Source organism: Sarcophilus harrisii, chromosome 3, assembly GCF_902635505.1.
Source record: "Sarcophilus harrisii chromosome 3, mSarHar1.11, whole genome shotgun sequence".
NCBI classification, from domain to species: domain Eukaryota; kingdom Metazoa; phylum Chordata; class Mammalia; order Dasyuromorphia; family Dasyuridae; genus Sarcophilus; species Sarcophilus harrisii.
In genome coordinates this window covers 309,971,766-310,043,854 of record NC_045428.1, presented here as the reverse complement: position 1 = coordinate 310,043,854, position 72,089 = coordinate 309,971,766, and the positions used below count along the sequence as shown (strand labels likewise).

At 33.5% G+C, this 72,089-nt stretch overlaps 1 non-coding gene across 1 annotated transcript; it reads right to left on the bottom strand.

Moving 5' to 3' along the window:
- Nucleotides 1-47,750: 47,750 nt before the first annotated feature.
- On the bottom strand, nucleotides 47,751-47,853 carry LOC111719709. Its single transcript, XR_002769713.1, has one exon. It is a non-coding gene; the product is annotated as a U6 spliceosomal RNA (small nuclear RNA).
- Nucleotides 47,854-72,089: the final 24,236 nt, after the last annotated feature.

The following is a 72,089-nucleotide window of genomic DNA, read 5'->3' as shown; positions in this document are numbered from 1 at the left end:
TAAATATATGCCCTAGTGAGCCATAAATCAGTGATTTATCTAAGAAGAAATCATATCTTTAATAAGGGACCACTACTTTTTAATTGGACAGTGCATTATATTAAACAGATAGCCTTTCTCCAAAAATACAAAATGTGTCAGCTAACCATCTTTAATGAATATTAATTTCAAGCCATCTTTTCTTTGGCAGAAAGGCCATTTTCCCCCAACATACTGAACTCAGGGATTTGCTAGGGTTTTTAGCTATTATACACATTTTATTTGTCTTTTATCCATTGAGGTTCCTACAAATCCTGCATTATGGGGGTGATAGTGCTCACAAGAGTAGAGAAAGGAGAAACAAAGGTAGAAGCCTAGAAGAGATAACCTTGCCAGTGACATAGACATACAGAACCCTAAAAGGGATTGTAAGTATTATTATTTCAATACATACAGATTCACTAGTACTTTAATACAAAAAACAATGCAGTGATAAGATAGTATGTTGGATATTGGGATTTTACTCTTGGTTACTGTCACAGATTTCCTCAAATACAAATGTGATCTAAGCTTCCTTCAACCCTCAACCTCTGTTCAGGGTAGGAAAAGACAGAAGATAGAGAAATATGCTTCATTGTCACTGGTTTCCCCCTATATAATGTTCTCTTTTTATAGCAATACAACCTGGGAATAAGCCTGTTTTTCTCTATTTTAAAACTTCATGTTCAATCAAAATGTTTTTGTCATGTATGGCTTTAGAAAGCTAACTTTTTACTATTTTTTATGGTTTAAAATAGAGTTTTAAAAATACATCTGATTCTCACAAGAAATAAACAGAGCATTTTATGGTTAAAGAAATTGAACTCCAATGTTTAAAATTCCTCAAAGATAACACCATGTAGACTACAATTCAGATCTCATTGCAATGCATGTTTTCTCATCACAATGCATCTAAAATGGTAGTCCTTAGAGAGAAGTCCATTTAAATACACACACATATGTATATTCACACATAATCCAATGAGTTAACTATGGCATTAACTGTATACAAGTACAACTTATTAATCAATATATGCCCAAATACTAGATTTTTAATGAAACTGAGGAGGTTCTCTACTTTAAAAATGGAAAACAACTACTTTCTGATTCAAAAATCAGTCACCTCTAAGCTTCCTGGATATCTCATACTAGATTTCCCATAAATATCTTAAATATTTCAAAAATTGAACTCATTATAATTTTCCTCAAAGGTGTCCCCTCTTCATAACTTTCCTCTTACCATCCAGGATATCAATATCTTCCCAGTCATCCAGACTCACAACCTGTATGTCATACTTATCTATTCGTTTTTTCTCATCTTCAATATTCAAACTATGTTTAAGACTTGACATTTTTACCTTTGTAACATCTCTCATATAGAACTCCTCATATTTTTTAACAATTTTATTTAAAGTTTTGGATTGCCAATTCTCTGTTTTTGTCCCTTTCCTTCCCCCTCCTTGAGAGAGCAAACACTCAGATATGTTATATATGTGCAATTATGTAAAACATTTTCATATTAGTCATTTTGTATAAGAAGACGAATAAAAAAATGAAAGAAAGTGAAAAAATAGCATGCTTCAGTCTATATTGAAACAATATCATTTCTTTCTCTGGAGACAAATGGTATGCTTCATCATTAGTACTTTGAGATTCTCTTGGATGATTGTATTGCTGTGAATAGCTAAGTCATAGACAGTTCTTCAAATATTATTATTACTGTGTACAACATAATCCTAGTTCTGTTCTCTTCATTATGTATCAGTTCATGTATATATGACTCTTCTAATCTGATACTGTCCCCACTCTGGTACAGGTCATCATCACCTCCTGTTTGGATTGTTGCAATAACCTTCTGGTTGGTCTTTTTGCTTCAAGTATCTCCCATTTCAGTCCATCCTCCATTTTGTCAAACTGAAAAAAAGTCAAACCTCCCCACCCCATTTAATCAATGTCAGCAGTTTCCTATTATCTCCAGGATAAAATATAAAATCTTGTGTTTTATTTAGGTTCAGTAAATGAATGGAAAAGGTGAGTTAGAAAGAAGTAATCTTAAAAAACCTTAAAATAATCAGGATTATGCAAATTAGTGGCTGATAACAATAAAAGACTGGTAACAAAAAAAAGTTCCCAATTGTACTGGGTTTAAGTTCCCTTTTGGGGGTAGCTAGTGACTCAATAGATAAATTAAATCTGCCTCAGCCACTTCCTATCCATGTGACTGAGGAAATCACCTAAACCCTGTCTCAATTTCCTTATTTGTAAAATGAGTTGAAGAAAGAAAATGGCCAAACACTCTAGTACCTTTGCCAAGGAAACCTCAAATGTGGTCATAACAAGCCAGATATGACTGAAATGAATGAACAATAATTTGCACCAACTTAAACTTTTTTCCTAAAATCTTTTATTTAATTTTAAACACCATACAACAAATATTAAAAACAAATTATAAACAAGACACTTCTGATAGCATTCTTAAATATTTATACTTATGTGGCTAATGTTTTTGGGACACTGGTACCTAATATAATATGGAGGTTCCTCACAATAATAATCTCTCTGACTCATGCCCTCTCTCCTAGTTTCCTCTGGGAGCAATAGAATTTGATTCGTGACTCTAAAATCTTAGTTTCCTGGTAAAAAGTCAAGTTATTAAGATATCATATATAGAAAATCAGTGCCTGGTGTATAAAAGTCATTTTATAGTTGCTAGATATTATTATAAAGAACAAATTTGTTTATCCTAACCAAAAAATGCAGGATTTGTGCTGAGCCAAATCTCTTTATAGTCAGAAAAATTCCAAATGCTCTTTTTTGGAGGGTATCAAGTAAATCTCTCTCTAGTGTTCTCACTTTTCTTCCAAATCTTATGATATATATATATATATATATATATATATATATATATATATCTTTCATTGCCAATGTAAGGATAGATTTGAGTTGGTCCTCGATATATTTGACTCTGTGCTAATGCTACTTCCTGCACATAGATTGTGCAGCCTATGGAACTCCTTCAAAGTTTGAGTTAGGTTAATGCATTCACCTCCTTTCTACTTTTTGTCTTTGTCTAGTTAAAGCTCCATTTTTCTTTCTGTGTCTCTTTTTGGTATTGGTTCCCAGGCAGATGAGTCCCTAAGATTACATAGATGTACAAATTTGTCTCTATACCTGTATGCAGACTGTCATCTCAGAATGTTTATCTAACTACTGTATGAATGAATGAACCATTAATTAAGCTCTGACTATGTTTGATGCACTATGCTAAATGCTGAGGATATTAATAGAAAAGTGATATAGTCTCTTTTCTCAAGGAGTGCACATTCTAATGTCAACATAGACTTCAGCTGTAAATTCACTGGAAAGGCCCCATGGTCATTAAGGTGCTGCAACAAAGCTAAAGATATTGCCTCTTCTGCAATGTCACTTCTACTGGCAAAAATCATAATTAATTTCTTATTTTAAACTTTTTGATAGTGACAAGGACAAGAACTTTCTTCAATCTGCAATAGTTATGAGTGTGGTACCAACAGAAACTGTCACCAGACTAGATCTTCAGGGGTTTTCATTCTCAGGATGATGGCTAAAGGTATGTATTAAAAATATTTCCATTCTCATCTGTATGTGCAAGAATGTTTGTGGCAGCCCTCTTTGTAGTGGCCAGAAACTGGAAACTGAGTGGATGCCCATCAACTGGAGAATGACTGAATAAATTGTGGTATATGAATATTATGGAATATTATTGTTTGGTAAGAAATGACCAACAGGATGATTTCAGAAAGGCCTGGAGAGACTTACATGAACTGATGCTGAGTGAAATGAGCAGGATCAGGAGATCATTATATACTTCAACAACAATACTATATGATGATCAGTTCTGATGAACATGGTCCTCTTCAGCAATGAGATGAACCAAATCAGTTCCAATGGAGCAGTAATGAACTGAACCAGCTACACCCAGCGAAAGAACTCTGGGAGATGATTAAGAACCAATACATTGAATTCCCAATCCCTATATTTTTGCCTGACTGCATAGTTTTAAATTTCCTTCACGGGCTAATTGTACAATATTTCAGAGTCTGATTCTTTTTGTACAGCAAAATAACAGTTTGGACATGTATACTTATTTTGTATTTAATTTATACTTTAGTATATTTAGCATGTATTAGTCATCCTGCCATCTAGAGGAGGGGGTGGGGGGAAGGAGGGGAAAAATTGGAACAAAAGGTTTGGCAATTGTCAAGGCTGTAAAATTACCCATGCATATAACTTGTAAATAAAAAGCTATTTTAAAAATTACCATTATAAAGGCTCTTCTGTCCAGAGTTGTGAGCTATTTCAATTATGGTCAAAGGGGAGATTGTGGTCATGATGATGATGCTGGTTTAACATACTGCCTCCTATATCTCCTTCAATATGCTTTGCTGCTTCAACTAAGCTGACCAACCTGCTCTCTGAATAGCATTTGGTGTGGATGAGGGCCCCTTATTTGCAGTGGAAACAATTCCTACTGATAATGGTAATGTGGGCTAGACTGGAAATAGAACAAGTGATATGGGGAATATTGCCCCTACCAAGACTTCTGTGCTCATCACACCTATGTGTGTGTCTTTATGCCTTTGTGTACATTTATGTCTGTATTGCCTGAATTCAACATTTCATTTTCTGCCTCTGTATGTCCATACAAGATATATGCCATGCCTGAAAAATATTCCTTCATCTCAGGCCCTTGGAATTCTTGTCTCCAATTTTGGTCTCAATTTCTACCTCCTCCATGAAGTCTTCCTTGATTTCTCTAGTTGCAAGTGTTCTGTGGCTCTTCAATTTCCTTTTTACCATACATATTTGTATACTTATTTTATTCTCCCCAACCCAATAAAATATAAGCTCTATGAGGACAAGGATTCTTTCCTTTCTATATTTTTTTTCCCCAGTGCATGGTACTGATCCTTCTATATAGTAGCTACTCATTTTATTGAATTGAATTGAATTTCACTTCCTGAATCTGTCTCCTACTTAAATATGTATGATTATCTAAAGTTTTTAAATTCTATTATCAATGTTAGGTCAAGTTAATAATCCTTATTGCTGCTACTTGAAGAAAGGTCATTCAGTAGTAGCAATGAGAAACCAGGAGACATCATACCTTGTTCAAGGAATTTATAATTTGTGCAGGAGATAGGAAAGGACTCCTCTGGGCCCTTACCATAATCACTAAATTTAATTGCATTCATAGAATTCTATTTTTATATAATATGCCTAATTGGATGGATAAGACTGCTATAGTCTCATTGATTTATTAACCCAACATGTGGAAAGTTGAATTATTCCAGCCACCATGGTTTGAAGGTCATATCTAGCATTAAGACCATGATTTGTCTGGTTACTCATCAACTTATAAACTCTAGAATCTTGTCTTTGCAAACCCAAATCCTGATAGTGATGTTGTATATCCAACATGAATGCTGACATACCAAAATTTCAGTCAAACCTTATAAATTTGTTTTGAGTATCATGATAATATGGCAAAAAGCATTATATCCATGGGGTATATACTGTTCTTTGCAACAAAATTATCTTTTTTTTTATAAGAAACAAATTTGCCTAGAGAGGGTATTATAGTTATCCCTTCTACTTTAAGGGGTTTAGTGGTGTGGTGCCCCTGTGCACTGGAAAATATATGTAAAAATTTTTTTGGCTCTCTCTTCATACTAAAGAAGAAGTACCTTATTGTAAAATGTGGGTTAAGTTATAACCTATATATAGGACAATGTTAAGTAAAAATGCTATATGAAAAAGATGTTTTCTATGTTATCTGCTGGACTTAGCATGTTGTCTAAGAAAATTCCCTCCAAATTTCCATAAAATTTCTTATTTTGACCCATGATATATGGAAATTGCAATAGGGGAAGTCACAATGGGGAAAAGATAATTGTAAATATTTGTTTAATGAGTAACTGACAGAATAAATGTAATTTCTATTGTCCTGATTTGTAAGAATTTCAATTTAAATTTTATTCTCCTAACTGTCACAAGAATTTTAGGGAGAAAAATGTGGGAGGGTTCTATGTTGTCTTGTGCAGGTAGGGGGGGTGGGGAAAGACAATAGAACTCCAAAAAATTTGCTTCTCCATTCATGAAACATATTAAATCGTTCACCTTCCTATTTCTGGTTAGCTATTTCAGTAATATCCAACTATTATTGAGCCCACTTCAGGCTTTTTTTTTTGTAAAGATACCAGAGTGGTTTGCCATTTCCATCCCCAATTCATTTTTCAGATGAGGGAACTGAGGCAAACAGTATTTAAGTGACTTGCCCAGTCACACAGCTAATAGGTATCTGAGCCCAGAATTGAGCTCAGGTTTTCCTGACTGCAGAGCTGACACTATATCCATTGTGCCACCTCACTGCCCTACAAATAATGTGCTATGTGCATCATGTACTTCCTTGCTCCATTCTCATTTAACAACAAAATCTTCTTGAAGAAACAGAATATATTATGTTAACTCCTTGTGGGACATAGGTCATGTAACTTAACTTCTCTGGCTCTGTTTCCTCATCTAAAAATATATGGGATCAGGAGACATTGAATTCTGGCATTTCTATGTCCCAAACATTTCTTTCCATGCTTATGGGAGAAAATCTGAAATTTATAAACTAGAACTACAGACTTAATGCTCAAAAGGACCTGAGAGTTCCTTCAGTACAATCTCTTCATTTTACTAATGAAATAATAGACACAGAGAGGGTAAGTGGCCTGCCCAAGATCACACAGGTAGTCAGTAGTAAAGTGACATCTTGCAATTAAGTTGTCTGACTAAAAATAATGATCTTTCTACAAAGAGATATTTTAAAGATTGGCATTTAGCACAGGACCCTATATTTAAAAAGTGTTTAATAAATGTTGATGACTGAAGGATCTATTTTCTAGGTGAGCTAATAATTTTGTAGTAATTAAAATGACTTTTCTCTTTATTGTAGTTTGTATATCATGTGATTTGGTGCAGAGTGAATTTAAATGTCAATCTTGATCTCTCTGTCTCTTTCTGTATGTCTATGTCTTTCTGTCTGTCTCCCTCTTTCTGCTTCTCTGTGTGTGTCTCTGCCTCTGCTCTCTGTCTCTCCTCTGTCTCCGTCTCTTGGTCTCTCCTCTCTCTCTCTCTTTCTTTCTTCTCTGTCTCTTTGTCTCTCTTCCTCTCTGTCTCTGGCTTTTTTGCTTAGATGCTAAAAGTCAGATTCTTATGTCCTTGGCTTCATCTTTAGTATCTTTACAAATGTCAGCATTGAACTTGAATGATCTGAATTCAATTTCTAATTCTACCACTGATGATCCATGACATCAAGGAAAGAAAACCGGCTCTTCAGTCAAAGAACTGAATTTGAATCTCACTTGTAAGACATATCTTGGACAAACCACTTAACCTCCAGTCTCAGTTTACTCATCTGTAAAATTCTGTGCTGACCTGGATGTCCTCTGTGCTCCTTTCTAGATCTCTATGATATTAACCTTATTGTCTTCAATAAGTCTTATCATCTTTCTAAACTTCAATATCCTTTTCTGTAAAAGGGGGTTCATACTACTTTTTCTTGATTGTCTCAAAGGGTTGTTTAGAAGCTCATATAAGGAGAGTGACAAAAGAACAGGACCTAGACTCAAGAGGTCTACCATAGAACTCCATGATTATGAGCAACCTCTTCTTCCTAACCCTCAGTTTCTCCATCTGCAAAGTGAGAATGATGATAATTCTTATGATACATAATTCACATGACTGTTATGAAGAAAACATTTTAAATTTTGTATGTGTGTAAGATCTTAATAATTATTAAATATTTTGAAACTATAAGATAATACAGAAAAAGGAGCTGCAGCTAATTCCTTAGCTCCTAGAAGCCTTCCTCAAGAGCAGGTTTAGTTATAGCTATGGTGAAGCATGAAACCTAAAAGGTTCAGCATTTATCAAGACTCAGAAAAATGATTTGAAAAGCAATGCATGAGGCTCACCCCTTGGCTGCCTAATTTTGAAAATTTTCTCAGAGTGTACTCACAATACAGCAGCATGCTATGTTTACAGAGCATCACCCAAGCATGTCTCATGAGAGAGATTGTGTCCAAAAAAGGACAACTACTGGTATAATGAAAGGGAAGGATGGATGATAATAATAATAATAGCTAACATATAGCCTTTTGAGGTTTTCAGAATGCTCTACAAATATTATCTTATCACAGAAAGAATTATAATTTTTGTGATCCTCATCACAATCATGCAAAGTAGGTATTATTATTAAACATACTTTACAAATGTGGAAACTGAGGCTAAGGGACGTTAAGTGACTTGCTGAGGGTCACATAAATCCTAAGTATAAGAAGTAGGATTCAAAATTAGATCTTTCTAGCTATAATTCCAGCATTCTATTCCTCATATCTCCTAGCTATCTCTAAAAGGCCTGGAGATTTATATGGATCACATAGAATAGACAAGTCATGTTCTATATCAGCTGTTGGAATAAGTACCCACATCTACAGGATCATGACTCATTAAAGAATATGAACAAGATTAAACATGAATAGTAAGAATTCAAAATAAATACCAATTTACAAAGCAGAAGTTTGTGGCAGTTAAGGGACATAATAGATAGCTCACTAAACTTAAAAGCAGGAAGACTTGAAGTCCATAATACCTCAGGACACTTGCTAGTTGTGCCATATTATTCTATATGATATTCTTTTTATTATTTTGATTTTTTCTAGGAGGCTTAAGTAAGAAGAATCTGCTTTGTAAGGGAATTTTCTACAAGGTTTTTCACTTCATATTCATATATGCTGTCTGTGTGGTATATCATGTTATAGTCTAGTCAGATAAATAAATAGTCACAGATATGCACACAATAATAATTTCTCAAAGTAAAAGGCCATTGCAAATTTGTCAAGAATCATGGTCCTGCTATATATATTTAATATAATAATATAACATCTAAATTCTCAGTTTTTTTTAAGCTGAGGCAATCACACCAGGGTCACACAGCTAGGAAGAGTTAAGTGTCTGAGGCCAGATTTGAACTCAGTCCCCCTGACTTCAGGGCTGGTGCTCAATCTACTGTGCCACATAGCTGCCTCTAAATTCTCAAATTCTTAAGGAAGTTAAGTGAGTTACAGGAAGAAATAGACAGCAAAGTTATATTATTGGAAGAAGTTAACTGACCTCTTTCAGAACTCAATAAATCCAACCAAAAAAAAAAGAAGAAGAAAAAGAAGAAACAAGAAAGAAGGTAAATAGAATATTTAAAAAATTAGATATGATAGACATTTGAAGGAAGCTAAACGGGAATAGAAATACACCTTTTTCTCAGCAGCACATGACACATACCCAAAAAGTGACCATGTATTAGGGCATTAAAACTTCAAAATTAAATGTAGAAAGGCAGAAATATTAAACAGAAAACATTGGTGGAAGCTTGTAAGCTATGATTTTGTCTATGTGAGTTCCCAGAATGCCTTGGACAAGGAGTCATATTGTTAAAGGAATGCATAGTGAGTTGGAGAATAAGTCCAAGTGTTGCAATAATATTCAGTTGTTATATCATCATAAAAGCTTTTTAGTCATTCAATCAATCAACAAATATTTGTTGATCATCTCCTAAGTGTCAGGCACTATGCTCAGTCAAGAGTTCCTTAATAAGTATAGATGGCACTCTGGGAAGGTTAACAACATAATTTATTTTTACAGAAGCATTTCACAGAGTTTATTTTATTAGATCCTTTCCATATCTGAGGGGAGGATTCTTTAAGCTTGGAATTCAGATTGGAAGATGGGAAGGGGAAGGGGAGAGGGAGGCAAGTACAAGATATCTAAGAAGAAAAAAAAAGAGGCTTCAAAACAATACATTATCTCATTCTCTGTACCCAGCCTTCTCTAATGCTTGGAATGCCCTCCCTTTTCACTCTTACCTAATAATATCCTTAGCATCCTGAAGAAGGTTTATTTCAAGTGCTACATTTAGATGAGGTCTATATGGATGACTTCAGCTACTAATGTGCCCCAAATTACTTTTTAACTAGTGTTGTAAATATTTTATGTTTGCTTATTTTTTTTTGTGTATAAATATATAAATATATATATATATATATATATTTCCTCCCAACAGAATATAATCTCCTTAAGGGCAGTATTTGTCTTATTTTTTTTAATCCCCAGCACTTAGCACAGGTACCTGGCTTATAGTAAATTTATAAATAAATATTTGTGTAATATAAAAAAGAAATGTAGGAAGGTTTCATAAATTTTACTTTATATTTTTTCCCATTTTTGTCTCTCTCATAGTTTAAGACAAACATCTCACTATACTACATGGTTGCTTTGCACAATCAATGGAGATAATGTTTTATCATAGTGAAACTGCAGTTCACTTGATGAAGCCCTTGGGTAATTGGTTTTTTTTTTTTTTAATTTCATGATTTTTCATCTTAGAATTAAAAGAATCAAATATCTGTTTAGTTTTTTATTCCAGGCAATAGAATTATACAAATGCTTTTCTAATGACTAGCAAATGTATGGTGACTGACAGTGTATTAAAGAACATGTTTTATTTTATATAATGTCATTATAAAATTTCTGGACTCACATTGTTCTTTTCCATTCTTGATCAATGTCTTAATCTCCTTTAACATATTAGTTCTTCCTATCTTTGTTTCATATCAATCAGATGTTTCTCCTGAGCATCAACTCAGAACTATTTTCCCTCAAGCTACAGCCTTATCATCCTATCCTGATTAAAAAAAAAACAAAAAACAAAAACAAAAAAAAACTTACCAATGTCCTTCTACTAAGAGCCAACTATTAAAAAACCTCAGGTTTTCTTAACCTTTATTTCCTTATTATGGATACATGTGGATGTATCCTTATTATGGATACATTATTATGAATACATATTGTGGTAGATCATTTATTAGGATTGGGTAAATTAGGCAGCTTCCTAGGGTGCCCCATATATATTTTCAGGGAAAAGTGGATTGAAGGATACCTTTTAAAGCCAAATTTATTTACCATTGACTACAATACTGAAAACTGCATATTTAGGAATATAATCACTAGTCATCCTTCAAGCAGTTAAAAGAAAACCACTTCAGGATGCCTTTTGAAATACTAAATGATTTTCCTCAGTCATCTGATAGCACTTATCTGCCTGGAAACTGGGAAACAAGGATAGTACTGAAGCAAATTTTGTGGTCTAGGGATCCCAAAGATTTCCAAAAGTTTTCAAGGCAGCATTTAAGTTAGAGTTGGCCTGACTATCACCTCATAATAGAAAAAAAAAACAATTTAGTAAGGTCATAATTCCAGGAATGAAGCCTTAAGAAAGGTTTTAAAGGGTGAAATTGTTTGATGTACTTCACCAGTTTTTAGATGGAATGCCTGTCATTTAAAAGGAGAGACTAGGAAAACAAAATGCATTTTAGGTTCCAGTTCAAGGAAAATATCTCAAACCAGTTTCTATCTTATTATGGGATCCACTGACTGACTTACAGCTCTGAATGCCAGAACAAAGACCTGGAACTCTTAACCTACTTAACCAACAGTAGGAAGTTCAATCTAAGAAAAAGACTCGATCAGCTCTCTTGACTCTGTATTGAGGAGTGGTACTCTTATACTGTGCAGGAGTTGTTGCATTCAGATGAATTTCAAAGGCATCCCCTAGAAGTGAAAATTACAGTAGTTGGTCATTGAGGTGATAAATACCTGAATCACTGGGTTGAACAGCATGTTTGGAGGACATAGAATCAGTAATGTAGGAAGTACACTTTGTACTCACTGATGGGGCAATGTTACAAAAGCTTTTTGAGTCTCTTGACTCTTAATTTTCTCATCTAAAAGGTGAGGATGATGCTGCATACCTAGTGTAGAAGAGATGACAGTTTTTTTTTTAAAATAATATCCACAATTATATAAACCCAGTAAACAGAATGAAAATATCGGCTAAGACAAAGGTATTTGAGATAATCACGATAGACGAGACATTTGTCAAGTGCCTTACAAAACCTTAGAGCATTATATAAGCCCTAGCTGTTATTATTAAATACTATCTATTAAAGAAATCATGTAAGAGTAACAACAATAAAAAAAGTTTAAGGAACATTTTTTCAAAATAGCAGTCTTAAAAAGTTTATGATCAATAGGGAAGACCTGTTTAGATGACTAATAGTAAAAAAAAAAAAAAGATTATAAATATAAATCAGAGATCCTGTGTGGCATAAAAAAATATTTGAATATCAGCTTTGTCATTTACTAGGCATGTAACCTTACCTAAGTTCATAGGTGACACAGTGAGTGGGATGCTATACTTGAAGTCAATAAGACCTGAGGTCAAATACTACATCAGCACTTACTAGCTGGACAAATCACTTAATCTTTATCTGCCTCAATTTCTTAATCTGTAAACTAGATGTAATGATAGTACCTACATTACTGGGTTCTTGTGATGATTTAATGTGATAGTATACATATATATATATATATATATATATATATATATATATATATAAAATATATATATATATATATATAGTGATATGTAAACCTTAAAGCATTACATAAATTAGCTGTCAATAGTGTGATAGACACAATATATATATTCCTTCGAATACAGTGGTATTGAGAAGATGAAATCAAATAATGCACATTTAGAACAGAGTAACCAGAAAATACCAGGTAAATAAAAGTAATTGATAGTCTCACAACTAAAAAGACCTTAGGTCATTGGGTCCAATTGTCCCCTTTTGCAGATGAAGAAACTGAGGTCCAAAGAGAAGTTTCTTGCCCCCATTATATAACTATAGCCTGAAATAAATTAATCTGTGCTGTATAGATATTTAAAATAGGATGGAAAGTTAAAAACTGTTTTATTTAACTCCAATTTATCCATGAATCAAAAGATATCACCCATACCATTTTAGCATTTTTACCTGTCTCAAAATCATGAGGCTTCAGGCAAGTGACAATGCAGAAGGTACAATTATACTGGGAACTATAGTTGCAACCCTGTACACTATGGCTCAGGCCATAGAATTGTCTTCTAACTAGAAGCAATAGTGGGATTTGGAAGCTTCGGGTGTCTGAGCAACCTTTTAAGCACCCCATTGCTCACCTCTTTATGTGAGAAAGAGCTTAGAAAAGGTGTCCAAAATTTTTTCTATTTATGCAACCCTGACTTTATTGTTGCTGCATTAGGTGGGGAGTCCAAGCTGTGGTTGAAACACACACACACAAATATACAAAAACTTCTGCAAAGATGATTTCATTCACCATTGGTACATGGAATGTACACACACTTATAGACAACACAAAATCCAGTAGATCTGAAAGACAAATAGCTTTTGTGAGATAACTCAGTAGATATCACAGCCAAACAGCAGTCTTGAGTAAAATAAGTTTGATAAATGAAGGCTAACTTGCTGAAACTGGAACTATGTCCATATTTTTCTGGTGTGGTTGCAATGAAGGGAAGTACCTGGAATCTGGCATAAGTTTTGCAATCAAAATTAATCTAATCAACAAGGTCATATGCTTATCAAAAGAACTGAAGGACAGACTTATGACAAGGTAATTGCCAGTTGCAGAAAAATACCTTACTACCATCATTAACGCCTATGCTCTCACCATGATAAACTCTGATCAGGTCAAAGAAAAAAAATTGAAGGCTTAGAGACCCTTATTATCAATGTTCCAAAAGAGGAAAATCTGGGTGACTTTAATGCTGGAGTAGGATCAGATGACAGAGACATGACAAGACAATCTTAGGAGGAATAGAGCTAGAAGCAGCAACAGCAATGGTCACTTACTACTGAAGACTTGTACATCTCATGACCTTATCACCAGTACTCTTCCATTTAGCTAAATACAACAAAGTTTTGTGGATGCACCCTTGCAGCAAACATTGTCATACATAGATTGCAAAGAGAAAAAACAGACAGGCTATGAAGAGTGATGAAAGCAATGTGTAATGCACAGTGCTGGACTGATCATAAACTTATCTTCTCCATTCAACAAAAGTGGTGTGTCCACAAGGCAAAAAGACTACCAGAAGACTTAGTGTTAACAGATTAAAGTACTTCTCCGAGTGGAACAGTTTGTTGCTAATTTGGAGAGAAAGTTAAGCCAACAGATGGTTGGGAAAAGTGGAGCAGAAAAGGAGTGGGCAGTTTTCAAAAATTTGATATATAATACTATATTTGCTCATCTGAATCAGAACACTCAAAGATTGGTTTGTTAAAAATTATGGAGACATTCAGAAGCTGCTAAGTGAAAATTGAAAACTTCACAGAATTTACCAGCAGGATAATTCATCTATCTCTTACAAGGCAAAATTTAACTTCATTGAAAGCAAAATACAAGGGGTATAGCCAAGATGGCAGAGAGTAGACAGATCTTTATCTGAGCTCTTCCTGGCATCCCTCAGAACAATACCAGATCAAGCCTCTGAACTGGAAATATTTACAGCATAATAAATTTCCAGTAGAAAATATTTTGGAAGAACTTAAGAAAAGATCTTTTTCAACTGAGCACAGGAGAGGCAGCCAAACACTGGTGCAGTTCAGGGACTCAGTGCAGTATGGTGTCTATGTGCTGGGGAATCTACCAGGAGGCTCTTCAACTGTTCTGATTCAGAAGCCAGTGGATCAGCATATTAGCTGTGAGATATCCAGTGCAAATATAAAAAGCAAATACCAAGCCTCTGAAGCGCAAGACTTTGCCATACTCACCCAGCACAGGAAAGCAGTCAGTAGGACCAGCTGAGGGCAGCAAAAAGTCACGTGCCTATAGAGGAAACTTGGGACTATCTCCTCTTTGCCCTAAGAGTAGATCTCAACTTTTAAAAAATGAGCAAAAAAACAAAAAGAACTCTGACCATAGATAGCATTTATGGAAACAGAGAAGAACATACCTCAAACACTGAAGACACTAGAGGCAAATTATGTCCAGATGAAGCTCCAAAGGGTGACATAAATTTATTCCTAACTCACAAGACTCTCTTGGAAGAATTCAAAAAGGATCTTAAAAGAGAGTTAGAAGAAACATAAGGAAAGAAAATGAGAACTTTGCAGGAAAGTTTGGAAAAGGAAACACAGACATTATCTGAAGAAGACTTCTTAGAAAGTAGATTTAGAGAATATATAACTCCTTATAAAATAGATTTTAAGAAAGGGAAAAAGTATATAAGTCCTTAAAAATAGATTTGAAAAAGAAACTAACTCATTGAAAAACAAAATTTGTGAAATTGAAAAAAACAATCTAATGAACAAAACAACTCATTTAAAATTTTAATTGGCCAAATGTAAGAGGAGATAAGATAACTGAAGGAAATGATTCACTAAAAATTAGAATTGAACAAGTGGAAGTGAATGAGATATCAAGAATCAAACAAAATCAAAGAAAAAAGAAAAAATAGAAGAAAATGTAAAATACCTCATTGGAAAAACAATTGACCTGGAAAATAAATCTAGGAGAGACAACATAAGAATTATTGACTTCCTGAAAAATCATGATGAAAAAAAGAGCGTAGACATTATCTTTCAGGAAATCATCAAGGAAAATTGCTATGATGTCCTAGAACCAGAGGGAAAAATAGCCATTGAAAGAAATCACTGATCACCTCCTGAAAGAGATCCCAAAATGAGAACTCCAAGGAATATTGTAGCTAAATTCCAGAATTATTAGATCAAGGAGAAAATATTGCAAGCAGCCAGAAAGAAACAATTCAAATATCAAGAAGCTACAATCAGGTTTACCCAGGACCATGCAGCTTCCAATTTAAAGAATTGAAGGGCCTAGAATCTGATATTCTGAGAGGCAAAGGAACTTGAATTTCAGCCAAGAGTCAACTATCCAGCATAATTAAGCATTATCTTTCAGGGAAATAGCAAGTCACCCCAGGATAATACACCATGACCAAATAGGAGTTATACTAGGAATGCAGGGCTAGTTCAATATTAGGAAAGCTATTAGAATAATTGACTATATCAATAACCAAACTTACAAAGATCATATGATTATCTCAATAAATGCAGGAAAAACACAGGACAAAATCCAACACTCATTCTTATTAAAAATATTAGAAAGTGTAGGAATAAATGGAGTTTTCCTTAAAATGATCAATAGCATCTATTTAAAATCATCAGCAAGCATCATATGTAATGGAGATAAACTAAAACCATTCCCAATAAGATTAGGGGTGAAACAAGTTTGCCCACTATCATCATTACTATTCAATATTGTATTAGAGATATTAGATTTAGCAATAAGAGAAGAAAAAGAAATTAAAGGAATTAAGAGTAGGTAATGAGGAAACCAAATTATTATTCTTTGTGGATGATATGACAGTATACTTAAAGAATCCTAGAGAACCAGCTAAAAATTACTAAAAATAATCCATAACTTTAGCAAAGTTGCAGAATACAAAATAAATCCACATAAATCATCAGCATTTTTATACATCACTAACAAAGCAAGAAATATAAAAAGAAATTCCTTTTAAAATAATTCTAAATAATATAAAATATTTGGGAGTCTACCTGCCACGGCAAAGTCAGGAAAACAATTATAAAACACTTTCCACATAACTAAAGTCAGATCTAATCAATTGGGAAAATATCAGTGTTCATGGGTAGCCTGAGTGAATATAATAAAAATAACAATTCTGCCTAAATTAATCTACTTATTCAGTGCCATGCCAGTCAAAGTCCCAGGAAATTATTTTACAGAGCTAGAAAAAATAATAACAATGTTCATCTGGAAGAACAAAAGGTCAAGAATTTCAAGGGAATTAATGAAAAATGCAAATGAAGATGGCCTACCTGTACCAGATCTTAAACTATATTTTAAAGCAGCACTCATTAAGACTATTTGGTACTGCCTAAGAAATAAAGTAGTTGATCATTGGAATAGATTAGGCTCACAAGACACAATAGTCAATGACTATAGTAATCTAATGTTTTATAAACTCAAAAACGCCAGCTTCTGGGATAAAAACTTATGATTTGACAAAAATTACTGACAATTGGAATTAGTATGGCAGAAACTAGGCATTGACTCATACCTAACATACTATACCAAGATAAGGTTAAAATGAGTTCATGATTTAGATATAAAGAGTGATGTTATAAGTAAATCAGAAGAACAAAGGATAGTTTACCTCTCAGATCTGTGAAGAAGGAAGGAATGTGTGGCAAAGAAGAACTGGAATTTAAAATGGATAATTTTGATTATATTAAGTTAAAAGGTTTTTGTACAAACAAAACAATTGCAGACAAGATTAGAAGGGAAGCAAAAAACTGGGAAAAATTTTTACATTCAAGGATTCTGATAAAGGTCTTTTTTTTAAGATATATAGAGAATTAACTCAAATTTATAAGAATTCAAGCCATTCTCCAATTGATAAATGGTCAAGAATATGAACAGACAATTATCAGGTGAAGAAATTCCACCTGTAGTCATACGAAAAGGTGCTCTAAATCATTACTGATTAGAGAAATGCAAATTAAGACAACTCTGAGGTACTATTACACACTTCTCAGATTGGCTATGATAAAAGGAAAAGATAATGATGATTGTTGAAAGGGATGTAGGAAAACTGGGACACTAATACATTTTTGGTGGAGTTGTGAGCTGATTTTGTTGTTATTTGCTTGCATTTTGTTTCTTTCTCATAGCCTCTGAAGCTTAGATAAAACAAAGTATGAGTTTTCTTTTGCTTATGCTAATTTTGGCTTAACAATTAACACCAAGAAAACTGGCTCTGTTCTCCAGCATCACACCATCCATATGTGGAATTATTGATTACAGCAAATGCAATAGTTTTGAACATTGTGGTTATGTTCACTTATTTTGGCAGTACACTTTCCAGGGATGTCCACATTGATAATGAAGCTAACACCTATATTTCCAGAGCTAGTTCAGTATTTGGGAAGCTGTGAAGGAAAGTGTAGAAGAAAAGAGATATTAGACTAACTATCTAATGCAATGCCTATAGAGCCATTGTTGTATGCTTGTAGACAGTCTACCAGTGCCATGCCAGGAAACTGAATTGCTTCCACTTGAATCATCTTAGAAAGATTCAGAAAATCATCTGGAAGGATAAAATACCAGACAATGAGGTCCTTTCTCAAACTAAACTGCCATGTATTAAAACTTTGCAGCAGAGAGTGCAACTCCAATGGGCTAGCCACATCATTCAAATGCCAAACGTATGCTTGCCAAAATGACTATTTTATGGAGAACTTATACAGGGCAAGTGCTCACATGATCAAAAAAAAGTAGTAGAAGAACATTTTTAAGGTCTCTCTCAAGAACTTTAGAACTGATTGCGTGACATGGGAAACACTGGTACAGATCTGCCCATCATGGCGTGCCCTCATCATAGAAAGTGCTGTGCTCTATGAGGAAAGCAAAATTCCATTATCTCAGGAGAAATGTGAGATGTGCATATTTTGAAAATCTCCCCAAAGGTTCACATGGATTATTTGTACCCAACATACAGTAGAACATTTCAAACTTATATTGGTTTGATTGGCCATAGTTGAATATACTGTAACTCGATCTTAACATAGTGATGTCATTTGGGTTCTCTTTGAAAACAAAGGACAACCAGCTTTTTCCAGGAACAAAAATAGTGTTAATTTGATTGCTTCTCCCAGAGCAAGATATAGAAAATATATATATGAGAGAAAGATAAATATGCTATCAGAAGGGCAAATGCCAAAATGCCCAAAGATGTTTAAGATAAATTGATGTGAAACAAGGTTTGGGACCAGTGAATTGTTAGGTAAGCTTGCATTTATTCATTCATCAATCAAGCTCGGGCAGGTCTACTAATATAAGTTAGTAAGGGGGAAAAATGAGTCTCTAACCACTAGCTGAAACCAAAAATTTAATTGAATACTTTTCCAAACATATGTAGCAGGTCAGAATAATAATAACTCATATGAATCATAGATAGAAAGATACTTTGGAGGTCTAACCTTATTTTACATATGAAGGAATCAAGGCTCAGAAATATTAAATAACTTGCCCAGTGTAACAGTAACAGTAATGGTACTATCTAAAATTTATAGGTCACTTTAAAGTTTGTAAAACACTTCACATATTTAATGTTATTTATTGTTCAAAACAACTCAGAGAGGTACTATTGCTACTTTTTTTTATAGATGAGGTTTTGAGAGGCTAAGTGAAATGTTTAGGATTATACATGTAGGAAGTACTGAGACTGGTACTGATCTGATGTTTGCCCGATTTTAAGTAAAAAGTAGCGGAGCTAAGACTTCAACCCAATTGATATATATATTTTCTCACTTAACTGTTATCTCCAAAAAGGGATAACTTTGTTTCCTCTTTGTTTATATTAATTTTAATGTTTCTCTTACTGATTAAGCTGAAACTGAAGTGTCAAACCATAGTGGGCAAAAGGACATTCTTATTACCTCTTTACTTAGGAAAAACTCAGTATTTTTCTATGACAAAACCTCTGGTTCTTAGTTTAAAAGATATTCTTTTGATCATATTAAAGACTTTTACAAATAAATAATTTAGAGTTCTTAACACAAATAAGTTATGTATTTTCAAAAAGACTTTGTCTCTATTGATTCACATTTTTGTTGTTCATATGGTTAAGTATATCAATTAGTTTCCCAAGATCTATTATAAATACAACTTCTTCATAGTGAAAAATTTGGGTATAATAGACATTAGTCTTTGCTAATGCTTTATTGAAATTTTTAGAAACAATATTCAATGAAATTCATCTATCATTGTCTCTCTCCACTTTATTATTATTCGATTTATGTAATATGACCATATTTGTCATATTGTAAAAAAGTTTTATAAAGGATAGCTAACTAGCACAGTGAATTGAGGGCTAAACCTGGAGCCAGGAAGACCTAAGCTTTAATACTTTAAACACTAACTATGTGACATTGGGCAATTCTCTTAATTCTTTCAGCCTCCATTTTCTCACCTGTAAAATAAAGGTAATGAGAAGGCTAAAGCCTACCTCCCAGGGATTGTTGTGAGGATAAAATGAGACTTTAAGTATAAATACACACACACACACACACACACACACACACACACACACACACAGCATTTGCAAACTATAAAAAAGCCATAAAATTTGATGCTGTTGTTATCATCAGTTTTTTGATTATAGATGTATTTTGCATAGTAAATAATTGCTCTTTAAATATTTGAAAGAATTTATTTGTAAATATATGTTTACCAAGTAAATTTGTATTTAAAACTTTTGTTATCATTTGGAGTATTCTATATTTTTATAGATGTTCATTTACATTCTCTCTTTTACTGATATGATTATTTATAGTAATTATTGATAAATTTCTTTCTTTTTTATTGCTATTTTTTCTTTTAATAATTTTATTTTCCTTACTCTTTTGAAGGGTAAAGGTAACTGATATTTTATCATTTTTAAATTAATAAAAATGCTTCAGCTTTATTAGTTTTATCCAGTCTTTTTTTCTCAACTCATTCTTGAATGTTCAATTCATTAATCATTTCTTTCCTATTTTGTTCATGTACATTTTCAGGGATATTATTTTTCCTACAGAAGAAAGTTTTAACTGAATCTCATAAATTTTGGTACATTGTCCCTTTGTTATCAATAAATTTTGCATTGGTTTCCATTGTTTCTTCTATTTGGTCTTTAATCTCATTATTTCAGAATGTTGTTTCTTAGTTACCATTGCTGTTTGGGAAACTTCAAAATGTTATAGAAATGATATCATTATTGTTATTATTTTTTTATGAAGTGCTTATATGTCAAATATTGATTATGCCACTAGAGTCTTTTGAAGGAACCATTCTAATTCTCTCCTTTTTTTAAAAAAAAAAAAGTTGTATTTTTCATTGATAACTAAAATAAGTTTTTTTAGCATGGTATTTTAATATTCAAACTGATATCCACAAATATTTCATAACATTAGATTGACTAAAATGACAAAATGGAAAAATGACTATTGCCAAAGGGGAATAGGAAGAGCAGCTGGATTATGACACTATTGGTAGAGATATGAATTAGTCCAGCTATTCTGGGAAGCAAACTGGAATTATGTCCCAAAAGCTATTAAACTATTTATAACCTTTTACCTAGTATTAATTCTATACACCAAGTAGTTCAGAGAAATGGGGAAATATTCATATACAAAAATATTTCTAGCAACAATTTTTGTGGTGGCAAAAAGTTGGAAATTGATATGAAACTCATTAATTGGAGGAAATACTGAACAAGTGCTGGTATATGAATGTGAAAGAATACAACTGTCTTATAAGAAATCATAAAAGGGACAGGTCAATTCTCTGAGAGCCTCCACAGCTGGGATCATAACATCTGAAGAAGTTGCAAGGCAGCCTTTGTTGACACAGGGTTGTGGACTGGGAATGAGATAAATTGGTGGCAGAGGGAAGAGGAGAGAGGTCAGATGATGTAACAGCCTTTCAGTCAGAGAGGTCAAAGAACAACAATTGCCACACAATCTCCTTGTATCATCCTCTCACAAGAGGAGATCCATTGAGTTGGATCTCCAGCAGCCACTGTCAGGTGGCTCCTGTGTATTTAGCAGCTCTCCTGTGCATATGGCACCTGAACATAGGGCAAGAATTACAAGAAGAACCAGAGCTGTTTGTGAGAAGAATACTGCCAGAGTTAAGGAAGAAGAGCCTCAGTAAGACTTTTTTAGTCAGGGTAACTAAATGGGCCAACACATCAAAGGGCCAAGCCAGGAAACTGAGGAGGGACTTACATGCCTGTTCTGACTACAGTCCTCTTCTCCATTTGAAAGTTTGCCTCCATGATATTTCACAAGATCAACACCTGTTACAACCAATGCAGAAGTGTTAGTGCTGCTTGCATTCCTCAATGTGCAGACCATGCTGTGGAGGGAAAATAACAGCAAACAGCAAAAAACAAAAAATGGGGAATTGTTAAGTGTTGGAATCCTAGTGTCAACTCAGCTTGAAACAAGGTGAAAACTCAAGGGTGATGTCAGAATCCTGGTGTTAACTCAATAGAATTGATACAGTGCTTATTGATTCACACCTTAGAGCAAATCCTTACAAGGTGATAAGTTGCTAATACTGATGGAAATAATGCTTGAGTTCATACCTTTAGAGAGCTCATAAGTATCTAAGTACTCAATGGAGTTCACACATTTGGGAGATTTCAGAGAGCATGCTGGGAGATATCCCACAATCCCACTCTCGGAGACATAACATAATTATAGCTCCAGTAAGCCACTCGAAAGAGTTTCTTGGGAACATTGACTGGGGTCGGCTAAAGTTCATATTGGTAAAGCCACCCATGCCCACTGGGAAGCCAGAAAATGGGTCATCAATGTCCATGCTTTCTGTTTACCACTTTTGGAATTTCTCTTCATTACCTGGTAATTACATTGATGACCCACTCTTTCAAGTGGCTTACTGGAGTTGTATTTATGTTATGTCTCTGAGAGTGGGATTGTGGGATATCTCCCAGCATGCTCTCTGAAATCTCCCAAACGTGTGAACTCCATTGAGTACTTAGATACTTATGAGCTCTCTAAAGGTGTGAACACAAGCATCATTTCTATCAGTTGTACTTAGTACCTTGTTTCAAGTTCTGGCCCAAAATATCTCTTTCTAAGATCAAATCAATCATATTGAACCATGCCAAATTAGATAATTATTGTCTCTAATCAACTCCAATGGCTTAACAGTTTGTAAAGATTCCAACAGTTAAGGGACAGGTCAATTCTCCAACAGCCTCCACAGCTGTGGATCATAACATCTGAAGCAGTTGCAAGGCAGCATTTGCTGACACAGGTGTTGTGGACTGGGAATGAGATAATTTGAAGGCATAGGGAAGAGGAGAGAGGTCAGACCATGCAACAACCTCTCAGTCAGAGAGGTCAGAGAACAGCAACTACCTCTCAGTCTCCTTGTATCGTCCTCTCACAAGGAAATTCATTCTGGATTGGATCTCCAGCAGCCACTATCAAGTGGCTCCCATGTATTCCAACAGCTCTCCCATGTATAACAACAAAAGGGATCATTTCAGAAAAATCTGTGAAGATTTGTATGAACTGATACAAAGTGATATGAGCAGAACTATCAGAATAATTTATTAACAACACTATTTTAGATATTGATTAGTTTTGGAAAACTCAACAATTCTGATCAACATAGTGATCCACCACAATTCCAAAGTACTCATGACAAAAGTACTACCCATGTGGACTCAGAGTACAGAATAAAACACTTTCTTCTATTTGTTCTTTAAGATGTATAAAATGAAATTTTGTTTAGCATGATTATACATATTTACAATTGTTTTTGTTTTTCTTGTTTTCTCAATAAATAAGGGAGGGGGAAAGGGAAAGGATTTGGACTTTTAAATAAAATTTTAAAATTTTTTCCATAGTTTTTCAAAGTTTCTTCTTTGATTTCAATTCAAGTTGATTTTTATTTTTGGTGAAGAACTTTACTTTCAGCTTCTTTGTGGCAGGTGAAAGAGTAAATGCTTAAGAAAACAAGCATTTGAGGGTCTAAGCATATCAATTTATTTTATTTTATTTATTAAAAAATAATAAGCATAACAAATCAGCACCAGGCCTTCTTCAGTTTTGCCCTCAAGGACACATTCTGCAATATTTATTGTTTGATGTTGAAGTTCTTAAGTTAGAACTTTATATTTCTTGGTGAATTGTATTCAAGAGTTCTCTTTGTTGGCAGTGTGGGTTCTCTCAATCTTTATTTTTCCTTCTTTTCTTAATGCTTAGAGGATTTAATTTTTTCCCTCAGTTATGTTGCTTAATATGTTTAGTTTACATTTTCTTGAAGATCTATGATCCTGTAATTATCTCTGCACATCTTATTTTTAAGATCAGTCACTTTGGTATTATAGAAACCTTGCTTTTTTCAATGCTGTTTTCTTTTTATACTGTTATTTAATTTTATTCAATGCTTGGATCTGTGTCTTGTATTGTGTCTAAGACCAGATGTGAACTCAGGTCCTCCTGACTTCAGGGCTGGTGCTCTATCCACTACAACAAACTAGCTGCCCCTTTTTTGTTTTATTTTTTAAAACTACAATGATCACTCTAGTGTCTATTCTTAATTATTTTTAATAGTATATTTTTAATTATTCTGGGATTTTTCATTATAGGTCTATTATTTGGGGTGTTCTATTTAACTTTATTATTTTTCCTTTCAGTGAGGATTTTTTAATAAGTACATAGCTACTGCCTATACTTATTCATTGTATTATATTCTTTTCTAAATTGCTCATTTTAATATCATTGCTGGTTTGTCTGAGTTGAGTCTGAGCTTGCAAATTAAAATTTATTTTTAAGTCATCCTTCTGGTATGTTTTTCTTTCTCTTACAGAAAACATATCAGGCATTGCATTAATAAGGCCTTCTCCATCTGTTGTTGTTTATTTTTTCCTATTGACATAATGGCTATTGGTGGATTTAATAACCTTCTTCCATTGAGGAATGAACTGAAGTTCAACATTTTGAAGGGAAATGGCTACAAAAAGCATTGTTTCATAGCTTTCTATGGACTCTTTATGGAAATGTTTTAATTTCTGTATTATACTTTCTATATCTCTCACTTATGTGGCTATCAAATGTGGTTTACTGTATGAGATTGTTTTCTTCACACATTTTAATCAAGGATACACCAAATGAATTCATTGGCTATTTCATAAATGTGTTATATAAATGAGAAAGTTGTCAGTAGTTTTTTATATCTTATTGACTTCACCTTAAAAATAAAAGCATTATCTATAATGTGTTAAATTCTCTTGGACTATTTCCTGTTCTTTAACTTAGTAAACACTAAGTATCTACTATATATAAAATACTGTGCTAGGTACTAAAGGAGATAAACATTTCTCTATTATTATTCATTAATATTATGAGCAACATTTTTTTTCCTTTTTAATCTCATTTTTCTTGTGCAGCAAAATATATGTATATATATATATATATAATATATATTTAACATATATTTTAACATGTTTAACATATATTGGATTACTTACCATGTAGGGGAAGGGATGTGGGGAAGGAGTGAAAAATTTGAAATACAAGGTTTTTTAAGGATCAATGTTGAAAAATTATCCATGTATATGTTTTGAAAATAAAAAGCTTTAATAAAAAAGATATTATGAGCAAGATCTTAATGAGGATGTGTCATTTGAGCTATATATTAAAGCACGAGTAAGAATTTATCAGGTTAAAAGTAATAAGAAGACCTAGGGAACAAAATGTAAAAGGAGAGAGAGATAGAAAGGTGTTTGTTATGTGCACTTTTTATTTTATTTTTTCTTCTTCCTCCCCTCCACCTCACTCAAATATGCTATAGTTAAGCATGAATATATTTATGTCTATATATAAACACAGATACATACACACACACACACACACACACACATATACCCCCTCACACATACACAAACATATACACATATAAATACATGTATACATGTATTATCTAATTTCCTATCCTTGCTAACTTTTCACTTTCTTCTACCGGTTAACATACCTTACTTAACCTCTTCTCTTTAGCCCCAGAATCCCTCCTGTATCTTCTTGCCCCACCATTTCCCTCTCCTGCCTTTCCCTTTAATTTGCACACTTTATCTCACTCTCCATTAATCTACACACTTCTTCTATACTCTACCTTATCCTATTTCCTTCCCCTCTTATTTCTTTATACATTTTGGAGGGTACTGTGCCTTTGTGGATGTGTGTGTATACATACATATTTTTGTATGTATGTATACATACATATACATATATGTATATTTTACCCTTTTTAACCCATTCCCAATGTGAGTAGGATCTTAGAATTACCCATTTAATTTCCCCACATCAGTTCTTGCTCTTGCACCTTATTTTGTATAGTATAATTACTGTTTTTTATCTTTTCCTACATGGTTTTACTTTTTATAATCATATCATATTCAGCTCTATCTCAGTCTTTTTTTTTTTGGACAACCAAATTACTAATGACAATCATAAACACTTTGTATTTACTGAGTCTCCTAAAAATAATCTTTGATGTTAGCTCTTATATGTTAAATTTTTTATTGAGTTCAGGTTTGTTTACAATAAATTGCTGAAAGTCTGACTGCTGAAAGTTCAGAGAATGTCCATTTTTTTTCATTCAATATTATATTTAATTTTGTTGGATAAAATGTTTTTGACTAATCCTATTTATTTTGATTATTATTATATAGGATTGCAGGATATGTGGTATTTTATTGCAGATACTGACAGGTCTTATGCAATTCAAATTGTAGTTCTAGCATATTAGAATTGCTTGTTGTTGTTATTGTTTTTGCTTGTAAAATTTTCTCTTTGATATGAAATTTAACAATAATGTTCCCATATGTTTTGCTTGTAAAAGCTCTTTCAGGTGATGGGTGGTGGACTTTACTGATTTTTACGCTTCCTTCTTGTTCTACTACTTCAGAACAATTTTCTTGATTATTTCTTGTATTATTATATCTATGTTCTTTTTTTGGGGGGGTGGGGGTCATAGCTTTCAGGTAGTCCAATTATTTTTATGTTTTCTCTTCTTGTTTTCCAGATATGTTGTTTGTCTTATGAGACACCCCAATTTCTCATCTGGTTTTTTCATTCTTCATAATTTGTCTTCTGAGGGAAAGCATCTCAGCAGCACAACTGTACCTGACATTCTCTGTCAGCAAAGGTCCCTCAATCTGCCTAGATCCAACCATTCTAAAGAACCTATAAGTTGTTTTAATTTTCATTTCTCTAATCAATAGTGATTTAGAGCATTTTTTTCCATATGACCATAGTTAGGTTTAATTTCTTTATCTGAAAACTGCTTATTCCTATCCTTTGACTACTTATCAATTGGATAATGGTATATTCTTTTTGTTCCCTTGTTTTATTTTTATTTTATATGAAAAAACAGAGTAAGAAAAGAAAAGCAGAAAAAAACGCAAAACAAAATTAAGCAAAACAAAAGAGAACATTATCATGTGCCCAGAAGAACATTAGGGAGGATTCAAAATATATAACAACAAATTACCAGATCAAGAGTGTGTGTGTGTGTGCGTGTGTGTGTGTGTGTGTGTGTGTGTAAATGATATTCATGAATATCCATTTTTTCTTTACTTTCTTGTAAATTTTTCTTTCGTTCTCTGCTGTATACCTTATTTACTTTATTCTTTTTTTGAAGGGTGCTATACTCTCTCTCTCTGATGCCTGTATGTCTGTTTTTCCTCTGTACCTCATTTGCATGATTTCTATTTTTTACCTTAACTGTGCCAATCTTTCTTTGAAGCTCCCTAGTATTGATATGAATCTTAAACATATAGTATACATTTCCCATGTAAAAAAATAAAAAAATTTGTCCATGTTTAAACAGTTTGTTCATATTGAGTTCCTTTAATATCTTTGATATTGACTCTTATATGTTAAATTTTCTGTTAAGTTTAGATTTGGTTGATAGAAAGCCCTGAAAATCTGAAAATTCATTAAATGTCCATTTTTTTCTTATTCAAAATTATGGATAATCTTTCTGGATATGATATTTCTGGCCACAGACCTAGTTCTTTTGATTATTGGTAGATATGATTCCAAGGCCTCCCGTCTTTTACTGTAGATGTTGATAGGTCTTGTACAATTCTAACTATAGCTCCAGGGTATTTGAATTTTTTTTTTTCTTGTTTCTTGGAAATTTTTCTCTTTGATGGGGAGAGGAGTTTGAAATTTGGCAATAATGTTCCTATATGTTTTCCACTAAGGATCTCTTTCAGATGGTGATCAGTGGATTTTTTCTATTTCTACTTTCCCTCATATTCTATCAGTCCAAGGCAATTTTCTTGGATTATTTCTTGCATTATTGTGTCAAGATTCTCTTTTTGATCACACCTTTCTGGCAGTTCAATTATTCTTATATTTTCGCTTCTTGATCTGTTCTCCAGATCTATCATTTTCTTATAAGAAGTTTAACATTCTGTTCCATTTTCTTATCCTTTATAATCTGTTTTGTTATTTCTTGGTCTCATAACTTTGTTGGTTTTGCTTTGCCCAATTATAATTTCAAAGAATTATTTTCATCTTTGAGATTCTATATCTCCTTTTCTAGTTGATCAACTTTTTCTTCATAATCTTCTTGTTTTACTTGGATGGTTTTTAATATTTTATTTTTACTATTTAGTTTTCTTCAATGTCTCTCATCTGATTTTTAAATTCTTTTTTGAATTCTGTAAATTCTCTCTGTACAGGGAGCCATTTCACATTACTTTTTGGGGTAAAAGCTTTTTTTAAACTAAAATAGCTTTAAAGAAAATATTCATGATATACTATTGTGAAACATCTAAATGTACTTGATCCCAATTCATTTTCCAATGTATATTCATTGTCTTTTCTTGTCACCACATTTTATTTTAAATAAATACATATTGGCTTAATTTGGAGGATTTTGTAAAGTTCTTTTAAAAAACATTTATTTATTTATTACTTTGTCATGTCTCCAGCAGAATATCAAAGAGAATTCAAAATCTATAATAATAAAATTCCATTTCAAGAAAGCATACCTAATAAAAAAATTTTTTTTGAGTATCCATCTTTTCGTTGCTTCATTAGAGCTTATTTCCTTGTTCTCTGCTGTGCAATTTTTACTTTATTTTTTTCTTCCCTTTTAATCCTTCCCACCTCCACCAAGCAGGTCAAAGTTAAGCATAGATAGATAAATAAAAAGGTAAATAGATATAGATAGAAATTTAAATATACATACATATGCCTATCTATATACATATTCATATATACTCAGAAACACGCTCAAATAAATATACATATATGTATATATACACACATATACATATATACACACATACACATAAGTACATGGGCATTTGCCCATCTAAACAATGTAAACATGCATCTAAAACAATATTAATATGGCCAACAATGTAGATTTTTCTCTTGAGAGACTGAATCTTTAAGTTTGACTTTGACTAAGCTCAATCATTACTACCCTTACTTTTTTTCCTAATAAATTCTACTTCTGATCCTTGTAGTGTTTGTAGTGTTTGTGTATATCTCTTATTCCCTATCCCTGCTAACTGGATTACTTTAATTTTGCCTTTTAACTTGTCTTTAACTTAACCTTCCCCCATCAATGGATTCCTGCCTTATCTTCAATCCATCTCTTGCTTCCCTCATTATCCCATTCTTGTTCATTTATGCATTCTTCTCTACCCCACTTTATCCTTGGACCCTTGCCCATTAATTTACATACCTTGTCCCACTGCCATAAATCTACACATCCTTCAATACCCACCTTATCCTATTCCCTTCCTCTCAGATTTCTTTATAGATTTTGGAAGGTGCATATACTATATATATATGTGTATGTATGTATGTATGTATATATATATATTTGTGTGTGTGTGTGTGTGTACATAAATATATTTACTATTTTTATCTTTTCCTAGACAGTTTTGCTTTTTGGAGTCAGATCATGCCGACCCTGTTTTGCCTTGTTTTTAACTAGCCTATGTTCACCTTGAAATACAAATTTGTTCTGTTTGTAGAGGAAAACTGGAGAGTTTGAAATTTTTTGACCTACTCTACCATTTTCCCAGAATCTTTCCCTTCAAATTCTTTATACAATTCCTCTACTTGATATTTTATTGTAGAAGTTGGTGTATAAAATGCAGTTATTGTTTTTGTATTTAAGATACATAACAAAACCAACTTCAGTAACTCCTTGTTTGTGAGTTGTTTTGTTTTTAGTTCATATATGTACATTCATTTTTGGCATACTTCCATATAAGTCTAGCGGGAGAGAAAAATCAAAACAAAAGGGAAAAACCATGAAAAATGGAACAAAAGAAGAAAAGAAAACAGTAGGATTCAAGCTACAATCAATTTCTATAGTTCTCTCTCTGGATGTGAGTGGTATTTTCCATCTAAACTTTATTGAATTGTCTTGTATTACAGAATTACTGAGAATAAGTAAGTCTACTATAGTTGATCATCACAAAATCTTGCTGTTGCTGTACAGAATATTTTCCTTGCTTCACTCAAGATCAGTTCATAAAAGTCTTTCACACTTTTCTGAAATCAGCTTGTGCATATTTTCTTATAGAACATTGTTTCCATTGTTTTTATATATCATGATTTATTCAACTATTCCCCAATTAATGGCCATACACTTATTTTCCAATTTTTTTGCCACCACAAATGGAATCGCTACAAACATTTTTGCATATACGGGACCTTTTCCCTCTTTTTAGTGTCTTTTGCCATATAAACCCAGTAAACAGCTTCTTATTTGGCTTTCTGAACATAGTCTGAAAGCCAGTCTCCCATTTAGCTGCAACTTCTTTTTATCTTCTGTCTTAATTTCTACTGAGATTGCCAGTTCAATGTGATTCTATTCTCCCAGTAATATGTTGACTCATTAGCTATTTAACAAAGATTTCACATTAAAAGTACTGCCAATTAGTATGCTGTAAATAAGTAACCTAAGAATTGTGTGATTTTTACATATTTTCCAAAATAACTCTGAAGTATGACATCAAATATTGACTTCTAATGATTTAGTATTGTCTAATTTGTCAATTTTGATAAACAATATTAAGGTGATTTTTATTTCCACCATTCATTCATAAAATATTAATTGAACAGCTAGATTGTGTTTATAAGATGTAAAATTGGTAAATTAATTTTTAAAAACTCAGTTAATTAATTACAAAATAATCCCAGAAGACCAATGATGAGTAGAGATTGTTTTTTTTATAAATATCTAGTACATTGTTTGAAATATTTTATTAAATCAGTATTTAATAAATAAATGTTTGTTGATTGATCATACAAGCAAAAACCAAATCCAATTCAAGAAATTATTGATCACATATTAAGAAACCAGCACAGTGTTAGAGCTCTATATGTGCTACAACAGAAACTGATAGTTCCTAATACAGTTGAGACTAGATTTAAGCTTAGAAAATATCTGGAGAACAATTAAATGCTAATTTATTTGATTCTGATTCATAATATTGCAGAAATTTCCTGTGGCAGAGGGATGGAATCAAGATGTCTGAGTAAAAGCTAATAACTTTGTTTTAGCAAACTTACTATCTCCTCCAAAATGATATAGAAAACATTCTAAACTGAATCCTTAATAGGAAGAAAAGAAAAAATCACAGTTAAGTCTTTTTTTTTTTTTTTTAGCCCAGAGCAATTTAGGAAGAATGACAGCTCTATGCACCCCTGGGGGTTATATATAGCCACAAGCACAGTGCAGCAGCAACCTTGAGGCAATAGGTAGAAGTGATAGCAAGCTATGGTAGCAATAACAGTATTAGGGAGCATCCCAGTGCCTGAGGACATATAGGGATTGAATGTGGGCAGAAAGAAATCCTAAGAGACACCTGTACTAGAATTGGAAACAGAAGTGGTGCCATTTAACAATTCTTGTCACCTATCACCCAGTTTTGGGTCATAGTTCCAAGGTAAAGAGAAATTGGAGAAGAAAATGGCAAACCGCTCTAATAAATTTTCCAAGAAAACCCTAAATGGATCAATGAAGAGATAAAAACAACTGAAAATTACTGAATAACAGCAGGGAACAGTCAAGGTTTCAGAAAGCAAAATCCCTACTTATTTAAGGAACAAAGAACAAGTTCTAGAAACATATCAATATGACTTTGAGCCCAAGAATACAAGTAGGCATTCAGAGTTTACCTCTGCACATAATTCTGCAGTGAAATAAACCAGGACAGGAAACCAAAACCAAAAGAAAGCAAGCATTCCTGTTACTCTAAACCTGCAGAATTTACCAGCAAGCTAACTGTGACTGAGTCCAAAAATAATCTGTGGAAATTCAACACATACAAGCCAAAAGACTCAAACCAAGTCATAAATTTGCAGAGCAAAGAGCAGAAGGGCAGTCAAAACAATAAAGGTGAGTAGAACCCAATACCAACATAAAGTCTATAGTCAAGAAGTAGACTGAACCTATGAGCAAACAAACAAAAAACAACATTATCAAAAATTCCCTGTAGAGAGAAATCAATGTAGGCTTGATCATTTGGGGAAAATTTTAGAACACAAAATGAATGTCAAAGAATAAAGAAGATTAAACTTTAAAGAGGAATAAATATGTTACTGAAGAAAGGGAGAAAGGCAGAAAAAAAAGAAATGTCATGAATTTATGTGGCTTATGTGGGAAATATTAAAGTTACTTTGACTGAAGTGGAAAATGTATGTTGAGAATTGAGGTAGCAGGGTATTGCATCAAGAGTGTTTCATAAAGAGGGAATTTTTGATCCCAAGTAGAGACACTAGATAACTGGTAAGAGGATTGAAAAAGAGAGAAACCAGAGCAAAAAAGCAGATGGAATATATGATAGGTTTACAGAGACATCAAATGACCAGTTTCCGACACATATGGTGAGCAACACTGGGACATAGTTGTAATTTAAGACTTCAGCTACTCCGTACTTTTGGAATCCTTACAAAGTGTTAACTCATTAGAGTTGATAGAGACAATAATTATCTAATTTAGCATGGTTCAGTATGATTGATCTGATCCTACGAGAAGATATTATGGGCCAGAACTTGAAACAAGGTACTAAATGTAATTGAGGAGACAATGTTTAAATCTAGTTTACCTTTTATTTAATCATACAACAAATAATAGTTTCCCAGTGATATAATGATTGATGTGTACTCAGTGAACAGCATATAAGCAAGAAGCTCCCAGGGCCAAAGAGCACTCTGGGAGATACAGAAGCCCACAAGCCCTCTCTCGGAGGCAAGACAGATTCATTCCAACTTTCACCTTGGTGCTGGATGGAGATATTTGGAAGAAGAGAAGCTGAAGCTGGCAGAAGCAAAAGATTAATGGCAAGAGCTCTTGGAACCAAGGAAGGAGAGAGGCCTCTAAGAAAGCTAACCGGGCCCAAGGAAAGAGAAAGACTTGGAAAGAGATAAGAAATAAATGTTTGGATTTTATCAGCTGGCTGTATTTGAGGTGATTATTACTCTGAACTGAAACTAAGGCTGCCTCCAAAAATCCTCCCTGAGAAACTTGCTCTCCCAGAGAACCATCATATATTATACAAAAAAAAAAAAAAAAAAGAGAACACCACACCATACATCATACATGATATTTTTTGGAGGTTCTATGTTGACAAAAGCAAAGCATTAATTTCATTATTGATTTATTGGTTTACATATGTACATATACACATTTATTTTATCTATCTACATATATATATGTATATATATGCACACACACATACTTGTTTCTGAATCCATGAGCAGAACTTTATACTTATTGTTGGATATAATTATTGTTACCTATATTTATATCTATATACATGCATACATTAATGCAATAATATAATATATGAAACATAATATAATAAAATATAAAATAGCATCATATGCTATAATTTATATAATATAATTTGTGTACACTTTTACATACATGGCTTGAATTCCAATAGGGATCACCATTGGCATATAGAACTGAAGAAAAAGAGAACAAGACAAATATCCCACCCACAGGATCTAAAAGATGCCATATAGTCTTACCCCTATTTTCTACAAGTGAAGAAAGTAAGCTGCTGAGTGGCAAATTAATTTATCCATGGTCACATAGTAAGCATCAGAGGCAAAATTTGAATCCAGATACTATGATTCCAAAGAATGGTATTACCCTAACACCATGCTTCTTCCCTAACAGCATAACTTATCCTAAAATGGTATCATTACCTTGGGGAAAAGAAAAATGACAAAAATCTCTATCACTGAAGATCATTGATGGAAGTTGAATAACAACTCACAGGAAATGTTTTAGTAGGAATCTTGGGTTTGCTAGGGATAACAGTAGATGATAATTGAAGTTCTTTTCTAAGATTTTATTGTTCCATGATATAATGATGATTCCACTCCCCCCATTTGTCAGATATTTATGTTTGTATTATGTAGATATGTGCACAAACTCTACATTCATCTCATCACTTCATACCCTTCTGCCTCTTGAAAAATCTTGGTGTTGGTAGAAAGAAGGAAGATGTGACAGAAGACAAGTAAAATTGGGAGGAAATGAAGAAGGAAAGAAGAAAAAAGTTGAGAACTAAAAGTAAAGCTTGGCAACTGGCCAAGAATAGCCTTCTCATGTGTAATATTCTTTTGGATTTCATTTAAAGCAATAAGATGAGAGGACAGTTCAGAGCACTGGATTAATTCCTTTCCCCACCCCCCCTTCCTCTCCCTCCTCTCTTTCTCTCTCTCTTTTATTAAGAAAATAAAAGAGACTTTGAAATATTAAGAGATAGTGGGATTAGAACCCTCTCCTGCTAGCCCCATCCTTTCCTCCCCTATTAATTTCCACTTGATTAGAATTCTTTTTGAAGTATTTAAATTTGGACAATAGGAATAAGGGAGGGTGAATTATTGAATATCAGTTAGACAGTATTAATCTAAGCATAGTTCCAGTTTTCTATGTAGATACTTTATACATGTGGAGAGTTTCTACTAGGAATAAAGTAGACCTATCCCCCTCCCCTACCTCAAGTAATTATGATTTTTAAAAACTATAATGAAATGCTTAAACTTTAAGAGTTGATTTATAAATCCTCAGCTATAAAATTTAAATTTTTTTTAAAAATAAGTTTTAGAACTGGAGGAAATTAGGGATTTTTTTCTTTTTTCAGCTCATAAGACACTTTTAAATTGTTCAGCTATTAAGGCAGCAAGGACTTTAAATATATTCATATTCTGAGCTTGCAATCTTTTGATGGAAGCTGTGTATCTCTGAGTAAGTTTTCCCATGTCTGTGATGCTATGGAGAGGGGGATAGGGTGCTTAGTTCTGAAAAAGCAAGAATGAAAATATCTATATTAGAAATTTAGTTACTCATTCTGCTTTGTGTTTTCTGACTATGTCCCCTTTGGGGAATTTTCCATTATATTAAAGGCTCACTTCCACTAATATCCTTCTCATAAAGTGAAAATAAGCTTGGGTTCAAGAAGGTTTGAATATAGGTCCAAGGATGAGCCTAGTTAAACTTTAGGTTCATTGCCAAAAAGTTGGTAACCAGATCTTATTTTCTCTTTCAGTCATACCAGCTCACAAATACCATCTCTTGAGGTGTGAAGGATGTTAGGCAGTCAGGGGATGAGTATATATTAAGCACTAATTAATGTGCCTAGTCCTATGCCAAGTCTTGTTAACATTATAGATTTAGAATTGAAAGAGACCTTAAGAGTCATCCAGTCCAATATCCTTATTTTTATAGATTAACAAACGGAGGCCCAAAGAGGTGAAATAATTTAGCCAAAGTCTTATAGGTGGTAAATGACAGAGTTGAGATTTTAACCAAGGCTCTCTGACTATTAGTACAGCTAGGTGGCATAGTGAATAGAGTGCTTGGTTTGGAGTCAGGAAGACTAATCTTTCTGACTTCAAATCTTACCCCAGATACTTTCTAGTTATGTGACCTTGGGCAATGTGCTTAATACTATTTATAAAATGAACTGTAGAAAGAAATAGCAAAGCATACAAGTGTCTTTGACAAGAAAACCCCAAAGACAGTTCTAAAATGATAAAAGATATGACATTGGATGATGAGACCCTTGTGTCAGAGAGTGTCCAATAGGCTACAAAGAGTGAAAAACATCTACAAGTAGTTCCAGGACTAATGAAGAAGCTAGGCCAAAGCTAAAACGAAGTTCAACTGCAGGTATATCTTTTGATGACAAAAGGAAAATCCAATACTGTAAAATCAATATTTCATAGAAAACTAGAACATAAGATCTATGAACCAAAGTAAGCTAGATGTGGTAAATAAAAGATGACAACATTAAATATAAACATCTTGAGTGTGAGTGAACTGAAATGGACAGGAATGGGTGAATTTAAGCCACATGAACTGCTAGCGAGAATCTCTTAGAAAAAATGGTGAAGCCTTCATCATCAATAAAATAAAAGTGAAAAAAGCAGTATTAGGGTGTGATCTCAAAAATGAGAGAGTATTTGTCCAAAAACAAGGCAAATCTTTCAACAGCATAGTAATATGTCTCTGATACATCAATGATGTGGAAGAGGCCAAAGCTGATCACAGTTCTATGAAAGCCTATAATATATCTAGAAATAACATTTTTAAAAGATGTCACATTCTTCATAGGGGATTGAAATACTAAACTAAGAATTCAAGCAATAATTAGAATAATAAGCAAGTTTGGCCTTGGAGTACAAAATGAAGCAGGGCAGAGACTAATAGAATTTTGTCACAATAACTTATTGGCCATAGCACTTTCAATAGTTCAAAAAGTGATTCTAAATAAAGACATCACCAGATGGTAAGTATAGAAATCATATTAATTATATACCTTGCAATCAAAAGTGGAGAAATTATATACAATCAGTAGAAACAAGACCTGGAGCTGACAGTGGATCAGATAATGAGACTCATTGCAAAATTCAGAATTAAATTGAATAAAATAGGTAACCATCAGATCATGTAGGTATGACCTAAACAACATTCCTTATGAAGATGAAATAGAAGTGATGAAGAGATTTAATGGATTAAATCTGGTAATATTGAATGCCTGAAAAACTATGGACAGAGAGGTTCACAACCCTAGAGGAAGAGACAACAACAACAAAAAACATTCTAAAGGAAAAGAAAAAGAAAAGTCAAAAAAAAAAAAGGAAAATGATTGTCAGATAAGGTTTTACAACTAGCAGAGGAAAGAAGGAAAATGAAAGGTAAAGGAGAAAAAGATATATCCAACAGAATGAATAATTTCAGAGAATAGCAAAGATACAGAAGAGATTTTCTTAAGTTAACAATGCAAAGAGATAGGAAAAACAATAGTATGGAAAAGACAAGATCTCTTCAGGAAAATCTGAGATGTTAAGGGAAAGTTTCACATAAAAGTGTGCATAAGACAAAAATGATAGAAACTTAAAAGAAGCAAAAGAGATTAAGAATGGCTTGGCTTAGGACAGCAAAGAAGTCAAATCAATCAGTACTTAAATCCATTAAGACAATTCTATGGAAGATCAAATACTGAAACTGAAGTTTAAAAATTTTGGCCATATAATGAGAAGGCAGGAATTATTGGAATGCCCCTAATGTTAGGAAAGATTGAAAGCAAAAGGGAAAGGGGATTGCATAGGATGAAATTGATAAAAAAAATTATGGAAACAATGAACATGAACTTGGCCAGATTTCATGAGATAGTAGAGGATAGAAAGACTTGAAATGCTGTACCCATGGCATCATGAAGAGCCAGACATGACAGAATAACTGAACAATGACTCTGACTAAAACTTATTGCTTTTCCCACTATACCATATTTCCTTTGTATTGTGATCCATGGCAGAAAGCTATATCCTTGTGGATTAATGCATGAGTCCTTGAAATATTGATGGAATGACTCAATCTAAAAATCCATTATAAAAAGTAATTGTAATGAGAGACTAGCCAATGAAAGGCCAATCCTTATGAATGCACAGTGTGCTTAGTCAAATGCAATACCCACACTGGATTTTGAAGTGCATACTAGAATTCTATATTTCTGGACTGCTGACTATATGATAAGAAATGACTTTTCTATTGGCTTCTAAGCCCAAACTGAGTCCCAAATGGTTTCAACAACTTACCCATTCACTCTTTTCCTGTCTAGCCACATCCAGTCAATGAGAAAATAACTGTCATAAGCCTCTAGCTGTGGAGAGAACTAGCATTCTACTTACCACACTCAGGTCAACTTGAAACTATGAACACAGGCCTGGCTGTTGCTTCCGGATATTCTTTTCTGTCTTTAAAGAATAATTATTGGAAAATGCCAACTCATAGGCTGGGACTTGTGAGGTTTAATGAAAGGATCAGAATGTATTATGGGTACAGGAAATGTAGTACATGTAGTACTTACATGTACCAAGCAGTTAAACCCTCAAAGACCTGTTTGACTGATCCTAAAAATGTCTTGACACATAAAGAATGATTTAGGTAAGCAAAGAAGGAGGAATTGTAGTCTCTCTACAGTCCTTCAAACTAGGTGCAAATCTCTTGCTTTATACTCAGCCATTTTGGGACAGATTGTGATATCAGAGAAGAAGAGTGGTATAGTGAAAATTATACTCTTTGGAGACAAGAGGGGGGTTCAAATTCTGCCACATCTCTTTTTTATTTAATGACTCTTCTTTACAAATCTTTGTGGAACTTAATTATAATCACACTAAATATTAACTCTCTAATTCCTATTGTGGTCAGTCCACTTAGAATTCAAGGACCTCCTATATTCCTATAGTCCTATGGACTAAGCAAGAAAAATAGAAAGAAAGGCAAGGAGCTTCTCAAGAAGCTCACAATTTAATGAGGAAGATGTCATGAAAATAAGACATATAGTCTAGATTGAGGGTAGTCTTAAAAGGAAAGCACTAAGATTAAGGAGGATTGAGAAAGGCTTCTTGAAGAATGTGAGATTTTAGACAACACGAAGAAAATCAGGAAAACTAGGAAATAGAGAAGAGGAGGAAGAAAGTCCTAGGCAGGAGAGATAGCCAATGAAAATGGAGTCAAGAGAGAAACAGCAAGGAGGCCAATGAGAAGGGAGGACTTGGAGGGAAATAAGGTAGAAGAAGATTGTAGAGGTAGGAAGGGATTAGGTCATGAAGGGCTTTAAAAAAAACCCAAAATAATAATAAAATAAAACATGATATTTTATTTGGTCCTTGGGGTAACAGGAAACCATTAGAGGGTACTAAATAGGGATAGGAATTGATATGATCAGATCTATGTTTAGGAAAGATCATTTTGACAGATCCATGGAGGATGGATTGGAGTGAGGAAAGACTCAAAAATATTTGAAGGCCTACACCAAGGTGGTTTCTGGGAAAAGTGGCCATATAAGAAAAATATTACAAAAGTAAAATCAGTATGCCTTGACAACAGATTCAATATAAAGGGTGAGAGATTGAACTATTTAACCTGTGAAGCTGGCAACCTAAGTGACTGAAAAGATGGTGGCCCCAGAGGTATACTGGCAAATGTTTAAATGTAGATTTTTTAAAGTATTCATAACATACTTTTAAATATCAATTACATTAACATTTTCTCTATTACTTTACTAATATTAAACAATCAACAATACAATAAAATCAAGCACTGATTAGTTGCCTTTGCTGATTTCCGAGGTTCAAATGCTTCAACTGAAAATTTAACAATGGACTCTGTTAGCCCAACAAATCCCTGACTGGCACTTTAAACCTACAGAGGAGAATTAAGAAGAGGATAAGGTTTAGTGAATTTAGTTTCAGACATATTTAATTTAGGAGGTCTGTGGGACCTTTAGGTTGATAGGTGTTATAATCAGTTGAAGATGGAGAAAAGAAATTGGGAGATATTTTAGGAGTAGGCAGATAATCTAGATCAAAGTCATCTGCATAGAAGTGCTAATTAAAATCATGGGAACTGATGAGATCTCTGAGTGAAATAGTATAGATAGAGAAGAAGGGAAAAAGACAAAGATCCCCTTTTCAGGGGCACCAGCTCAGCTATTGAGAATGACCTGAATGAAGATTCAGCCAAGAAGACAGAGAAGGAAGCTTCAGATAGGTAGGAGGAGAGCCAGGAGGGAGCAGTGTCATGAAATCCTAGAAAGAAGAGGCTCTCAAGGAGAAGATAATGACAGTAGTCATTCATTCAATAACCAGGTCACACTGTCACAAATGTATTGCATTCATTCAGTGAAACATAATTCTATGCTATATCAAATGAACTTTTTCCTCCATGCCTAACTATTCTTAGTCACAAATATCAACAATTTTTCTTACTATTCATCCAAATACCTCTAGGGAGTTAATTAACTATTATGGACAGCCATACCAATGTTGTCATCTCTACATAAAAATGCTTGCTCTCCCAAAAGATTATCAAACTTCATCTTATGGTAAGGTGAATGATAATAATTACAAGTATAAGAGAAGGGAATTTCCTTCCAATTCAAACTAATATAATCAAAGAAGGTACAGAATGTAATCATGAAGTATAAAGTAGGTTTTAAAGAAATTTTTCTGCATCTCAACAACAGTGTATGAATAACTACTAAGTCAGTTAGACAGGATTTTGAAAACCTGGCCCATTGGATGAAAGAAATTGACACCCCATAGGAACATTTTATAATTGGTAAAGAGACTCAATCAAACCCATTGGCCCAATATACATAAAAGAAGCAATTCATTTAGCAGAGAGGAATCCAAGCTTGGGGGCAATTTACAGAGGCAGACTCCTCTCCCATAACAAGAGGGCAACAAGTTCAGGAAAAGGGGCTTGTTTTCTTTTCTCATACTTTACTGGCCATATTATCTGAATGGTTGGATCAATTAAAGATAATAAGTCTATCTGGAAGCAGAAACAATCAAGGACAGACACTCAAGGGAAAAAGCAATTAGTTAAGTCAAAGTTTTCTCCCACTAGAGAATAGAACTGTATATTGTGGATCCAAGAAAGGTACAGACATTAAGAATCCAGCTGAATGGTTTGCCCAAAAGAGATGTTGCATCCAAGGGTAATTGTATGAGTATTCTGTGACATGTAAAAGAATTTCCAGGACATGGCAAACTGCAAAATATGATTTTCCCTTTGTGTTTACTACATATGCAATCTCACTACCACTGAACTCTAAGTATCAGTCTACTCTCTCCATGAACAATCTATTTGTGGGAGAATGTCTTGCTGTTTTTTTTTTTTTTTTTGTGGGTAGTGCATTTTCGTACCAACAGTTCCTTCTCTGGTGGTTTGAGAATAATTAGAATTTAGAGTCAGATTGACTTAGGACAGGATATAATAATGTTCATTCTTTTTTCATGTGTATTAGTGTTAGTGTTAGTGTTAGAGTTAATGCTAGGTTTGTTTGGGATTTTTTGGGAGGCAGGTCAGAAGATCTGTTTAATTATCACCTACCCTATAGTCAATTCCTTTCTCTGGGGGGTCACTTTCCTCACCTGTAAAGTAAGAAGATTAGACTGAGTAATCTTTAAAGGCCCATCCAACTTAAATCCTAAAAATTCTGTATTTATGTTATTTTCTAGCAGGATAGTTCTCTACACTTCCTCTATATTCTAAGCTCAGATCTCTATTCCTGGAAAACACAGCCCTTAGTAATACTTGATGATTTCATTTATTCTTTGAAGCACAGGTTCAAACAATATGGTATATGTGTAATGACTGAGAAACAACAGTAAATAGATTTATTTACCATGTAGATTTAAAAGGTATATAATGATTTTTAAATCTGGTTCAGAAGGAAGCCTAGATGTATCTATATTACATCCTCAGAGAGGTGTATAGAATGCTCAGGGAGAACAAGCACCTTTCCTATGAGGGCTTGCCAAGATCTTTTCAGGGCTATTCGTTCACTTTTGGTGTCCACCTTCACCAAACTCTCACTTATGGCTTCAAGAAGCTAGAGTATGCATAGCAGCCATACCTCAACAAATTATTTCAACAAATGGACTAAACCAGATTGAAGGTAATCAACACTCTTCAAACCCATCAGTGAGTTAGGGAGGTGTCTATCCCAAACCTGTGAAGACTTCTCCTCAGCAGAATAGATAAATGAGAATAGTCTGTCCCAGTGGCCCCGAAGGAAACTAAAACAGGCATTGTGAAGTATTTAGAGTGATCAGATGTTGAAAATGCAAAGATCATTCACTGTCAATCCTTTTGACTTTTGTCCTTTCAGTGGACTTCTGTGACTTGGAAGAAATGAAGCTGGCATCTTTATGCAACCCTCTGTCATTTAAATCCATTTAATGCTCAAGTCATCTCCCCATGATGTCAATGGTTAATGGTCTTCTTTGAGAAAGAAGGATGACCAACAACTTCTCAGAGCAGTTCCAATGTGTTACAGAGAGAAAAAAGCCAATGGAATGAAAGAAAATATCGAGAAACAAGATATCTGGATTCCAGTACCAATTCAGACACTAATTTCTTGTGTGAAACTGGGCAAGTCATTCCTCCTTTCTGGGCCTCAGTTTCCCCATCTCCAAAATGAACAAATTGGATTTTAAAAGATTAATAATCCCCTCTTGCTCTGACATTCAAATATTTCCATGACTAGGCTACCTCAAAAGTTCAATTCTACTCTTGACTGAACCTATTAAATTCACATTTTCCATTCTCCTACTTCACTCCCCAATTCAAAACAGAGCTATTAGCTCCATCACAACAGATAAATATTTCTCTTCTGATTGTTTTAAAGATAGCTTATTTTTCATCCAGATTCAATTATTTTCTTTTTTTTCAAAGCAGTTTATTCATGCAAGTAAATCTTGAATTTTTGCTAAACTGATTCGATTCCCACCCAATTAGATCATCCAGGAAATTAAATGATTCTTCCAAAGACAAGAAGAAAAAGAAATCAAGAAAAGAAGAACAAAACTATATAAATTGTTCTAATTTTTAAATTGTTTTAAAATGCATAAGATTCTAAAATCACCGTAATCCAGAGCAAGTAGGAAATGGAATAGAAGGAAAGATGGAATGAAAAAGAGAAAAGAAAAGAAAATAACCAAGCTATTATCCTTCTGGATTACAAACTACAAGACAGAAAAAGTGACTGAAAGAAGCAGAATGATTCTGAAACCTCTTGTGGCATAAAAATCTGGTGGTGAGGAGTATTACTAGCTTGGAGCTAGAAAAAAAATTATTTTTGAAGTGCATGTTTAGAGAGTGGTTTTTTTATGCAATGAAAATGGAAAGAAGGTGGGGAGGGGAGCCCTTCTTGCATTAGCAGCTGCTTCTGTCTCCAGGCACTGTGCGATGATACCTCATCCCATCCATTCAGCAACCCATTATCGCTACCCTCCTTCCCATTATTTTCCTTCAACCTTATCAGACACAAGCATCGCCTCAGATGCTGTGACTGGAGTCTTGTAATTGTCCCTGGTTAGAGCTCAATAGCACCTTGAACCATCAGAGCAATCTCTGCTTTTAAGAAAAGGTCTCCGCAAGGAGATGCCGATGAGAGAATTTGCCCGTGGCTATGTGGAATCTTTAATAGCTAACTCTCCTCTTTCTAGCCCTCTGTCTAGTGCTTGCAGAGAGAGGGGAAGTTTCTTTATTTATCACCAGTCTCTTTAGAGTGCCTGTTAGGCAATGCTCACATTATTTATTACAAGGTATGCGGCGCTGTCGGAAAAATATATATATATTATTTCTTCTAATGGGCCTATTGCAGATAGAGAGACTTGGGAGATCAAGCTGGAGGGGGAAGAAGAAAAAAAATGAAGAAGGTGGACCAAAGGGATGGAGTTGTTGATGCTACTTGAAGGGGAAAATAGAACAGTTTTTCTTATTTGCCTATGTGTGGGCATCTAGGGAAAAATGTTATTTGTAGCTCCAATACCTATAAATACATAAAGAGTAAGGAATCTATAAATAAAGTTCAAGAGTTTGGGAAGTACAAAAGAAATGTTCTTGAGTTATCTTCAAGTACAGATTTAACTTAAAATTTGATAATATGTACTTATATAAAGCTTGGGAAAGATTTTTAATAATTATTGTCCATACCAATCCCCAGTAATACTGAACTTGTAATCAATGATAAATTTGATGATTCACCACATTTAGACAAGAGTCAGTCCTGGAGAAGGGCAACTGAATTTTGTTCCAGAGGATTTCTAGTTTGTCACAATAATTGGTAAAAATAGGCTACCCAAGGTGAGGGTTTTCTTTGGCCTGACTCCTGTGTCAGTCTTTTAGGTAGTGTCTTCTGATTGAGTCATCTTTTTTCTATTGCCTCAAATGAATTGATCTAGTTTCCCAAATTGCTTATATCAGCTCTAACTTAGAGACATGGTCAGGAAGTACCAACACATGGAACCAAGTCTACCAGAATACGAATGGAATAATTAATAATGATAATCAGAGCTGACATGCATATTGCATCTACTATATGCCAAGCATTATGCTAAGCACTTTACAAATATACAATATTTGCATTACATACATATAATACAAATTAAAAGCAACATATTTCTCTGTCTCGGTAGGAAACAGCTATCCTAAACCAATGGCATCCCTGGGAAAAATATCTTTAAATTAGAAAATTCTGCTAGATGTAAATGTAAGTTAAGGACACTATTTTCCCCACTTTGTCCTTTAAGATGGACATAATTCCAAACAAGAGACTCTAAAAATACAGTAATCAAAGGCAACATTGTGAAAGTAAATGTATGACTTCTCAGGGTGATTGCTTTGAAGAATAAAACCCATTTATATATATGATCTTCAGTATGGCTTACTGTAGAGAGCCCTACATTTATAGGACAGGATGATCTGTATTCAAATACTGCCTTAAATTGTTAATAGTAGTGTGACTCTGGGCAAGTCACTTAAATACTTTAATTTTCTTTTTTCTCATCTGTAAAAAGATGGTTAAAATAGCATTTGCTTCATTGAGTTTTTATGAGAGTCAAATGATAGTAATGTGCACTCTAAAACCTTAAAATATTGCATACTTCTCAGCTATCCTTGACATGAGATGATAAATTTATTAGTGTTGGCATACTTTTGTAAAAAAAAAAAAAAGAAAGAAAGAAAGAAAAAGATGGAGTCTCATTCTTTTCTATTGAAATGAAAAAGAGTGATACTGTAATGATGGCATTGATATAAACAGGAATGGTTTGAGAGTAGTCTGGGGGAAAAAAGAGATAGAGAATAACTAGTTAGTGCCCATCTATCTCTGTCAAAGGGATCAGTATATTATTATTTGGCAGACATGACTAGTTCCAAGAAAAACCTACCCCGAAGTGGAAAAGGAATAGCTAATCAGGTTCCAGTTTAATTTGGACAGGCCAGGAAGGAAAATGTTTAGAGAGGGAACTCTGAGAGTTCAGGAATGCTTCAAGCTTACTTTTACTTGGGCTAATTTCTAAACTGTTAAACCTGATCTCCTCCTTTCTAATCCTCTGGGACTATGAATTCTGTTTCTCTCTTTGGATTTATAGTACTCCTTATTGTAAAAACTGACATTTACACAGTCCTTTAAGACTTACAAAGCACTTTCTTCAGAACCATCCTGTTACATACAAGTGTTATTTCCCCCTATTTTACAAATGAGAGAGGTAGTATATGTGATACAGTAGAAAAACTAATACAAAAATACTAGTTAGCAAACCTCAGATTTAAGCAAATAAGTCCAGACACATTCCAAGGGAGTTGTGTTTTAATTTGTTTGTTTTTTAATAATGACAGTCAATAGATCAGCATTGTCTAAGTCAGAGGACTTGACCTCATATCCTGGCTCTGCTACTTTTTACCTGGGTCACCTTGGGCAAGTCACTTAACTCCTCTACATCTCAATTTCTTTCTCTAGTAAAGGAGTAACAAGATAATCGCTAAGACTTCTTTCAATTCTGAAACCGTAAAATCTATGGCACACCCAGAATCACATATCTAGTAAATCTCAGAAGGTTGCAGTAATGGACCTTCTCTCTACCATGTCTCAGAAAGCTCTTCAACCTAGAATCTCCCTCTGGACCTGGGATTCACACAGTGGAAATATCCCCAACACCCGGGAACTTCCATTTATGGATCATTCCAGGCCATCCATATTTTATTCCTCTTTAGATTATACTCTGAATTTTCTCTCCTATGCACTAATGCCAGGAACCTTCTACTTCTTTAACACCCTCCCCACCCCCCCTTCTCCAATTCTTTTTTTAGCTTTCTCTAACCTGTTATCTTCTGTAAGTGGAATGCAAGTTTCTCAAAGGCAAGAACTGTTTTTCAGCTTGCATATGTATTCCTGGGGCTGAGTGCAGTGCTTGGCAAATAATAAATAAATAAATAAATTGTTTGTTGACTCACTGATTACTCAGATCAAGAGCTAGGCTCATCCTTCTGCCACTAGAACCAGTGACAATGTTTTGAAATTCCATAACAGAAACAAAGGAGTTCCTACATATGCCATTATTAAAAATGTTTTATTGATACTTTTTTGTTGTTTTTTATAAAACAATCAACCACCAATGTAACTTCATTCCTAAGGAAGATTCTGACACAGTGATTATAACTGGCAAAACAATATTCACATCTGTGCATTCAGTTTCTAAACAGAGATGAAAAGAATGTGTTCTATTATCAGTGATCTGGAATCAAGATAAGTTATTGATAAATATACAGTATTAAAAATCATTATGCTAAACGATGTGAATTTTATTTTCCAGAATAATTGTGCCAGTGCACAATTCTTCTCCACAGTGTACAAGTATATCTGTTTTTCTCCAATTCACCTAATATTCATTATTTCTATCTCTTTATTACAAAAGAGATTTTGTTGATTTTATGGATGAATTTTAATTTGCATGTCCCTTATTGTTGAAATTTTAAAACTTTTTAAAAATATATCACTATTAATAGATTTTATTTATTCTCTTGAAAACTACTTGGATCCTTATTGGGACAGGTTCTTCATTTTATATATTCATGCTGATACCCTATTGGTTTTGAATACTAGACTGAAAGTAATCCCTTCTCCCCTATTGCCAATCCACAAAAACATCTATATTTAACACTTCATTATGTCTTTTGCAATATCCTTAATCTTTGCCTGGTTAAAATTGCTTTGGTAATCATAGTTTTGTAACAACAACAAAAATTTATTTCCAGTTTATTATTTCCTTTCTGAATATACTGCATTGGGTTTGTCTGTGCATAAATGTTTCTAAAAATGTATAGATAGTTAAAATTGCCTAGCTCAACTTATGTAATCCTTTCTATTCTTTGTTTGGTCATACAGTTATGAATTCTTCCCTTATTCTTGTATCTTGAAAGAATATTTCCCCCTTATTACTCTAATTTTTTTTTTTAAATCATATAACTTTTTTCTGTCTAAATCTCATATCCATTTGGAGCTTATCTTTGTATTAAGTGTGGAATGTTGGTCTAAATCTAATTTCTGCCAAACTTTTTTTTAGGTTTCCCAGCAGTTTTTGCTGAATAGTGATATTTCCATAGCTGAAATATTTGTTTATTGAGTACTGAGTATATTAAACGTGAGACTGATTACTGATTCATTTTCTTCTGTGTGTCATATACCTTATCATTGAAATGTTTGAACAATACATTTCTTTTCCAGTGCTCAAGCATTATGATGATTATTGCAGTGTAATCTAGTTTGAGATCTGGTGCTTCTTTCCTTCCTAATTTATTTCATTATTTTCCTCTAGATTTGTGACTTTTTGTTTTTCCAGATAAGTGAAGTGAGGAGAAAGAATACTCAGGCATGGAGAAGCGGAAAAGCAAGGGGTGTCTTTTGTGAGCAGCAGCACATTGGACAATGTAACTGTTATGGAAAAGAGTGAAGTATAAGAAGGCTGAAAAGGTAATAGATTGAGAAAACTTTTAAACATTAAGTAGAGGTAATAGGAAGCCATTCGAGTATATTAAGTAGAGAGTGGCAAAGAGCTATTTTGTAGGGAAATCATTTGACAGCTGAGGAGAGAATTAGATAGGAATATGAAGAGGCTCAGGACAAATAGACCTATCAGACACTTTTTGCCTTAGTCTAAGCAAGAAGGTGTGATGAACTATACAAGGGTGTTGATGCATGAGTAAAGAGAAATGAACAAAAATCTGCCTTTTCACCCTTCTATCTACCACTATCTCCAGCTGAAGAAAATATAGAATATTTCATGATTTTATGTATCATCTTTGCAAAGGAGCCATTCTATTATTCTATCATATCAATTTTAGTATGTGTGCTGACAAAGTAAGCACTCTTCATGATATTTTAAAGCTCATTGACAACAGCTCAGCCATAACATTTGCTAATTCTTTGGTATAATGATGTAATATTAGGAGTTGCCTTATTAAACATATTTGGGATTTTCATTCCCTATTATCCATTTGTATTATTTCTATTACAGGTCAAAGACCATTCTTATGTGCAGAGCAACAAAGCAAAATTTGAGTTGTTATAGTAGTTTTTCAATCTCATCACCACCTATTATCTTAGCATCACAAATTTAAAGTTGGATGGAGCTCAATGGCTATCAAGTTCTTCCTCTTTCAGATGCGGGTATGGAAACCCAGAGAAGATAAGTCTTGTTCAAAGTCAAACAGGCAGGAAAGAACAGGGCCAAATCTGAAGTTACATCTTCTAATTCTAAATTTAGTGGTCTTTCCATCAAATTCTGCTATCTCCTGATATTCTAAAGATGACACAAATAATCACCTATCCAATCAACAATCCAATTTCCTTTTCCCCAATATTTCATTTTAAAGAACCACTCCTTTTTGCTGCCTTAGAATTCCTTACCAGTTTCAGATCATTACAATACTTAGGAGCTTTGCCCCTGTTTTTTCAGGCCATACTTCTCTTTTGCATTCATTTTTCATTAATTTACTTATTCTGTATGTGTCCTAAGAGCCTAAGTTGATTGGTGAGTTCCATGTGTATATACCAGAATTTATTTAGGCAGTTCTTCCTTTCCTTCTCCTTGGAAGGTTTTTGTTTTGCTTTTTGTCTTCAGACTTACATTCTTCAGAGCTTCCCTAACTTCTGAAATGACTTCTCTCTGTGGTTTTATACCACAAAACCTTTTTTTTTTCTTGAACACTTTGAAATCTGCTCTCTTCAAACCTAAGGTGCAAATCAGAATTTATTTACCTTTGATCCTCTTCTTTATTCCAAATTCTAAAGCAGAATGGATACTTTCCCTCAACATTTCTATTGATTCCACTTCAGTATCCATTTTGTCTTTATCAGTCAATGTAAGTTTCAGAAAAGTACTTCCCTCTCATTATTCCTTTACTTTTTGAAGCATGAAATTGGATCAAGATAAGCCAAGAATTTAATACTTACTTTGCCTTTGACAAACAATGAGCCTTAACACATGTCCAGACAAATAAAGGTTTCCATCATTCCTATATTAGGTCCCCATGCCAGATTTATTATCTTTATGTTGAACATTTTAACAGCATTGTCCTTCTATTCAGTAGTTTTGTAGTTTGTATGCTTCCAGAACAATATTACTTTGTCTTTTCTTTACATTTGTCCTCCTCCAAGTACTTTCCATCATGCTCCCCACTTTTAGATTTCCTGATACTAATCTAACTGCTTAATATATAATTCTTTTCTTGCCATCTTTTTATCTATTTCATGCCTGTTGAATTATACTCTTTCAGAAGACCAAAATTCAGAATGAACTGAAACTGGTTATGAGTGCTAAGGACTACAAAAAAAATGAGTGTTTTAGATCAAAGTTAGGTCATGATCTCTGTGGCATATGGGGTGATTATAATGAATAATAGAAATAAGGTAGAATTCCCATTTTGTTTTCTCTACATGCAAGATTTTCTGAAGAATGGAAATGTACAAAGCAAAAATTAAGGGGAAATTGAAACTGGAATTAGGTAAGGAAATAGCAAATGAGCATACAGATGCCCCAAATTAGCTCATTACCAGAAAAAAAAGACTACATTGTTAGATATTAAAATAACTTGTGAACATATTTGCTGAAATTTTCTTTGTGATTTTTATGAAATCATGAAGAATGAAAAAGGTACTTTAGAACTATAGATGAATAAGTGAATTAAATTTTTAAGAGAGTTATAGACTAGTACATTTGACTTTGATCCATACACAAATTCTAAAATATATTATTAAAAGAGTGGTTTTCAAGCAATTAGGTAAAGAACTGGTGATCACTAAGAGCCAGCATTGGATTATCATGAACAACTTTTTCAAGAATAATGTCCTTTCTTCCCCTCTCCCCCTTTTTGGATTGAGTTATTAAAATGGTAGACCAAAAGTTATTAAAATGGTAAATATATTATCCCTGGATTTCAGTACAATTTCTGAGAAAAGCATAAGTCCTGTGGACAAGATAGAAAGAAGTGAGCCTGAGGTGTATTCAGGCATGGTTGAATAGCCAAAAGCAAAAAGTACAATAATTATTGGATTTACAGCCAGTCTTAAGGAAATACATAATATTCTGTTCTCAGTCATATTCTCTTATGTTAGATAAAAACAGTTAGTCCAAGTTTCTGCTTTACAGTGGGGGGAAAGTGAAGTCCCAAGATCAAATGAAAGGTTTGACTAGATAATATTAATGTCCCTTCTGTTTCAATGTTTCTTTGATTCTATTATTTTCTCTAAGTTCTTAAAGAAAAAGAATCCTAAATTGCTCATGTTTAATCTATATTGGATTACTTGATGTCTGGGGAGGGGAGAAGGGAGAAGAGAGGGGGGAAAGTATGAAACAAAGGTTTTGCAAGGGTGAATGTTGAAAACTATTTTTGTATGTATTTTGAAAAATAAAAATCTATTTTAAAAAAATAATTAAATAATAAAGAAGGAGAGACCTAGAACTAAACTACCCTTTCTATTGATTCCAAGTTGAAGGTAATTTTCCTTCACATTACATTATTTTTCCATCCCACAAAACTAGTCAGCAATCATGCAACCTATGTTAAGATGCAGCTGAATCCTAAAGAAAAACAGAAGCAGTATCATGAGGAGTGCTTTCTATTTTTAGTATTTTAAATTCCAAATCCAATTCCCAGATCTAGCCTTGCTTTTTGCAGGGGTAGAGGATAGAGAATGCTACTCTGGGTTCCCTTTCCTATGATGCATATAGTATATAATCTCACAGAACATAAGGAAACATGAGGAAAGCTGACAAACATGATGAATATTCACTTTTTTCTTTAATGTCATGAAGCAAATTGAAAAGTATTTTGCTTAATCTGTTTAGCCAGTTTAGCTAATAAATTGTATGGCACATAAATGCTATCAAATAAATCTGCTCATGTGTTTGTTTGTCTGGTTTTTCTTCTGCAGGCAGGAAGCAACAAAAAACCAAGAGTGTTCCTTTAGAACTCAAGGCAGTTCTCATGAATTTCCAGGACCACTTTTCTCTGCATTTTCTCCTTTTCTAGCCTGAAGGCAGCTACCAAGAAAGCAAGTGATATAGTCTGACACAATCTTTTCTGCCCCTCTGACTCTAGATGCTAAAGGTACAATTTAATCCATGTTTGATGAGTAAGATGGTGGGAGTTACAGGGAGAAATTCCATTGGCTCATTTAGATATCTACTTAGTACAGTGTAATTTGAACCTTTAATGGAAAATTTGCTAACAAAAATAAATAAATAAATAAAGCTATTTTTATTAAATGAATGAAGTAGGAAAAAGAAATGAAGGTTCAAATCAGAAGTTTATAGCAAGAAAACAAAATCAAAATAATTCATAAATTTAAAATGACTTAAAAACAGTCTCAGGGGAGATGCTGAATCAGCAAAAGAAGTATTAACTAAGCCTAGTAGCTAGTCTGTTGTAACTGATAAAAACATAGTTTAAAAACAAGCGATCAGAGCAGGTAAGAAAGACAAGCAGACTTGGCAACCAGAAGGAAGAGAACCTTCAATCTGGGTTCAACTCTCACATTTGATACTTACTCTGCAGTTGACTTTGGGCAACTAATTTAACTTCTTTGGCCTCAGTTACTTCATCTGTGAAATAAAGGGCTTAGACTAAATTACATCTAAGGTTTCTTCCAGCTCTAAATCCACCACTCTATGAAGCTGTCACAGTCTTGATCTCTCTTTGTAGGAAAGCTGACCAATAAAGATATTAGTGGTGCCAAACTATAGCAAGACAGTATCTTTATTCATTTTAAAAGGCTCTGGCCATTTTAATATTAGCACATTAAGCAGAGAACAGCTTAGATTTATGCACTTTATCACTGACTTCAGTTATGCTCTAAGAGTCTTTTGTGATCCACAGAGACAAATACAAAAGGGGGGGGGAGCAAAAGAGGGAAAGTTTCTACTTGTTCTTGTTATTCTTCAGATTTCTTGGCCCCTTGGAGATTGAAATTTTGCTCAATTCCTGAAATACTTTTTTTCATTTTCTTCATTAAACTTACCTTCTCTACCTTTTGATATCTGATTCATCCTTTCTGATTGAAGGAACTTATTGTGTATCTGTATTTTTGTATCAACAGATAAAGTTTTCTATAAACTGCTACAAATGAGGATGAAACTTATCATCAAGCTTCGCATTCTTCATATTCATTGGTTCTTATAATGAAGTTGTATTTCATTACATTAATGAACCACAATGTATTTGGGGCTCCCCAATCAATGTATACTGACTTTGTTTTCTTTTCTTTATCACTACAACAAAAAAAGCTGAATATTTTGGTGTTTGTAGGATCTTTCTCTCTCTGACTTCCTCAGGATCTATGCCTATCAATAAGATCCCTAGGTGAAAGGCCATAGTCATTTTGATTATTTTAAAAAATAACTTAAAGTTGCTTTGTAGTTTAGCTGATTCAAACTCTTCCAACAGTGTACTAATGTGCCAGTCCTTCCACAGCTCTTCTAACATTGATTATTTCCCTCTTTTGTCATCTTTGTCAATTTTCTGGATGTGGGATGTAACCACAGAGCTATTTTGATGTGCATTTTTCTTAGTATTAGTGATTTAGAGCAATCTTTCATATAGATATTAGTAGTTTGTCATTCTTTGGGGGACTGTTTGTTTATATCCTTTCACTACTTTGCCACCAGAAAATAACTCATACCTAGAATCTTCTATCAGACAACTAAGTGAGGATTCATTGGACTTGTAGTCAGGAAGACCTGAGTTTCAGTCTTGGTTTACTAGCTGTATGATACTGAACAAGTCACTTAACCTGTCAGTATTTTTTTCTTCATTTGTAAAATATGGATAATAATAGCACCTATTTAATACATTTGAGTTATTTCTAGATATGTTTAACCAAATGAGTCTTCCCTTATAGAACGTATAATGTAATTTTATTGCAAATGTTCTATTTTTGGACAAGGAATTTTGACCCATTTATGGCAAAAGTCATAATATCAAAATCTAATTTTTAAAAAAGGGTAGCCTGAGGAATAGATATCTAATTTACAAGTACTGCCCATTAAAAAGAGTTAGAGGTGTAGATAAAAATTGCCAGTGTTTAATATATATAGTTTACTAAACTGGAAAACACTTGCCTTAATGGGGGATAGAGGAATAGGAAGAGGATTTAATGAGAATATTTTTTAAAGGAAAAAAAAAGGTCTCATTTCTTGTCCTAGAAAGTTAGAAGTGAGATGTACCTCATTTGACTGCCTGGATTTTTCTTTTATGTAGTCACATCTCCATCTGCTGGAAATTTAGGATTTTTACCCCTAAAGGCTTTTGATGACAAGTAGCATGGCATTGAGAAAAGGCAACTACCAATACAAATGGCAAGGAAAATGTCTTCATATTTTTGTTTTGTTTTCTTTTAAGAAAACTCTTTCTCTACTACCAAGAACATTGCAATGGAAGTGGCATATGTTTAGTAAATGTCATCCTAAACAATTGCATTTATTCAGTAAGTTTCATATTGTCATGCAAATTAGCATGTCCCCACAGGTTTTTGACTTAGACTATTGCTCTGTTATTGAATGGGCACCCAACCAATGATAGCAATTTGAGATATCAAGTACAAGAAAGTGAAAATTATTGAACAAAAACTGAAAATATATGGGAGTGGCTTTATTTCAGAAAGTAGGTCAGTGGACCTATGCTATTTTATATGACTCACTTAATTGGCTAGGGTAGGGAGAGGGATCGCATCTGGGATTTTATTAATATAGGAACTCCAAGAAGAGGAAAGTACCTCTACAATGCAGGTTGGCACCTTCTATGCAACTTACAGTAATAGTGTTGCCTAGGTCAATAAGAAGTTAAATGACTTTCCCACAGTCACACAACCAATATGTCTGAAAGGTAAGTCATGAATCCTATTATTTCTGATTCTGAGACCTGCTCTTTATCTGTTACACCATTCTGTCACTACTACACAGCTAAGCATCACTAATTTTGACTCACTAAAGATTTGCAATTTGCTCTTTAGAATATCCTCAGAGGAAAAGCCAAAAGCCTTGCTAGTGATGTGTCCTCCTAGAGAAAGGGGCGGATAGGATTCCTCCTTACCAGCTGCTGTTGTTTTAATTGAAAAATATTCACTGCTCCCCAGTTAGAAAGAAGGCAAGAGGCAGAGACAGATCTATGGCAGGTAGAAAAGAAATCCAGTCGCATTTGACCCAAAATGAGTCTCTTAAATATTTGATTTTCTTTCCAGTCCCTAGACGTGATTTTATTTGGAATTGGGCTGAAAGGAGACAGCTTGTAAGTAACTGGAGAAAGTGTTTACTCAGTGAATTAGTTCAGGTTTCATTGTGCAGAGGATTAGAGCTTCAGCAGTGACTGAATCTCCATTTCAAGTTAGAGTGGCTCACTATTAGCTACCTCTGGGGCAGGACTAATTATCATAGGACTTAGGCCATTAAAAGCTTTAACAACTAGTGCTCTCTTCCAGGACTGGATTAACTATTTGCCTAAAGCAAACTGTGGAGATAACCATCCTTCCTAATGGTCTGTTTTGATCTCTCTTCTCTTTCCTCCTTTAGTTGACTGAGTCTTGTTGCTGGCTCAGTTACAATGAATCAGAATTGTGATTTTGAACTGTCAAACACTTTAGCGTTCTTGCCACTAAGACATCATCACTAAGCATTGCTAAGAAGACATTTTCTTTTTTCAATGCAATGTGGGGGCATGAAGGCGGAATTCATAAAGAAAATGCAGTGCCAAGAGAAGCTATGTCTTGAAATGAGAATGCCTCAGGGAGAGATGGACTCTGATATCAAAGTATAGCTGCCTAGTGAGAGAGGATTCTCTCAATTCATTCTCAACCTCTCCTTTCACAAGACTCTAGGGATATAGCCCCTCCTTAACAACTAAAAACTACCTTCCCACCCCATTTTGTGTTTATATAGAATGGAACTACCAAAAGCAGAAGGGGTATGAGTGAATATTAAACATAATCTTAATAGTGATGATGATGCTGATGCTATGAGAAACAGTACAATGCAATGACTTTGCAGTCAGAAAGAACCTGGTTTGGGTTCTGAGTTATGAATTGTGAGTGCCTTATCTGACATATACTGGCTTCATGACTAGGCAAATTAGATGACTTCTCAGTGTTCTGGACGATTCTCTAAGAATATAATTTGCAGAGAAGGCATCTACCTGCTGCAGCTTTAAGGAACTTTCTTCTTCGGGAGCTCCCTATACCAATGAAATCATAGGTCCAACTACTCTTTCCAATTCTTAAAAATAAAATTTTTATTAAATATAGTAATAATAATACAATTTTAAAATAATTTAAAAATAAAGATGAAAGGGACCTTAGAATTTGTCTTTTCTTCCTTCTTTCCTTCCTTCCTTCCTTTCTTTCTTCCTTTCTTTCTTTTTCTTTCTTTCTTTCTCTTTCTTTCTTCCTTTCTTTCTTTCTTTCTTTCTTTCTTTCTTTCTTTCTTTTTTGTTAAGGCTCTTTATTTTCAAAACATATGCATGGATAATTTTTGAACATTGAGACTTGCATAGCCTTATGTTCCAAATTTTCCCCTCCTTCCCCATACCCCCTCCCCTAAATGGCAAGCAATCCAATATGGATTATACATGTTAAAATATTTGTTAAATCCAATATATGTAAACATTTATACAATTATCTTGCTGCACAAGAAAAATCAGATCAAAAAGAAAACAAAATACCAACAAACAACAACAAAAAGAATGAGAATGCTATGTTGTGATCCACACTCATTTCCCGCAGTCCTCTCTCTGAGTGTAGATGACATTATTCATCACAAGATCATTAGAATTGGCCTCAATCATGTCATTGTTGGAAAGAGTCACATCCATCAGAATTGATCATTGTATAATATTGCTATTGCTGTGTACAATGATCTCTTGATTCTGCTCATTTCACTTAACATCAGTTCATGTAAGTCTCTGCAGCCTTTCTAAAATCATCCTGCTGATTGTTTCTTGAAGAATAATAATATTCCATAATATTCATATGCCATAACTTATTCAGCCATTTCCCAATTGTGGTTATCCACTAAGTTTCTAGTTTCTTTCCACTACAAAAAGGACTGCCACAAACATTTTTGTACATGTGGGTTCCTGAAACCTAGATGGGATATACACTAAAAGTCAAGGTCATGGCAGAGTCAAATCAAGAAACTTCTTGATTTCCAGTCCAGAATCGTTTTTCACAATATCCTTATAAGAACTTATTTATATGATGCTTCCTGGATATCTCATTTAACCCATAATATCACCTGATTGAGATAGGTTGCACAGAAGTTACTTCTATTTTATGGATGAGGCTCAAACTATATCAGTTCATAAATTACTGAGTTGTGATTCGAACCCTGGTTTATCTATCTTCTGTCTCCGAGTTCTAAACTTTTTCTATACTACCATATCACATGATTCAGTTGTCATATGAAAACCAGTAAGCACTGGTTTTTCAGGTTGCTGTCAATAAGATTTACTATAGTGAATTGAAAACACCAAGCTTTTTCATTAGAACCTCCTACAGTGCCTTTTTTCCAAACTATAAAGACTATTTTTCAAACTCGGTGGTCATCTGTACTACTACCGCAGAATTTTAGTACATTTATTGAATTTAAGAATTCATTCAACAATTCTTAGATTGATTCTCTGGAAGAGATATACTAAATGCCCTGGCTGATTATCATATCAGTCCCCGTAGGATTAAAGTAGAAAACTCGGTGTCCTGGTTCTTTGAACAAAGCTAGAAATCATAAGCATAGGAATGTTAAGTGTTCTGATCATTGTATCTCTGCTCATATTGTAATGCATGTCAGATTCAAATACATATGAATTCTTGAATCTTTCATTTGTCAAATTTGTTCATATGACTATATGAAAGATGGAGAAAGATGGAGACTATATAAAAGCTGGATCTACTGATGGAGACTATATAAAAGCTGGATCTACTGAGAGGTTGTCTTCAATATCTTATTCAGTTCTCATATGAGGAGAAAGAGAGACAAAGACAGAGGGGGGGAGAGAGAGAGAGAGAAAGAGAGAGAGAGAGAGAGAGAAAAGAGGAGAGGAGAGGAGAGGAGAGGAGAGGAGAGAAGAGAAGAGAAGAGAAGAGAAGAGAAGAGAAGAGAAGAGAAGAGAAGAGAAGAGAAGAGAAGAGAAGAGAAGAAGGAGGAGGAGGAGGAGAAGGAGGAGGAGAAGGAGAAGGAGAAGAAGAAGATGATGATGATGAAAAGGAGGGAGGGAAGGAAGGAGTGAGGAAGGAAAAAAGGAGGATATATGGAAAAAAGAAAGAAGGAAGGAAGGAAGGGAGGGAGGGAGAAAGGAAAAAAGAAAGATGGAATATAAGTACAAAGAATGGAACAATCACTACATACATGGTGTCTAATGGGGGAGAAGTACATATACAAATATGTACATCATAAATATAAAGTGAATAAAATTTTAAAATATGCAAAACAGTTAAATACAAGGTTGTTTGGGAGAGAAGGTACTGGCACTTGAGGAATCAAGAGAGTAACTATAGAAAAGATAGATCTAACAATTATAAAGTAAAATGCAACCCAATGAAAACACAGGAAGTTAATGGATTGAAATGAAAATTCATAAAATGCCATTTCATTCATTTAAAGAGTACTTATTAAATATCTATTGTGTGTAAAGTACAGTGTTAAATGTTTCAGAAAGACCAAAAAATATTAAGTATGAAAGGCTGCTCTAAACTTTATTGTGCTTCTGCCAAATCACAAAGAGCTAGAGTGAATTCGAATTAGAAAGTTTTACAGGAGACAGAGGAGAAATATTATGTTATGCTACAAGGCTCTTTTCAAAATTAATTTGTCACAATGACTATAATAATGTACATGAAAACACTCACAGGCAGGTAAATTCTGATTAATTGTATTGACTAGTATCTTGAACATGGAGAAATGATGATAAAACACACCTCTCTCTTCTCTTTACAGAGATTGTAAACTCCAAGTGTGGAATGTGGAATATTCCCTCAAATTGGGTCATGATCACTCTTGAACTTGAGTCAATGGAGAAATATTAAAGGAATTTTAAAGAGGAATGAAAGTAAAAGGCAACAATAAATTTTTAAAAATGTTATTACATATATATATTTAAACATGATGCACTTAAGAATTATGCAGCAATTTTTTTAAGTGTCCATTGTTGCTAGAAAAAATAGATATAAAAACAACAATAGAGGTTTTTTGGCCTACCAATACCAATAAATGATAAATGCAACAGGAAGATAACATTCTCCATTTCATCCTCTTCTCAGCTAACAAATTGATCTTTCCAAAGCTTTGTATTCATTAAACTCCAGTAGCTTCTAATCACATCTGGAATCAAATATCAAGTTATTTGACATTCAAAGCCCTTCATATTGTGCCACCTTACTCATGCCCACATAGTCTGTGTTCTACTGACTCTCAGATCCTTGCAGTTCCTTGAACAAGAGAACATTCTGTCTATTAGTTGTGGGCAATTTCTCTGCCTATCTTTATGCCTGGAATCTTCTCTCTTCCTCATGTCTACCTTCTGGTTTCCCTGGCTTACATTTAATCAGAGCTAAAATCTCACCTTCTCTAAGATGGACTTTTTTGATTCCTTTTAATGTTAATGCCTTATCTCTCCTCATTATGTCCAATTTGTTCTATTTTTGGTCATTTTCCCCAATTAAACTGAGAACTCTTTAAGCATCAAGTCAAGACTGTCTTTTCCTTTTTTTTTTTTCATAGTATATTGTAGGTGCTTAATACATGCTTGTTGAGTATTGACTCACTCACTGATTGACTAAATAGACTAAATAGACTAGATAGACTAAATAAATAAAATTATGGAGATAATTTAATTGAGCAAGCAAAGTAAGAATTTTCTTTTCCAATGTTCACAAAATTTAAATCTAAATTTTCTAGTCACAAAGAAGATACTGGTTAGTGTAGAAAAAGAAAATTTAACCAATAGATTTCTAGATCACAATGCAATTAAAAAGTAATAAATATTGATATTATAAATAAAACATGGAACAGAGTACTGTGGAAATTTTTAAGTGACTTGAGTGAAGGAAGAAAATATAAAATGATAACAGATTATATCTGATGAAATGAAAGCACAGACTGTCTTTGAGTACCTCAGATATATAAACCCTGATTTGCAGGGATCTGAGTGTAAATTTCACTTATCTATAATAGACATTTTAAGTTATTTCATATATGTGATGACTCCTTTCCCCAAAACAAATGCCATCCTTCTTCACATCTTAGTATTTTCATCAGTTACTTTGACTAAAAAATAATTCACCATCTATTTGTTGACATTCTGCTTTTATGTCAGACAGAACTTGAACAACATATACACAGTCTGTCGTGGACATGAAACCTTTCCAAGTTCAAAGAACCTTTCTGAAGCCATAGCCTTTGATAATATCATACCAGGACTTTCATAGAACAGGAATTTTTATTTTGTGATAAATACTGTCAACAAAAAAGACTGAGAGTTTTTTCTAGGTCATCCCCTCCCCTCCAAAAAAAGGATGAAAAAGCAAAAAAAAAAAAAAAAAAAAAAGTTATGTATGTGTGTGTGTGTGTGTGTGTGTGTGTGTGTGTGTGTCTTTAATCTGGAAGTTCCCTTTAATGAAGCCGATTGTATCCCATTCACACTTTTTCATAACATAACACACCCTGCCCTAACTTTGTCCATATCCTTACAAAATAACGTCACAATAGAGGGTTAATCCTTCAAGGTATAAGAGATTTTCTTTCTTCTTGCATCTCAAGAGTATTAAGAGCTAATTCATGTCAAGGTTAGGGTATGAAAAATATAAAGTAATAGAAATATTGAGATTTTATAAAAATCATCAGAACAGCCGAGAGAATCATTAAATATCTGAGGGCAATATAAGCAGGGAAGCTGCTAATAACTTTACCTGGTAGTAATTCTGATAGTCCTAGATTCTCAGAAAAATGGGAATACTAGAATGCTGGTACCTTCTCAGGTTTTCCTATCTACCAGCAGGGCTTTCTCCTTTAACAACTATTTTCTTGTTTAAATTCCAAAACGAATTTCATTTTTAGAATTCAAAACTCTGGTCTGAAGAGAAATAATCACAGAGTCATAGAATCATAGAATGTTAGAGTTGGAAGAAAATTTAGCTAGAGATCAGAGAGTGACCTGCCCTCCCCCTTATTTAACAGATGAGGAAACTGAGGCAAACAGAATTAAGTGATTTGTCCAGGATCATACATCAAGTAATTATCTGAGGCTGGATTTGAACTCAGAAAGATGAGTCTTCTTGATTCCAGGCTTTGTCCTCTTGACTGCCCAGGCAATGACTAAGATATGCTAATTAGTGGCATACAGCAAAACTAAGTTTAGAATCCAGTCCTCTAAATTTTGAATTCATTAGTCAAAAGCTGCCTCCATTGTTTCATCAAGTGCTGAATTATTTTTCTTTGTTTTCCATTATTTTATTATAATATTTATTTTTTAAACTCACTTAGGATATCAGAGAATCATATTTTCTTTTTGTTGTTACTATTTTTACTATTTTTTTTTTTTTTTACTATTTTCCCCATTCATTTAAGTGTTTTTATTAAAAATCATTGAATTGTTTTTTTTCCTGAGATCTTTGGAAATTTCACCCTTTTTTTTCCCTTTGATGGTGGTTCCCCTGAAATCTGGATCTCAAAGTTTATTAAATTCGTGCTTATTAGATTCCTCCCATTCTGGGCAATTCATGGTTCCTAGTCAAGATCTTTGACTCGGGTATACAGAGTCAGGTGTGGAGTCAGAAAAACTCATCATCTTGTGTTGAAATCTGACTTTAGACACTTAACTAACTGTGTGACCTTGGGCAAGTTGCTTAAAACCCTGTTTGCCTCAGTTCCTCTTCTGTAAATGAGCTTGACAAGGAAATGGCAAACAATTCCAGGACCTTTACCAAAAAAGCTCCAAAAAGGGTCACTAAATAAATATCAGACACAAATGAAGCAATTGAAGCAACAGACACAAATAAAATAACTGAACAACAACATCATATACCTTGGATTTAGGTTTCAGTTTTATTCCATACAAAACTCATTTGTCCAAAAATCACCCAAATCTTGATTCATTGGATTACCTAGAGTTTATTTATAAGTTTTCCATGAACTGGATTCTTATGTTTTTGATTTACTTCAAATCAATTCTCTTGGACTATCTTTTCTCCAAAACAAAAATTCTTAATCTGGGGTCTGTAAACTTTTTAATAAATATTTTGGCTATTCTTTCAATATAATTGGCTTTTTTAATAATCACACATATTTTTGCTTATATATTTAAAAACATTCTGAAGTAATTGTCAGATAGGCATCCATGGCACAAAAAGAATTAAAAATTCCTGGACCAAAGTTCTCTCTCCATTCCTTTTGAATTTAAGTTGCAAGTTATTTAAAAGTACTGTACTTCATTATGAGCTTGTACCTTAATTTTTTTACCCTGCTTCTGTGGTCACCAATTCATTGGAGTGACATATAGTTCACGTTTATCAAATCCCAAATTCCACTCTCAGATATACACATAATTTTGCATTAAACCAGTGATTTCACTGATACACAGAATTTCCTGGTAAGGAAATTCCCTCTACCAACTCAAATCTGCATCTGCTCTACAATTTAAAGACTTAGCTGCTTATCTGAAGCAATGAAAGATTAAACAACTTGCCCAGGGTCATAATCATTATATACCAGAAACAAAAATTGAACCCAGATCTTCTGACTTCAAGAACAGCTCTTTATCCATTATGCCAGGCTTTTTCTCCAACAAATACTAGTAACTAAAATCCAATTACATTTTAATGACTCTGGCTTAATCTACATATGACTTTTAGGAAACAAATATATTTTTTTTAATATACAGAGATCTTATAATCATAAAATTAATAACAAGATATATTGAATTACAAAATCATAAAGGACAAGTCTATAAAGAAGAGAAAAATCACAGAAAAATATCAAACATAAAACAAACTTAAAACACACAGCCACAATATCAAGTAATAAGAAAAGAATACCTAATCTCTCAGAATGAGTTCAAGTCATCAGACTTAGGTGAATTCCATCCTGAGATATGCTGGACCATTTTCAGTTACTTTAGAAAGATCATAGTGAATGAGAGGCAAGCCACTGGATTGGATAAGAGAAAATATCTCAATTACAAAAGAAAAAGTCAAGAGAGTGGAGTTTAAAAAGTAAAAACCAGTGAACTTGAATAAAACTGTCAAATTTCTATAATTTTTTTATTAAATAGATAACAAACAAGTATTAAAAGAAGTGATCACCCAGAACCAGTGTGATTATATCTAGACCAGCTCATACTAGACCTTATATCTTCTTTTTTTTTTTTTTTGACAGGTTTTTCAATTGATGGATCCAAGGAGATATTATTGATCAAGTTTACCTGAATTTTAAGCAAAGCATTTGAAAATTTTCTCACACTCTTCTTGTTGACAAGTTCCAAAGATATAGATTGAACAGTAATTAAAGTTAAACTAATTCAAAACAGATTGAATAGTTCAAGCTAAAGAGTTTTCAAATATTAATTTCCCTGTCAATCCTGTCATACAAATATTTTCCTTAGTGAGTTAAATAAAAAATGATAGCATGTTCATCAAATTTTTAGATGAAATAAAGCTACTCAATATATCTTACACATTGAATGAAAGATTCTTCATTCAAAATACTCTTAATAATATAGCTAATAAATAATCTAGTAAAATTTAATTTAATTGGGAAAAAATGAAAGTCTTAAAAGTTTCTTATATGCTAAGTTAATAAGATTAGATGGTTACCTAGGTTTAACTCAACTATTAATTAACTTCTATATGCCTTAGTTTTCTCACCTGTAAAATGAAGGGAGAGAGCTCATGACCTCTAAGATCTTTTCCAGCTAGATCTATGATCTTATCATTTTATATCATATTCACATGAGCAGTATGTTATAATGGAAAATACTTTGGTATTTTTTTTATCACTCTGAAATTCGGAATGACAGGTGTAAATCTGACCTTTTGTTTTATCTAGCTGTTATGAAAACAGACAGATCATTAAGCTATCGTTGTCTTTGTTCCCAGATCTGTAAAAAGGGAATAATAATTCCATGCATTTAGGGTTCTCATGGGAATCAACTCAGATTATTTAGATATTCTTTATAATCCTTAAATCTAACATAAATGTCAGTTATTTTTATGTAGTATTTTAATACCTAGCCACATATTTTCCTTTGCAATATCAGTTACCACGCATACACAGAATATGTAGATACTTCCCTAACTTGTCTTCTTGATTAAATTAGTTTAATAATACCAAAATATCTATCTGATATAAATGCTTACAATCATTTGGCATTTTCTCTCTCAAAATTCTTCCTCCCTTACCCATAGATCATAAATTATTCATTATACCTAGAAAGAACTTTGTATTTCATTTAGTCAAGTTTCATTTTATAAACGCAGAAATTAAGGTCTTAAGAGTAAACTGACATGTCCAAGGTCACACAACTAGTTAGGGCCAGAGCTTGGAATACAATTTAGGTTTTCTGATTCTCCATCTAGTATTCTTCACTCCATGCTAGCAGGCTTAGACAAAAAAAAATTACAATTACTCTTCCCACCCACACCACAGATATGTATGAATTATTTATTTTTATATCATACTTGCATTCTTTTTGTGTATTCTTTTCTTTTCTAAGTATATATTTTCTCCCTCTTCTAACTAGAGTCATCCCTTGTCACAGAAAATGAATTAAGAAAGATGACAGAAAAAATTCAGTTCACTATAATTAACCAACACATTAAACAAGTTTGACAGTATATGCAATTTTCTATAATTCCCTCACCTCTGTAAAGAAAGAAAGGAGATGAATTTTTCATCTTTTGTTTTTTTGCAAGGGCAGTCAAGCTTAGTCACTATAATTATGTAGAATTCATTTTCATTTTATTGTTGTGGTTTTCTATTTTCATGTTGTAGTTTTTGCACATAGTTTTCTCCTAGTTATGTCTTCTTTACTTTGTATCAGTTCATATGTTTTTCTATGTTTCTCTATATCCTTATATTAATTGCTTCTGTATATCATAGTAATACTTGATTACATTTGTGCACCACAATTTGTTTAGCAATTGATGAACATCCATTTGGTTGCCTGTATTAAACACAGTGCTATAACGTAAGTATTTTGGTGTATATGAACATATAATAATTATGAGAGCCATATATTCCACCTATGAGCTATCTGATTCTCATCCTGAAGACAGCAATCACTCAGGTCAACCTACCCAGTTCTATCTTTCTCTGAATCAAAGCCCCTTCAGATTTAAATCCTCAAGTTTTAAAACAGCTGACTTGGCTCAAAGCAGCTCAGCAGAACATAAGAAAAAATTTGAAAGTTCCTATGAGCAATTATATGATTCCTAGCAAGAGCAACAAAGGAATACAAAGCAATGACCATGTGGCTTGTAGGAGATATTTAGAAGTTAGAATGCTAGAGCCGGAAGAGACTTTAGCAACCATCTAATCTGCCAGCCTCATTTTACAGATGAGGGAACTAAGAGGCATTGGTCTCACTTCTCCCTTGCTGACTTTTGCATTGAAAGGCTGAGCCCTTCAGAAGGTTATTATTGTTCAAACTGTGATATCCCTGTGAAAAATGAATCTACTTTTTAAAATGAATGTAAGAGATACTAAATACACTGAAGACTTGGCAAAAGTCTCTCTATGATCAGGACAATATTCAAGTGCTAGAAGTAGTCTGACTGAAGCACTTAATGGACCCAATTCATGCAGCATGTAATTGTCATATGTAGTAAGGACTGCTGCTTCTAGGGATAGATTTGCTACAAGCAATGAATCTTTCAGTCAGATCAGATCTGTACCTGATTCTATTTTCCTCACTCTTCTGAATATATTTTCATCCTGAATTTATTTTCCATTTCTTTCTTGGTAGCCCCCTTACTAAAACCCAACTTTGTTACATAGAGCCTCTTATGTTGCAAATACTTGGTAAACTTAAAAATGATAGCTATAAATCCCATTTCATATTCTGCATAAACCCGCTAATTCAGATACCCTTTTCCCTTTAAAGTAGATGATAATTCCAGCTGTAGAAGATCTGTGTTGTTGGTTCTATAAAGGAATGAAAATCAGCCCAATAAAGCTGGCTACAAGTCTCTGAACTCAAGTCCAGTTTAGGAGTATAAATTAATCCTGACCTTAGGTGAAATAATATTTCAGATATAGAACTAAAGGAGAACTGTTTGGCAATGCAAACATACATTTGAACATTTATTGGCTATTTCAAAAAGTGTAGTTCTTTGCAATTAGAGCATATGAATCTTGGAAATTCACTTGAGGATGTAAATCCTAAAAATATAGGAAATCATTCTGACCTTTAAGGAAAAATGCTGTCATGTTCCAATTATATTCATTGTGCTATGCCTGTGTTCTTGATGGAAGGAGAGTTTGGGTCTGCCTTTGCTGGGAGTAGGGAGAAGAGAGTAAGGATCCTGAGAATGATGTCATACTGATCATTATGCACAATGGCTATGCTGATATTCAGTTTAACCTAAGATTACTATTGGCAACATTATTAGACTATCAAGCTAGAAGTGAGGACAGACCCACTAATTTTCTTTAATTCAACTGTGAAGAAGAGGACTTTGCTTCATTGAGAGTGTACTTTAAACTTTGGGATCTCCATTTCTTAATATAATAATAATATTTTTCCAATATAAAAACAGTAACCTTAAAAGAAAGAACAGATTTATTCAAAGGGTATCATTTAATATTTGACAAAAGGGGATAACATGTATGACAAGTGATGATGATGATGAACATAGACAATTATAATCAAATTGGTTCAGTTTGCAACGTACTTATTGTAAATAAATTCTTGATTTTACTCTTCCAGAATCAGGCAGGGTATATCTCTTCATCTCAGAATTCTATGGTACCCTAAGGGGTTGAGGATAGTATCTTTTTGATCAATCAATCAGTTTCTAATACTGTCAACTTGAGCATCCATAGGAAGAGATCCTATCACTGTTAGCTACCTCTTTTAAAATAGATATTTATTTCAATGACACTTAAGAAGAATAAAAGTACAAATATTGGTCTCCCAAACCTCAGGAACACTCTCTCTCCTATTCTACCTTGGTTTCTTGGGAGAGTGGACTCATTACTACCTTGATTTCTGTGTAAAACCAAATCTCCATTTTCCAAATGTTTATTTCAGCTACCATTGGTCTATGTCTCAAAGGTCACTTTCTGCTTTTTGAATGATTGATATTAAGCTAACTATAAAATTTAGGCCCTAGAAGTCTAGGATGTTATAAAATGGAAAAATACTCTCTCTTCACCTAAAAGTAAAGAACAAATACTAGAGCAGACAAAAAATGAGGGTATATATTATTTACATAATATATAAATAGAGGAAGATGGAGGTGGAAGTTGGGGAAGAGAGGGTGAAAGCCCAAGCTGTAAAGGTACAGAATTGTCTCTCACCAGATACCTTGAATTGAGAAATCCAACTAGGACTAAGATAGCCAACGAAAAAAGAAATTGGTGAGACCAACTAAAGCCTTTTTGAAGATATCTCCATTTCTGACTATTCAGCTAGCATAAGGCTTCTCTTGGCCATATGGTTAACAACAATAATCAGTTAATAATTTATATACATGCTTCATACTATCTCTAAGACGTTTCTATTACTCAATGATGGATCTACTAGGAATATGGCTCCCTAACATCTCCAAATGGGGAGATAAACCCAGAGGCTCTTCACATGAGATAAATTCTCGTCACACACTGAACTCAAGGGCCAAACATAACAAAGTTAATCCATATTCCATGTGACAAACCTTTAAGTACTTGAAAGTAACTATTGTGCCTCCCACAGTCTTCTGTTTTTCAAGTTAATTACTCATGATTCTTTCCAATGGTTCTTGAATGAAATAATTTCAAGACCCTTTACTATTTAGAATCTTCTCCTTTGGATGCAGTACTACCTGTCAACGCTTTTCCTAAAGCTGAACTGAACTAAACATACTATTCCTGATGCAATTTGATTAGGACAATGGTAGTATCATCTTCATAGTCTGTGACTATCATTGTATTCGTTTTATATTAGTTTTATCATAATGAAGACTCACTGAGACATCATTCCTTGGTTTTGTACAAGCTGTTATTCACTTTATTCACTATTTAGTAATTGCTATTCTAGACTTGTGCAGCAATAAAGTTTTGAACCTGAAGTTGAGGTGTCTGTGGGGAAAAACTTTATGCCTTCAAATACTTTTAGAATGTAGGAGTCTAACAGTGTCATATTTCAAATTATAAAGAGCAGTGGTTCTAGAGAGTCTAGATTAAATCCTATCTCTGAAACTTACTACCTATATGATCTTGGGCCAGTCATTCAACTTCCTTGACCTCATTTCCCTCACACAGAAAACAAGGGGGTTGAACTGGACGGCCTTGAAAGTTCCTTCTACTTACAGATCAATGATGCAATTCTATATTTTTTAATAAAAGACTTTGGGCTGAAAAAAGTCATTATTTGCTCAGTTTTCTGATGTTGAGCTGCTTAGAACTTAACTGGTTTCAGATGATATTCAGTATATCATGTGACCTATATCTGAAGCCTTTCTACTTTAGTTAAGACTTCCAGAGCCATGTTCCACTAACATAGCTATCAAGACTTTACTGTTACTTTCACACCACAATGGAGCTTTACAATATAATTCTAGTCATATAATTTAAATAAAAGAAAATTAATTACTATATTTCAAAAGTTGCTAAGGACAGGAACAAATTATTTATCAATCTATCTATATCTATAAATATGTATGTACGTATGGGGAAAGTACTTTATGACTCTAGAAATAACAGATCCATCAATTTTACATAGATATTTAGACAAACACTAGAATAAGTTATTTAAAAACTCTTATTACAGATTTATCAATAGGATTCAGTACCTAATAAATAATGTTAGATTCATCTAATTTCTTTGAATACTGAAATGAGAATTTTGATCTTTGTGAAGGATCAATCATAGACTAGATCCATGTCATAAAATAGATACCAAAACAAAATATGATTTTAGATTTTATTATTTACTAACTCTTTAGTCTTGGAGTTCCTTAATATTTCTAAGACTTTCTATTCATTAGCAAGGTGGGGATAATAATGTTTGCACTTGCTATCCTATGGAGTTGGATTTTTTAAGTTTATTTTTAACATTCTTTTCTTTTTAAATTTTGAGTTCCAAATTTTCTCCCTCCCTCCAACCCCTTTCTCACCTACTGAGAAGACAAACAAAATGATACCAATTATACATGTGATATCAGGCAAAACATATTTGCATATTATCTATATCACCATAAAAGCAAAAAACAATAAAGAATAAGAGAAAAAATTATTTCAATTTGTTCATCAGTTTTCCCTCTCTTGATGGATAGCATTTTCCATCATGAGTCCTTTGCAATTTTCTTGGCTAACTGAACTGTTCAGAGTAGCCACAGTTGATCATCATTACAATATTAGGGCAATTCTGTGTTTTTAAGGTTTTTTTTCTTCAGGTTTTTTGGGGACTGCTTTTTTACTAAACTATTAATTCTCTTTTCATAATTATCTTGTATTGCTCTCATTTCTTTTCCTAATTTTTCCTCTACCACTCTCACTGCTTTATTTAATTCTTTCAGGAAATCCTGTTTGTCTTAGAACCAATTATCACCTTTTGAAGCTCTTACTCATACCTATTTTTACATTGTTTTCTTCTAAGTTTATATTTTGTTTTTCCTTGTCACCATAATATCTTTTTATAATCCAATTTTTTGTTGTTTTTGTTGTTGTTGTTGTCTTCTTATTTTCTAGCCTTTTAATTAATTTTAAACTTTGTGTTAGACTCTGCTTATCTCAGTATGGGGAAGCACTGTTCGAAAATTCAATGCTTTTTTGTGTTGCTGTTTTCAAAGTTAGCTCTGGGGGTCTACAAGTTTACAATGCTTTCCAAGGTGCTGTGAACCAGGGAGAGATGTGGTCTCTTCAGTTCTCTGATATTTACCCCAAAAGGGTCCTTGGTCCCCTGCAATTACAAACACTAGCACTCCTCTTGATAGTGGAACTGCATAAATATCTCCTCCTCTGTGACTAATCAGAAGTACTCCTCTCCCAACTGGAATTGCAACCCAGAACTGTTTTTGTAAAATAGACTTGCCAATCAGAGCCAGCTTCACCCAAAGTGAGCAAAGGGTTTCTTTTAATCTTTCTGGCCAGTTATCCAATTCTCTGGACTGAGAGTTCCCTATGTTATTGCTGGTTGCTACCACCTGCTGCTATTATCACCTCCAAGACCCACTGCTGATGCTTCTGCTATTTTCTGAGCTACTACCAACAGAGTCATGGACATCTCTTGCCAGCCTCCTAAATTATCTTAGGCTAGAAAAATATCTTCTTCCAACTTTTTATTGTCTCTGCAGCTCCAACATTTGATTTTGAGGAGTTATTTTAAAGTTGTTTGGAGAGTAATACTGGAAGAGTTCAGCTGGGTTGCTTCCTATACTCAGTCACCTTGAGTCTACCCTCCCATTGAGTTGTTCTGGTGACCAAATTTGGTAAAGAGTACGATAGAAAAGTAATAATTATATATGCATGAATATATGAGCATGTCTTAGAAAGTAGAGAATTTTATGTATTCATAAGGAGTGAAAAGGGTAAGGAGGACATTTATAATCTTACTTCATTTGGAGAATGATGCATATTTATAATAGGCAAAGATAAGGTAGAGATAAGGACTGAACCTCCCAGATGAGGAAAACTCCTCTGCTCTATACCTCTGAATTAACTAGTATTTTCTATACTTAGTTTTAAGGAAAAAATATGAAAATCACAATAAAGGAAATTTACATCTATAATATATTCACATGCACATATAGGGAACAGCTAGGTGGCATAGTGGATAAAGTGTAGAGCTTGTAATCAAGTAGACCTGAGTTGCAATTCATCCTCAGACACTTAACAAGCTTTGTGATCTTGGGCAATTCATTTACTCCTATTTGCCTCAGTTTTCTCATCTGTAAAAATGAACAAGTATTTTCTGCCAAGAAAACCCCAAGTGGGGCCATGAAGAACCAGACATTATTGAAATAACTCAATAATAATAACAACAAAATACATATATATATATATATATACATATATATATATATACATATATATGATGAACTTGACATCTTAAAATAAGAAGTTCAGTCCAATCTCAAAGATATTCTTGAAATTTGGGAGAATAAGATTCAATACTGAATCATAGTTGTAATAGGGTATATTTTATTCAAATGAAAGAGCAACAGAAGGGAAGGGGCAGTGACATTGCATGTACGAAGGCATAGAGCTAAATAATTATTTGTGATCCTGAGCAAACAAACCAAAGAAGATTTGGGTAAAATAAAGAGGAATAGGAATGATATGTTTCTGGGAGCATATTATAGACTGCAAAGCCAGATGGAATATATGGACAACACTTTTCTAAAACTAATCATAAACTGGGCCCAGAAGCAATTTATCATGGTGATAAAAGTTTTAAATATCTGGACATTTTCTGAAAATTTGCTTCTACTAAAATCAGGACATATGATAAATACTGACTTGCTTTGCTAACAATTTTAGCTCTATAGGTAGAGGAAGCAATTAGGGATGTTGCTATTATGGATTTAATTATGATCAACCCAGTGAAGGGCTCCTGGGTAATGTCGAAATGACAGGAACCTTTGGGCAAAGTAATCATATCATGTCAGAGTTTATGAAGCAATAGAAGGGAATTCTAAACATAGAGGGACATGCACCAGAGACTTTAGAAAACTGACATTATATTTTAGATGGTTGAGAAAAAATTAAGTATAATCCCATTGCTAAGAAAATAAAAGACAATAAAGCTCATGAGAATTGGCAGGTTATAAGGAATGAAATTTTTCTATAAAAACATGAACTCTACTGGAAATGAAAGAGGATGAGCCTGGAAAGAATATGAAGAAACTAAGATTGAATTCTGAGGTTTGACTTCACATGTAGAATTTTGGCAAAGATAAAAAATAGGGAAATAATCAGCATTAGAAGGCCTAGGGGAAGTAGACTGTTGAAAGAACTGTAAGTTGATACAAGCATACTAGAAAACAATTTGGAATTATATGAGAAAAATGACTAAATTCTTTACATCTTTGATCTAGCAATTTTACTACTGTATACTTTGACTCAAGGAAGTCAAAGAGAAAAAACAAAAATCTGATATATATATATATATATATATCAACATTCATAGCAAAATTTTTATGATAATAAAGATCTGAAAACAAAGGGGTATCCACTGGTGTCCATTTGATATAAAAACTCAGGAATGATGTAATGTACTAAGAACTGCTAAATATGACAAATTCTGAGCAACATGGGAAGACTGTATGAAGTCATGCAGAGTGAAATAAACAGAACCAAGTAAACAATTTACACATATACAGTAATTTAAATAAAAAGAATACTAAAAGGAAGGTGAACTCTGAGTAATCATAATAGAAACTCATGCTCTTGGAAAACAAATAATGAAACATTCACCCTTATTCTCAGCAAACAGGGGATCTCACAGAAAGAATGTTGACTACATTGTCCAATTGTAAATTTCTGTCTGTTGTTTTTCTTACCTGATTTTCTTTGCTATACAGGAGAATTCGGTTCTGTGCATTAATGAAAATAGACATTAAAAAATAACTGATATAAAAAGAAAAACATCCAAAAAATTTCTTTAAAAAAAGAAAAAAAAGGAAAGAAGACAGAATCAGTAGAATAACAAAAACAAAATTATGTGAAGAATTTATATATTTTCAAAAGACCCATACAAAAAGGTCACATGCTCTTTTCCAACAATGAGATATTAAGGCCAGTTTCAATAATCTTGTAATGAAGAGAACCATCTACACCCAGGGAGAGGACTGTGAGCACTGAATGTGTATCACAACATAGCATTCTCACTCTTTGTAGTTGTTCATTGGTATTTTGTTTTCGTAT